Below are 72,089 nucleotides of genomic sequence, written 5' to 3'. Positions count from 1 at the left end.
TGGAAAACTGGTAGTACTCGGCCCCGCTTAAACGAATACCGTGAGTTCCAAGAAATATTATTCGATTAAGCGGGGAAATTTTATTTATTTTTCCTGATTGACAACGTTTGTCTTAAAACGTTATAATAAATCAATTTCTAAGTAATAGAAGAAACATGTTTTTTATTAAAAAGCGTTTTAAATAAGCTAAGTAAATAAAAGTACGTATGAAAATTATATGTCACTTACAACTGTGGGTAGTGAATCTTTGTTTCGACACCTTTTTTCAGTTAATATTTTTTGGAGACAGTCCATAATAGTGAATTCCTTGCTCAAGGTATTTTGAGAACGCCTTTCTAACTTCAATTACCGTGTTTTATGCAATTAACATCTATCAATTTCTTATCTTCTGCAATGTTTATATTTTGTTGTGTTTTTTAATTTAATTATCAACTGTCTGTTGGTAATGGCAACGATAAAAGAAAATAAATAGAATAGTGGATATGCTTTGATAGATTATGAATGTTTTTTCCCCGCCGGTTGTTTGCCGAAAAATGCAATTTTTAATTTTTCCGTCAGTAATTGCTCTTAATTAATTTTTAATGTATTCAAAAATTTTCTCAGCTAAAACATATGCGAAAGCTGATCACTATTATTCGATTAACCGGGGAAATTGTTCGATTAAGCGGGATCCCTAACATTGCGAAATGTCTAACATTGGGAAATATTCAGTTCCTGGAGATTTTATTCGTACAAGCGGGGTTTTCGTTACGTAAGAGTAAGCGGGGCTGACAACATTGTGTTTCCATTGCAAACCAAGTGCGCAGAACAAAAATTGACTTATTTTGTAAACAAACAAATAACAGAATTTTTTAAAAAATACCAAAAACTTTTCATAATGAACTCAAAAGTACAAAATAATTTTTCTGAGTGCGACAGACAGATACACACACACACACATAACGGGAGCTCAGATTTTAAGAAAATGCATATGTACTTGAATAATTGCAAATTGCTTATCTCTACTATATCAGTGATATAATTGATTCACGTGCTTTAAGAAGTGCTGCGGAACTTAGAATTGGATATGGAGAATGTCCATCCGTCTCAATTTTTCAGGCTGGCCAAATTGATTTGAGAAGGTAATTCAATAAATGATGAATTACTTTTTTTCGAAGATCTTCTAACAATTGTTTTACAACAACATGAGGGGTATTTAGACCGTTTGGGAACAAATAACAGACGTGTTTAGCGTTTATCAAAAGTCTAGAACATTTTGACTGCAAAAATCCACAGTGAAAAACACACGAACACAATGAAAAAGTATGTTTTGGTTTTTCCAGTAACTAAAATAAAATATTTAGATTTCGGATGTTTAGTTCTGATGTAAATTAGTATGCTAATTAATTAATATGTTGAAGTTTGCTGATCGTTTATTTAGTACTTTTGATATAAAGTTATCTTACCAACCCACTAGTACTCTCATTTTAGAATTAAGAGAGGGGGGGGGGGGGATATGTAAGAGGTAAAAATGTCGCGTAAAAATGAATAAGTGAAAAGGAGGGGGGGGGGGTTCACAAGCGGTTTCTTTATAATATCTGATACCAGGATCCACCGACTGATGACAGGCCCTGGTGTTAAGCAAATTGTGATTTAAAAAAAGGACAAAAAGAAAAAAAAATTCGAAGTGAAAAACAACGCATGTTTTCTTTTTTCCTGCAAAATTAATTTATTTTAAGGATTCAAAATTTTTACTCGTTTCATACTTTTGCGCCATTCTAATTTCGCCCCAATTCTTTTAAATCACGTATCGCTAACGTAATAACTTACGCTTGACGACTCTACAATGACTTTTTTACTACCCTTTAGCAATGAACCATCGTACAAATAAGGCTTAATTACCTCCCTTTCAGTAAGACCCTGCCTTTCAGCGCTTCCGCAGAGGGGAGAGAAGAGAGAAAACATCTTCACCTCCGGATTCGCATTGCAAATGCTGCGACATCAGCATTGGCGATTTAGTGCCTTTTCGATCATTCAAGCACGCTTTTTCCCAAACTTATCTCGCCAACCTGTTCCTGAATGTCGGCTTTTTGGTCGAACCACTTTTTCGTCAGGGGTCGAAAGGAAGGTTACATACGTTTTTACCGGAGTGGGACATCTTTGCGTGTGAAATATCTTTGGCAGAGCCTCCTGCTGATCCGAAGATCCCGAGATCAAACTTGCTGCTCGTATTTTGCGTTTTTTAACTCTCGAAAATTCTACCGTAAAATTTTACAGTAAATAGGATTTTACGGTAAAAGTTACTGGCAACATGGATGCCAGTAACTTTTCCCGTAAAATTTCAGGATTTTTTTTAACAGTGTAGAGCTGGAGTTCAGCTCTTGTGAGCAAATTAAACCCTTATTTTTTGTACCTCACAGCCAGACTGACGGAAATCAAAAAATTGCGATTTTCAGTAGTGCATCGCATGTAAAATACTATTCTGCATCGAGCCATGTGAGTAAGATTCTAAAAAAAAAACCTTCAACTATTTATGAGTGTTAAAAGAGCGCACGTCCCACCTTTTGTATGCGCCAGACAACCGTTTTTCCTCTCACCTGTTAAGTTGCGATTATGTGACTTACGTTGCTCTGATGTACAGATTTCATCCATCAAAATTTCCGACTTCTAATTTTAAACAGGGATTGCGACTACCAGTTGTATTTCTCTTATCATTCTCTTTCATCTTGTCTCTGAACTCTTTTTTTCGGGTGAAATTCTGATGGAAATCTACCTCGTGTCGTACATTGCGAGTCCAATTTCCTTTACGAGTTGAAATTATACTCTCATCTAACCTAAAAAATGATGAAAACAAAATTAGTTAAGACGTAGTAGAACTTCTACAGCGCGTTAAATACACACTTGCCCCATTTTCTAGAAAAGTAGTATGTAAATAGTATTCGAAGTAATAAACATACCTCCACGTAACCTTCATGTACAGTCAACTCTTGATACCTTGAAGCTTTATAACTCGAATATTTTTTTTTATCTCGACGTTTTCATTCGGTCCCAAAATTAATAAGTCTTTTCAATACAAAGTTGTTTTTATGTCTCAAATATACTCTTTTTTAGTTGATTTTTCTTACAAGAGTATCGTTTCCGTTTTATGTATGAAAATATAGTCAAACTTGAAAAAAAGAAAAAAAAAGTGTTGTCTGTCCTTTCAAACATTGCTTTGCTTATGAGCTTTGTTCCCTCCAAATTTTTTCCGAAAATATTCAAAAAAAAAAAAAAAAAAAATTCAACTGTTTCTTGACTGAAAAAAAATTATTTGTTTGTTGTTAAGTAAATTATTTTCAATTTCATTTGAAAAGTACATGAAAATTGTTACTATAAAAACCGTACAAACTCACTGCTATATCAACAGTACTTATTTTTACTGTAGTTTTTGCGAATATCCTTTCTTACAGAACAATACGGCGTTTTCTTCAGGTTTTGGAAACCTTTCTATAACATTATCAACACTCAAGTGCATAAATCTCTACAAATGGCTCATTAAAGCCGGGCCATTCAGACAATTGTCTAGTTGAATTCTTTAAATACGTTTTTAGCCTCCTCAGAGTGGAAAAATTCTCTCTGGCGAATTGTCAGCGTTGACTGGCAATGGTATTAAAATTTGAAGAAGGTAATGAATGTTTGGAAAATAGGCCGCGGTGCACTTCAAAACTCTTTTAATGCCAGAGTTTTATTTTTTCCTTGATGTTTCCACATTACTGCCAAGTATATAAAATTTCGAAAAATGCAGCTGCACGAAATGCGACGAATCCTTCGAAATGCTTTGGGTTGATTCAAACATCTGCTTAGAATCAAGTTTTGCACTGAAATTAAATTAGCGGAAATGATAATAAATCTGTCTCAAAGCCGAATCTTCATAGTCTAAAAATAGGACCTATAAACTTAACTTGTAATACTCTTTACAGTTTTTTTCTTTTTTTTTTCTTTTTTTTTTGGGGGGGGGACATTTTTTCAATGTCTTATGCTTTGTAGTTATTCTAGTAAACCATTACCCTGCCCTATTCAAGTAATAACAAGGATGCCTCTTCTAACACAACATTAAAATCTTCGTTCGCATTTCTGGGGAAATCACCAAAAATACATAGGGCATTGCGGTGTTTTTGCAAGTTTCTGAAAAATCAGCATTAATTGTGCAATGCTTTGCATAGACGAAGCATAGATCATCTTTTAAGAAGCAATGGCATAACAAACTTGCCCATTCGTAAAGTGATGAGAATTTTTTGAAGATTAACCCAGTCTGAAATTTTCAAGAATTTTAGAGCAAGTATTATCTTGCCGAGTAAATAATTTCATACCTAATAATGTTTACATTTTCGTACTCATCGGCCTCCACAGAAAGTCATCAGGATTGTACTTTTCGACTGTGGTGATACGCTCAGATATCAGCACGTAGATGAGTGCATATACCTGTTCTTTTGAGTTATTAAAAACATATAGATTTAATATGCATGTAGGAAAGTCGCGTGTAGTGCACACATCAGACTTTTTTTTTCTTCATTAAATAAATGCGTCATTTTTTACATTTGCTCATGCTAATGCATTTGAAGCAGCATCCCCTCATTTAATTAACCTATTTTAACAAAAATCAATATAACATACAAATGAAATCAAATATGATTCATCTTATAGATTTCACGAGAAATGTGTTTCACAAAAACCTCTCCAGAGCAAAAGTATGGCTAAAACCATGAATGTCCTTGGACTAAAAGGTTTTTTTTTCCTTTTATAATCAGCATAAAGGTGCTGTGGATCGCTACAAAATAAAATATTTTTAAGAAATTAAAATAAGAAGAAAGAAACAAGTGAAGGATCTGAAGGACGTGGAGGAAGTGGTCCAAAAACAAGCCACGACTTTAATTTTCTACCTACTGATTTACCTGTTCACGCTAAAGGGATAATTTTTGTTCCAATAACTCTTAAAAACATTTATGAAGGTCATCTTAAAGTTAAAAACCATTACACCAGTTTTAAGTGTTTTAAAACATGATTACGAAAAAAGGCAAAATCACACTTTTCAAAAGGGGGTCCAAAAGCGGGGCACTTGAGGAAACACTGTTTTATTTCTTAAAAAATAAATAGAAACCATGAGATTTTAATTCAAAAATTATATTGAATATCATCTTAGATATTTTTATGAAAAATAACAATCATTTATTTCATTTTTTAGTTGCAGAAGTTACAAATGTAGTAAACCTTGTTTTTCCATCCCACACACTCGGATTTGTAGCCTTGCAGCAGAGAATCCACACTTCTCTTGTAATGTCATCTGAAAAGAATCTGTCGTAAAAAAAATGCATTGTCAGCATCAGATTTATCAAAAACAAGAACCACCTCCTCGTCATCCCTCATCCGTGTTGTTGCCATCAGTAGAAAGACCTGTGTGGTCTCCTTCCAAGTGCGTCTAGTCGTTGGGATTTCCTCTTTGACTTGTTGGTTTGACTTGAAGATTTTGGATGTTTTCTCTTTTCACGGGCAATTGATTTCCCACTCACGGCGGGCAACCAAAAACTACCGATTTTGGTCTAAAAACGGGCTAGCCCGCTTTTGGACCACCATCGGTAGCCTGTTTTTAGACCACGCAATACTTTAAGTTTATGGTGTACTAAACCATTACTAAACAAATAAATATTTCAAATCAAGTACACTGAAAGAAAGCCCATATATAACCTACTTTGTTTTAAGATAAAAATTACTTACTTCACTGTATAAATTAGAAAGATATAAATTAACTTGTACAAGCTTCGAAAAGTTTTGAATTCCTCAAAAGCGAGTGTTTCTTATAAAACAGTTCCTGACAAAGCACGTGCTTTAGCTATCATGGTCATTTTCTCACTACACTTTCGCTTCTTCCTGTTGGTTCATTCGGTACCATTTTGCAACGGTGCACAACCCCCTTCCCTCATTTTCAGCGGGTAGCCCGTATTTAGACCATGGCATGTATTTAGACCAGTTTCTCTAACCATGGCAGCAAAATAAAACGTTAATCACTTGAATGAAGCGAAGATTTTTGAACTCGAATTCAAACGCTTTTAACTTTTTTTTTCTAATTGAGATAGAAACTTTGATCTTCGACCGTAGGTGGAATTAGATCTTTTTTTTTTCCCTTTTAAAAAGTCAATATTTCGAATGGTATAAAAAACAAACCTGAGAAACAATTTGTTAGTTTTTTTATTAATGATTTTATACGAAATTAGTGACTGGAAACGAGGAAAGCTTTGGAGGAAAAAAAAAAGAGTAACAAAGATGAAAAACTTACGTCGTAGTCATGTTAGAAAATTGAAAAGTAAACAAATAAATACACATATCATTTCACACAGAAAAAATCCACTCTTTCTCATGACATGTAATATTTATATGTTCAAGTATCTTTTTACACCCATATTTGAGAAATTATGCGGGAATCGTGTCTTATATTAGACAGGGGCGCCGGGCGCCCATATGCAAAATTTTAAGGGAGGGCTCAAAAATTTTCCTCATGGTTTAGCAGAATATTTTCCCCATAGAAACCGATTTCAGTACAGATTGGAGATACCAAATTTGATATTTTTAATAACTTATTCATTAATGGCTGGAAAAGAAATTTTTATACATTTGCTATGAAAAAAAGCACTCAAAGGGAGGGGGGCTTGAGTTCCCCTTGCTCCCCTATATGGGTGCCCTAGAAATTAGGTAAAAGAAAAAACTTCTTATCGAATGTTTTTGAACCGGTCTCCATACTCCATACCCTTCCAAAATATTCTTTTGCGAAAAGAAACTGGAATTTTCAGCGAAATCGGACAGTTAGTTCTCGAGTTTGCAGATTGTGGTGCTGCCATCTATTGATTTTAATATTAACTAAATGGTTAGCATAGTTAAAATAAGAAAGAAAGGGATTGCGCAAGTTGATTTTCACGCTGAATTTTAATGAATAAGAAATCTACAGTAATAGAAGCACTAATGACTGCCTAACGTATTGCTGGCACGTGTTTTAGAGTTGATAAGGAATACCAGGTTCGTCGTTCGCGTTCAGGGGGTGAGTCCCGGATTAATGTCCATTTCCGCCCTAAGCCAAACTTGGAAATTATGCCCCTCCTCACCTTTACATATCTAAACTCTGTCGAAAGGGCTTCTCTCCCCACCCCCTTCCTGTTTAACAAAATGAGGTAGGGGATTCTTTTTTTATTCTCCTTCGATGATGTTCGAAATGAGGGAGGGGTTCGAAATCGAAGCTTTAGAAATGTAATTTTAGGCCATCTGAGGCGATTATTCGGGACAGTGGCGGATCCAGCCGATTGTTTTGGGAGGGGCCATCCGAAATTTTTGAACAAACTCCGAACTCCCCAGAAATTTTATTAAAATGAAGTTTTAAAAACTCAATTTTCGGGGTATCGAGACATTCGGTGAGGGGGTGGATTTAGGAATCTCCCTCGAAAATGTTTCAAAATTTAAATTTCGAGCAATTTTTGAAGATTAGGGAACTAAAAACGCATTTTGTCTATTTTTGATTATGTACGGAGAAAGGTCAGGTTTCGGGCGCAAGCCACAAAATAATTTTTGAAAATAAAGCTTAGAAACCAAAATATTCTGTCATTATACATTGAGAAGTTTTCTAGCTCTTTAGCTGCCCAGCCTAAAAATGCACCTTTAGGTAATGTTTGCTTACATTAAATGAAGTGTAAAGGTGCTTAGAATCCTACCTTCCTAGAAATATTTTACCTATGAAGCTCTAAAAATTCGGTTTTTAACTATATTTATGCATATTTAAGAAACGGATGGAAGATTCGTGAGCTCCTCCAAAAACCTCCTTTTAAAGCTATCATCACGTTAGAAACGAGGGAGGGAGGGAGTCCTATCAAAAATCGTTTGTAATTGAAGTCCCAAAAAATTTCATTTAAGTTGTGCTTTTAAGCAAGTTAAGTGATAATGGCTGGATAAGCTAGTTTCCGTTGACATTTTTTCCAAATAAAAGACTTAAAATGCAATTTTTTGCTACATATCAAGGAATTTGTGAAAGGCCCTGGGAAAATGGGATTCTCCCTCTAGTTTCGAAATTAAAGTTATAAAAACGAAAATTTAGGCGCTCTTTGGTCTTGTGAACAATAGGTATACTTTGAGAACAGCAGCATTTAGAGATCGTCCAAGTGTCTGTAGTGTTTGGGATCAAGAAATGATGTAAAAGATGGAGAAAAATTTTGGAAATAAAAGTTTTGTTTTGAGGATAGAGATATAATTTATCTCCCAATTAAGGCATATGCTTCTTTTTCAGTAAAACACATGTGTTAAATTTTGTTATCTTCTCATAATATATTTTCTTTTTTTTTCTTAAAAAATTCCTACACTCACAAGGCTTTGGGAGGGGCCGTGGCCCCCATGCCCCCCTCTAGATCCGCCCCTGCCTATGTATTGGGTCACTGACGGAATCGTAGAAAAAGAAGTTGAAACTCTAAATTTCAATGTACAGCTTCATGTAACAGATACAGCTTCCGAAACAAGCTCAATGGATTGGGAAAGAGACATTTTCAGTAATTTACCATGTTAAATATTTCATGTGAATTTTCGCAATTTCATCCACATCATTTCAATCTAATCTTTTCGTATTCTTTTTCGTATTCCTGTGATCAATTACCAATGCGAGATTTCAGGATAACAAAATAACGTTATTTATACAAGTTCGCGATTGCAGATCTGTGTTTCATTTCTGCTTTATTTTAAAAGCCCTACAATGGGGGGAGGGGGTGCAATCCTCCAGAACCCTTGTTTTTATTGTTTTTTTTTTTGTCATATTATCCATTCCAGTATACACATGTATGTATATACGTGCAAAGTCTTCCATGACCCCCTCCCCCCCCCCCCCATCCGCTAAGAGAAAATTTTTGCTGCCGTAGTGAAATCACTCAATAATGGAATCTAGTTTAGGAATTAACAATCAATGTACTGGAAATGTCAAAAACAAAAAAAGAAATTTCCGTTTTAAATTTTCCATCTTGAAACGCAATTTAAGCTACGTTTAATGGAAATTTGAAGGGCTCTCTTTGAGAATTTTCGATACTGACCTCTAAAAACCACAATTTTACGTTTTCTTTGGCGATTTTAAGAAGGGGGGGGGCAGAGTTCGGGGCCTCCCTGTAGGAAATTTTCGACATTGAAGTTCGAAAAATGCAATGATTGTAGACTATTTTTGGTGGCGTAAGAGATATATGATAACCGCGTAAACAAACGTTAAGTCAAATCAAGGTTCAAGTCAAGGTAAATGTCACTGCCTCTTACGGCACTAGATGATATATGACTCATTTGAAAGAAGAATGCCACAATACGAAGAAATGAAATTTTACAGGAGAAGCATTTAAAGTTTAACTCTTCAGGAAATTTGCTGTAATAAATGTAAATTAGCTATGCTCTCCAGTGGTTAATTTTAGAACGAAAAATCCGGAACTATTTTCAAAAAAAAAAAAAAAAAAAAACCGTCATTTAAAGCTCTTTTAGCGGGAAAAAAATTTAAAATTTCGTATTTTGGCACTTTTCTTCCAAACGAGCGATATAATTTTTGACATCATGAAATTTGCCGCCTCAAAATCTGCCGCTCAAGGCAGTGCTGCAGCTCGCCTACCCCAGGAACCGGACCTGCATATGGCACAACAGATACCAGGCCAACGAACTTGCTTTGAGCTATTCAAAAGATTCGTCAAATGTCGACCTCATGCTACGTTTTCTATGAAACTTCTCGTAAGCCCTGTCGTCATAGGCTTTTTACGATGTACTGTTTGTTTTGCATTTTCTGCTCGACGAGAGAAATGCGTACACTACCCGATCCCAGCGAGGAAGGAACTTCGAATGCTGGTGAGATTCGAAGAGAAATTTTAAGCAATTCAATTCATTGAATTGAAATTAATTTCACTCTCTTCAACGAAGCAAGGAATTTCTCCGACGGGGGGGGGGGGACAAGATCATTCCGACGAGAGGGGGACCCCTTGCCGTCTAGCTGGTACAGTCCCCGCATGTTTGTGATAACCTTATGCAAATTGATATTTCCCTACTCTTTTTTACGTATGGAATGGAGAAACATTTCTCGCGCTGTCATTGGTACCATAAATTTGACACCCTTGGATAAAGTCGTCTAAGATTTCGTTTTAAAGACCTGGATTTTGAAAAATTTTCCAGAGAGCGTCCTCGATTTCAGCTCTCCACCAACATTATTAAAATCGTCTAAAATTTTGTTTTTATGACTTCAATTAAGAAACATCTTATCAAACCCCACCCCTTCTCCTAATGTCATCAAAGATGCTTTCCAATTGCTTATTTAGGATTTCAATTTCGAACGTTTTTCGGGGGGGGGGGGACGGCTAAACCCCATCCATTTCCCTATTTCCCTAACGTCATAAAAGATGTCCTACTGTTTTTCATCTTCAATTTCGAAAACTTTCCGCGTTAGAGTCACCGATCGCCCCCGCGTAAAAAAAGAAAGATCTGAAATTGTGTTTTAGAACCTTAATTTTCAAAAAATTTCCGGGAGAGCGCTCTCCGACTTTCGCCTTTCTCCAGCATTCTGCAAGCAAATTCTGCTTGACAATGTTTCTTATGATCCAAATAGCTTTTAAATTAAAACTGTTTTTTCTCAGTTACAAAATCTGTTTCTCCGACTTTCGTTTTGATCATTCCTTAAAATTAAATTCTAATGACGATCATTATTATATTTATACGGATGGTTCAAGGACAGATGATGGTGGTAATACCTGCTCCTTCATTGTTTATTATAAGAATGACGTTTTTTTTTTTTTTTCTAATTCATTCACTCTTAAGTCAGAAAACTTTAAAGTTCTGCTCTTCTATCACTTCTCTATTTTTTCTTTCATATTATTTCTGAAAGCCTTTCATCCATTCTTGCCTTGAGAAATTATTACCATTCTTCCCCTCTTGTTTTTAGCACTCAAGTTAACCTCCTGAAAATTAAAAATTTCACCACGGTTTCTTGGATCAAAGGTCATAGCAATAATCTGGGTAGTGATTTAGCCGACTTTTTAGCCAAATAGGCCACTTTCTTTCCTACTAACTTTCATGTTCTAATTCCAATTAAAGTTCTTAAAACTATCATCAACAATACCCTTCTTACTGATTGGCAAATCTATTGGAATAATTCAAAAAACGCAAGATGGACTTTTGAAATTCTCCCGAATATTTCTTTTAACAGGTTGTTCAGCACCAATTTCAATCAATTTCTTACCAATCATTTATTAACTCATTCTTACTTTTTTAAAAGAACACTCCTTAACTCTCCAGATTGTATCTGTGGTGAAATTGAAGACTACAAACATTTTCTTTTCTATTGTAGGTTTACTCAAGCCTTCCATCTTAAATTTCCCCCCTCTATTACCGACTCAAACTGGAAAACCTACTGTTTTATTGATAAAAATGCGTTTTAAAATGTTCAAAACCTTCTCAATTTTATTTACAGGCACAAATCTTTATTTTTCCCCTAATTGTAATTAAGAAAAATAAATATTTAGGATCTGAGAATTTTAAAGTTTTTGTGAACAGGTATTGTTATTTTTGTTTTCCTGTTAAAACTCTTTCTTTAATGAAATTCAAAAAAAAAAAAAAAAAAAACGTTATGTTTTCCATCAATCTACTAAAGCCAATTATTTACTGATTATGACCATATTACCAATGATGACATTCTACTGATCATGACTTTGTTACTGCACCAGTATATTTTTAATCATTCTTATCCTTAATCAAGACTGTTTTAGAAAAATATGTTGTTTCTAAAATGTTAAATAACTTTTAATCATTTTGTAATTAATTCTCCTTATCATATATGTTTTTGAAAGTAACATCATTTTCTCTTCAAAATTGTACTTTAAAAGAATCATTTATATGTTTTTCTTCAAATCGCAATCTACCTTAATTATGTACACAAACGTTGATTTTGATGGTGTTACTGTATTTTGTCAAAATTTCAATCAAGTCAGCTGTTGTTCCGATTTTCTTTGTTGGATGGCCTTGGAAAGTCACTCCACATCTCCCACCAAAACTTAGAAGGTCTTGTTACCATTCGGGGGAGAAGTGGAGGAGTTGTCTTCAGTTGTCTTTCTCCAGCATAAATAAAGAATAAATTAAAATTTCGTTTCTTAGATCTTATTTTCGAAGGGGGGTGTGAGAGAGTCCCCGAACTCATCCCTTCCACTAAATTCCTTTCCCCTTTCGCCAAAAATGGCGTATGTGGGTCATCAATTGAAAAGTATCCGTGTCAAGTTCCTAAACCCACTCCCCGATATCTCCCGAGTTTTTCAATGGTTTAGGTCTCTAGTTTTTCAATGTGGCTGCAGTATTTTTCTCAATCGTCACTGGAAACATTTTGAATAGAGAGCATTGTTAGTTCTTCAAGGGTTTTAAAACTTAGCTAAGCTTCAACGTTTCTATTCCGTATATAGCACTTGACATTGCCCAGGTTCACTCGATTGGTTTCAAGTAACAATAAGGTGGTATCGTAAAACGGAGTGTGAATGCTGTTTTAGAAATTTTTCATCAATGTTGATATTTTTCTGTTAGCAGAGCATTTGCTTGAATTATTTCAAAAATTTCCGATTTCCTGAAACTGCTGTCATATGGAATTGTGTGTTCATCTAGATATTTTGTTGCATATTTCGATGGTACAGAGTATACAACCCTCGTGTGGTACAATGCATTGTCCATAACTATTACAGAGTTTAAAGCGATGTTTGGTAAAACCTTTTTTTCGAATACATTTTTCGAAGTTTTCAGAACTCATTTGCCGATTTTCACCCTTGGCGCAACTTGCTTTGAAGACCAAACCTGCATTGGGTATAAACCCTTCATACATCCTGCATGCACAACTAGCAATCTACTTCTTCCACCATCTTTCACGGTCGCATCAATTTTTCCGTCTTGCCAGCATTTGGAAAACGAAAGATTATTGTCGATCCACGTTTCATCAATAACACAATATTCTTTTGATTTTGAGTATTTTTTAATTTTCGTAAGTACCTGCATCGCCATGAAATGATGTCAGGTCATTCAATTAGCACTTTTCTTCTGTTTTGATACTTTTAACATCGAAGTGCAATTTCGTGTAAGATTTTTCTTAGTGTTTCCCTCTTCCAGGGAAAATTGATTTTTTCTTTCAAAACTGGCAATACTAATCGCATTGTAAACATCTTTTTTGATTTGTTGAATTCCTTTATTGTGCTCCTCACAAAACATAAGTCCCAAAAGAACTTTCCGTTCAACAAGGGAAGGCCGATGTTTTCCTGGAGATGACAAGTCATTCGAAAGCGATTCCTTTTACTTCCTTTTACATAGTAAAGGAAATATTGTATTCGCAAAAAAAATTTCACTCAAAAATCGGCCTTAACTTTCATTTTGCTCGCCCTCGAATGAATACTGAGTTTTTTTTTTCAACCCGACCACACGTGGAATTATGCCTAAGAACGTATAGACACCAGAAATATACATTTTAACGATCCCCGAATTAATTACAACGAGTTTTCGGGTGACGTCTGTATGTACGTATGTGCATATGTAAGTATGTGCGTATGTATCTCGCATAACTTAAAACGGCGTGTCCTAGACAGTTGAAATTTGGTACGTAGACTTCTAGTGGGTCTAGTTGTGCACCTCCCCTTTTGGTTGCAATCGGATGTACCAAAAGGGGTCTTTTACATTTTTTTGGGGGTAAATCATTGTTAATTTCAATGCAAACTCAAGTGGTGTTATAATTTGGCAAACACTTGGCAATACATCGCCAAGCTTTCGATCACCAAGTTTTTTCGCCAACTTTGCGACAACTTGGCGTTTTTTATTTTTTTTAAATTTTAAATCTGGCTTCATTTTGGCCACTATTGACGATGTTTAGAGAGTTAACCATTGAATTACATTAAAATGTCTAATATTGGGGAAATTAATCCGTATAGAACGTTTTTTTTTTTTTTTTTTTGAGCAATCACGATTGCTTATTGTTCTCATTTGACCGTCCTTTGGTGTCCGTGCCTTTTTCCTCCGGTAGCCGCTCCTGGTCGGTGGCGTCCATGTCCTAGACACACGCACGCTCATGCACATATGCACTCACACACATACACACATGCCAACGTGCATACACACAGGTCTACGCACACACAAAAGCCTACACATACACAACTAATACACACGTCTCCGTTCAACAGGAGGGTAGACCTGGAGGGACAAGAGCCGTGTCTAGAAACGATTGCGTAGAGTAGTAACAATGAGTAGGGTCCTGTCGCAACTCGTGATTGCGAAAAACATAATTTGAATTCAAAATTTAAGAATTCAAATTAATTTTATTTATTTATTTTTTTTTATTTTTTTAATTTTTATTTATTTATTTATTTATTTATTTATTTTTTTTTTGCTTGTTTGCAATAAACTCGGGGTAAAAATATTTAAAGTGTTTCTTTGCTTACTCCAAAGCCCTATTAACCTTAAATTGGGGTAAAAGGAAGTCATGTGATGCACACATCAGCTCGTTTAAACATGAACTTACACGTGGTTTACAGACTGAAACTTACACTTCTCTTTGTTCTTCAATATCTCTAGGGTCAGTTGGGGTTAAGGAAAATAGAATTTCAATATTACAATTTTAGTTCCGTCCCTGTCATTTTGGATGAGTTGATAGTTAAAATGTTGTGGTTTCATTCCGAGACCCAGTTCTTCTCAGACAGTGTAGCAGGGTAAAAATTTGACTTTGTTAACGAATGAAATTATGTTCCCTTTCGCCTCAGAGACCATAGAGGTTGAAACTTTTCGTTTATTTCCCCTCTTAGTTTATACAGGTAAAATTTGACCACGGAGAGGTGGCGCGCTAACTCGAAGCGTAAACGAACCACTTCATTTTGCTATAGGAATAAGAAGTATGAGAGAGAACGCGCGACTGTACTGCTCACATGATCTCGCTGAACCTATTACAAAATGAAGCGGTCCGTTTTCACTTCCAGTTCACTCGCCATCGCTCCGTAGTCAAACTTTAGATTATCCTACTAGTACACAATAAGTTTAAAAGTTTAAGAAGTTGCACCCTAGCAATCCTTAATCTCTGGCTCCTAGGTCGCATGCGACGCGTTCAATCATTAAAATGTAATCTAAAATCAAAATATTAAATTACGCACTGAACTAATCTAAAGTACACAAAAAAGTGTAACGCGCATCAAATTTTAATCTCTCCCCTCCCCAAGAAATGAAACCTGTTACTATTTTTATTTACCATAAAGTACAGTAGTTGTGGGTTAAATGGAAAAAATGCCTCAATTGCGCATTAAAAACGGCTGGAAAGGTGATATTCATAAATAAATGTCTTAAGTAACCCTCTAGGTGAAGTTGTTTTTATACGAATTTTCTTTTCAAACGATTTCAAATAACATTTGGAGGATTCAGCGGGTCGCATGTGACCCATAATAGAAAGCAGATTTAGTATCGTGTCTATCTATCTATATTAAACTCACGGGGAAAGAAGCTACTGTTTCCATCCACCCTTAATGTCAGAGGGGAATGTAAAAGTAATTTCATTCACTAACAAAGTCATCAAGTCAAAATTCATACCCAGTTACTTTCTGAGAATGTAATTTGAACGCAAAGTACCAAATTGTATCTCTCAAATCAACAACAGAATTGAAATTCTGTTTTTATTTATCCCAACTTATCCTATTTCAAAAGAGGCTGTCTACAAATTATGTCACGTTTTGTGAAGGGAGGAAATAAGAGGTTGTAAGTTGGGATAGTTTGTGGCAAGGCGGAGGGAGGGGTTGACAATGTGTGACATCACACATTTTTATGAAAAATAGCCTGACATGTGACATAGGGGGGGAGGGGGCAAGGTCAAGTGGGACACTTTGTGATCGGAGTAGGGGGGATCCAATCTTTTGAAAGAAAGTGTAACATTTATGGAAAGCCCCTCATGAAAATTTCAGACAAATGTTTCCGTTACGTAGAAGCGGATATTTTCTCTCGAAATTCCTTTTCTACTTACTCACTTACTTGCAAAAATAGACCTCTATATGATAATGAAAATTACTGTCGACATTAAAAGCAGTATTAATCTACAACGTTGTAATAACTTTTTTTTGAGCTGAATATTTTTTTTATTTGATATTACAAAAAAAAAAAACATGAGTGGAAAATACAACATTTTTCTAAAAACAAAAAAAAGTACAAAAGTGAAATTTTTTAAAAATTATTTTATTTAAATATTTGTTTTGTTTCTAAAACAAGCATTTAAGTAAAGTTGAAAAAGAAATGCCTCTATAATGTACATTGCGTTCGATCAAATTTCTTTTGCTTCAGCAAAAGGAACTGACAACGGAAGGGCCGAGTACAGTTCGAAGATGTTCTATGAGTCGTCATCATCTTCAAATGGAGAAAGCATTTTTCTGAATGAAGACTTCAGAGAGCACTTCGAAATAAACCTTAAAGTGTCTTGATTCTGGCAGTTATCCTTCCATTTAGGCCTGATGAAAATACAAAGGATCGAATAATATTTTATTCAACATAAACTTCATTGAAATTTTACTGTATGTTGCAAATGCAATCTAAAAATTTGAAGAAAAAAAAACAACCTTCGCGCTTTAAAATGCAGGGAGTTTGAGTAAATATTTCTTTCTATTTTCCTTCATTCACTTATGTACTAATTAATTAATAATTTATAGAAATAAACTGGGCGTGTTTTGAATGTGCTTTTACCATTTTCAACAATAGCATTCGAACGTTTAAGATATAAAAACTGATATTGTTATTCGAAAACAGCGTTACTTTTAAGGCACGGTGGCTTCGTTTGAGACCATCGTTATTTTTCATTCAGTCAACTTTCAGCCAACCTTTTTTTTCTCTTTCTTTATTTTTTTTCGAGCAAGTGACATAGTGGCTTCAACAATGGGCTGAAAAAAAAAAAGGCAGACTCAAACGAAGCCACCTTGGCTCAAATGTATTAAAGGCGCGGTGGTTTCATTTGCACCAATCACCTAGAAGGACTGCTGCATACTAATTTTTAGATTTGTTCGCCTTAAAACCCTGAAAAACATTTTGTAAATTTAGGGTATCACATGCCATTGACTTCGCCAGGAGTGAAAGACCCTGTTGTTACAAAATGCAGGAGACTGCTAACCCTCAACTGAACTTTTCTTCCTAACTAAACTGCATAACCCTTTTGAATGTATTTAATGCACCCATACTTGGGATTCAATTTCATATCCTCTCAGAGTTGATGTTCGTCCCTTATATTTGGAACATACCCAAAATGTACTTAAAAACGTACAAGATGAAATTTATCTTTTTTTTTTACTTTCTTTTCTCTAAACTTGCTTCTCGGGTTCTTTGCGGACATTGTTCGATTTCTCTTTGAGTAGAAACTTACAAATCGCTCACTTCTTGCAAAAATGTCATAGCTCAAAAAGTTAACGATTTTGAGCTTCGCCTTTTGTTTTGAACTGCTATGAATGAGTATAGGATATCTCTGCAATGCCTCTGCATTTCTATAACTTAATATTTCGCCGTTAGGGAGCAAACGAGCCGTATTTGCATTTTCAAGTATTTCCGGGATGTTCTTTTCGAAAATGTCACACTTTGGGTTGTGCTTGATCCATTAGGTATGAAACATCCGCGTCGTTTAGTGACAGATGATATTATTTATTCCAAAATCGGTACTGCACACAAAAAAAGAGCATTTTTCATTCTTATTTTATAACCAAGAACGCTCTCTTTGCATTTATGTCAGTATTGTAAGAAGAACAATTAGTAACAATAAAGACATATTTTGCGATATTTCAAATAGTATCTTTGACATTTAGTGAAAGAACATCATAAACAAAATGCAATTTTCAAAACCTTTATTTTAAAACCTACACTTTTTACACTAATTCATCATAAAACAGAGAAGAAACGCCAGATTTTCTTGAAAAAGACCTAATGTGTTAGAAAAGGTTAAATCAGAGGCTTGAAATATAGTTTTAATACATATCTTATTTTTAAATTTTAAAACCGCTTGTGACATTGATTTTTGTTAGATATTTTAAGTAATATTTTAAAACAGCCGCAATTAACCCCGAAAAATGGTCGACTCCGAAGTGACTTCGGAGTGAACCATTTTTCGTCGAACCTTTCTGGGTTAATTGCGGCTGTTAGTTAAAAAAAAAAAAAAAACTCTACGGTTAAAATATGACGAAAAATATCTAACAAAAATCCATGTCACACCGCTCTCCTGAAAAATCACGTTTTCTGGGACAGGAAGTTGTTGAAATACAGTACATATCAGAGATACGTACTGAACACTCGCTCACAACAGGAACCTTTCACTTCTTGTATCAGCCTTATATAAACTGGTATTTTTCGTACAATATCAGTTCTAACTCTTTCCTGTATTATTGTAAAGCAAAATTAAAATGAGTATAACAGAAATGGATATTTACCAAGCTTGGAAACCGACTTTCTGGTAGATTTTAAGAGCACACTTCGCACTTGGAAGCAAGTTGTCCTTCACCAAATCTGGAAAAATACGAGGAATAACACCACTCATCAAATGAAACACACCACTCAAACTGTAAATAACTACCTTTGCGCTTACTGTAGTCTTCCCTATCACAAAATCAAAGTAGGCACAAGTTTGCTTTGGCAACTGCTTTTTAGTAGTGGAGCAATAGTCCAGTCAATAGATACATTTTACCTTGCAAAAAATGGGGTCAAAGATTTTATTTTTTTAATTTGTACATATTGGTGCCGACATGGAAAAACCAAGTTATCCAACACGAAAGACCGCGGGAGAACTTTTGGGAGCCGAAAAACCACAAAAATTTATGACTTTTTTTGTTTTTTCCAAAATATCTCCGAAATGGTTCAACTTAGAAAAAAGTTTTAAATGTAAAGTTTAAAGAACATAAAATTTCCTACAACTTTTGTATTTACAACTTTTTTGTAGCACAAATAACAAGCTTGCTATAGCTCTTTGAAAATAGGCAGTTTTCCTCCACTTCGAAAAAAAAAAAGCTTTCACACTGAAAGCAAGGCGTCATAATTATTAGAACTTGAATAGAAACTTTAGTTTCAGAGAGTTTATCGACAGTTAGAGTAGTTTGAGTTTCTTGCTCACCCCCCCCCCCCGGCACAGTAGCAATTCTGGCTGACAGATTAGTCCCTACTAGACTCCAAAAACGAACGATGTATTATGAAACTGAAATACATATATACGCATTCATTTAAAGCAAATACGACGATGCAATAATAAAAAAAAATAAAAAACCTTCCCCACTGCTCACGAACTAACTTTTCTGATCTGACAGAGGTAGTTTTCATCAGACTCCAATAATAGATGATATATTGTTGTTTGTAACTAGATTACACAATATATACATTTATTTGAGGGATATAATTCGTACATTCTAGTCTAATTATTGCAAACAAAGATGCGATTTTTAAATATTAATGTGAAGAAATGAATATTAAGCAGCTAATAAGCAAACAATCAACACAGTCATGCATCCTATGCTCTGATACAATAATAATAATAAACCCTCCCCCACCGCTCACGAACTAATATTTCTAGTCTGACAGAGGTAGTCTTCAGTCAGACTCCAATCACATATGATTTATATTGCAGTTTGTAATTGAATTACATAATCTTCTCATTCATTTAAAGCACATAATTCGTACCATCTATTCTATTGCAAGCGAAAATGCAATATTCGAATATAAATGTGAATGAATAAATATTAGGGTGATAATAAGCAAACAATAGACATAATAATGAATAACTAAAGGTACAATAGTAATACGTAATGAACACTTTGAAAAAATTCTGCAGAAACTGACTTTTTGAGGCATGGAAAACCCAAAAGAATTACCTTACAAAATGAAAATCCAACTGTAGAAGATTAATACATATATCTAAATTACAGAGAGATTCATTCGACCTTAAAGCAAATAGAGAAATGACAACAAAATACGCTGTTTATCTTCTTCGAAGCCGTTTTGAAGCTGGAACAAATCATCTTTTTCGGCAGTCTCATCCAAAGATGAAATTTCTGCAACATTTTCACAATTTGTGTCACTGTAGTGTTTGCACGTGCTGGAGCATTTTAAACCTGCCTTGCGACAAGAACAGGCTCCAGTACAATTTTTCTTGCAGGTACAAGGTACAATTTTCAAAAGAGTCTGAGGAACTGAATCCCTTTTCGTGTCAACAGGCATTAGACCTTGCGTTCTGCGTTCCCAACCCCATTTCTCTGGATCAATTATGTTGCTCAACCAACTTTGAATTTGGTGGTAGCACCGATATGAGTGATAATTTCCAGCATCCCCCACCCCCTCGAAAGTTGGAGGTAGCCCTGCAAGATTTATTTTGGCCCTGTATACTAGTTTTATAAAAAGATTAAATCGCAAAGTATCCAAAGATAGGTTCAAATACTTTAAGTCACCTGTGTATAATATTTTCAAAATGCTTTCTCCAGCTGCAGCTACGGCATCATGATGACTGATTGGGTTCATAAATACTTCAATAGCTTCCTTAATTTCAGGAGTTTTTTTGACTATGTTGTACAACTTAATTTTCCCTTGGCCAAAGATTGCCGAAACCGTATCACACCGACTAAATGCATGGATGAAAAATATATTGCTGGGGTCAAACTTAAAGGATTTAGTGGGGAAAAAAAACAAATCACAAGCATTCTCTCTTCCAGGTTTTAAAAAGAACAAGTTGCTGAAAAGCTGTCCTAAAGCTGTCATCAGCACCAACAGATTTATATCCTCTCGCCCACTATAACAACCTTTTCAATTTCCTTCGCCTTTGAAAGAACAGTAAGTAAGTCGGCATCTTCTTGAGTCTGCCTGACTTCAATGCCACACTCTTCGAAATACATATGTCTCAAGAAGTTGAATAAGACGATTCTTGTTATAATTTGCCAGAAATCTTTCTTGAGGAATTTAGTTAACATGTTAGGTTCAACCATTACTTCAAGGGAAGAGATTGATTGCTCATTGATATAGCATTTGTGACAGGCAGTGTGAATTGTCACTCCTTTTAAGTCCTACAAAAAACGCTGATGTTCTTCATTTTGACGTTTTGCGCTGCATCTTTGAAGATTTTCTATTCCCTTCTCCTTGACAATCTTTATTTCGCGTTCATTCAAACTGATTTCGCAAATTTAAAAAAAAAAAAAAAGAAACCTTGGTCAGGCGTAATCACTTCTGGAAAAAAATTGTAATACAGAACACACAGATTGATAAAACATACTCTTGCTCGAACTCTGAAGTGATCAACATGAGTAGCTATTGAGTCGATACATCGCATTTGGAGCAAAAAAAGGGGGGTGGGGATAGAATGAAGGTGTTTTGTTTAAGTTAAAGGGAACAGAGGCATTGACCCTCAGCTGCGAAAGACAAATGATTTCCAAGGTCAGATTGCCGGCGTTTCTCCTTTTTTCTTCCGTTATCCGATGCGCTTTCACGCACTTCGCTAAGGGGTTCAGAAAAAGTGTGACTTTCAAGAAGTTGTAACTCGCTTGCTTTTCATGCTACAAAAATGTTGTAATGACAAAAGTTGAAGGAAATTTACTCCTCTTTAACGTTTGTATTGGAAGTTTTTTTGTAATTTTAACCATTTTTGAGATATTTTGAAAATAACACAAAAAGTCACAAATTTTGGGGGTTTTTCGGCCCCCAAAAGTTCTCCCGAGGTCTTTCGTGTTAGATAACTTGGTTTTTTCATATTGGCATTAGTATATACAAATTTAAAAAAAAAAATCTTTGACCCCATTTTTTGTAAGGCAAGCCCGTTTTTTTCTACCTATTGACTGGACTACAAGTGAAATAGCGGGGAAAAGTGAAATGTTGAAATATTTACTCTGCTTTTAACGTACTTACCTAGTAATATTTAACTATGTAGTAACGTATGTAGTCTATTCCATTCAAGAAAAAAATACCTTTTAATATCAAAGCATATCATAATGCAAGCAATTTTGAAAAATAAATACTCAAAATTTTAATATTTTTTTGCAAGTTAGAAATTATTTTAATGTTATCAAATGAAAAAGTTCTTGTTATTAACATTTTAAATATTAATTGGGACCTTCCAATAGTTGGTGCAGTATTTATTTAGTTTTTTAGCTTATTTGTATTTTTAATATTTTTCACAATTAGTCAAGTGCATGCGGGGCAAAGTAAAATTAGTTCATTTCGTTTACTCATTCAATTATTTACTAAATCACGTAATTATTCATTTATCAAGTAATTTATTTACATTTCTTCATTTAATTATTATCTTATTAATTTATTCATTCACTTATTTTCTAATTTATTCACTATTTTGTTTACTCATTAATTTTTCCTCGGGTATTAATTAAACAATTAATTTCTTTATCAATTTATTGATTCATTATTTTTTCATTTATACAATTATCCTTTTATTTGATCAGTAAATTCCTCAAAAACATTTTTCACAATCGAATAGAAAATATTTCATCCGAAAAATATTTCACTTTTTCACTTTGCTCCATAAAAATAAATAAATATTTTTTTTTTTTTTTTTTGTAGGAACAATTTTTCTGCTAAAAACAAAAAATAATGTTTCAATGTAAGTTTTATTATAAAATACAATGCGTTCTTTCTTTATGTACTAAAATTTTCAAAGCGAATTTCCAATTTGTTCATTTTGAAAACGTTAACTATTGCACTTTGCCCCACATTCCCCTACTTCTGAGTTACGAATAGCCCTAGAGCAAGACATAGAAGCACGCTATTTGGTTTTCGTGCTTTGCACTAAGGAAATACCTCCGAGACAAAGGAATGTAGCTTTTATTACATAGTTGTGACTCCCCTACCTTGTTCAATATGCCAGACAGCCCGTTATCACATCCAGTGATGTTCCCATCAATTTTTCTGGGGGTTCCCCCAGTAATCCATTGTGTGCGATCATATACATAATAGGTTCAGAAATTCTTGAGGGTATAACTCGGGGGAGGGGGGCAGGTTTTCCAGGGAGAAGAGAAAAGCTGGTAAAGTTAAAGTTTCGTATTTTCCCTATTTTTCGAAGATTAACTTTAATTAATTACCACTGTACCGATTAATAACTATTCTTTATGTGCGGCTATGAGTACCCCTACCCCTTGTAAAAATTGTAACCAGTAGCTATATGATTTCATTGCTTTAGGAAAATTTAAAAATGCAATGATAGAATCTGAATAGTAAATGAAAAGTTTTGAAGCTTGAGGGTATACGCCATATGTCTAAAAACTTCATGAGAGCATACGGCGTATGTGGAGTATAATACCCTATTTGAATAACCCCTGATCACATCCAAAGACAGCAGTTTCGTTCGTATTAGAACTCATCAGTCTGGAATAGGGAATAACCGAGCTAGAGGCAGGTGTCATGTCATTGAAGCTGCGAGCACCAATAAACTGGTAGATGAAGGAAATTTATCTCACTAGGGAGTGACTGTAGCATGGTGCGACTTGAAAATTGAAGGCAAAGAATTCCCCCCGGGTTCGTTCCCCCCGGGAAGGCCCGGGTAGAAGAGCAGTGTCGTCCAGACTGAAGAGTTCTAATAAAAACGAAACTGCAGCTGTTTATAACCGGGCTGTCTGGCATATTATGCATGTGCTTCTGCCTTAGCCCTGGCTTAGGGGCGGCAACTAATGCTAAATCTCCTACCTTGTTTTTTTCAAGCATCTAACTCATATCCATAACGATATTACGAAAATTACCAAAGCCTCCTCGGGCCACGAACTGGTACCTCTATTAGTAAACAAATCAATGCATAGTCCTTCCTTTTTTTTTTCTTTCTTTTTTTTTTTGCGGTCTGTGCAGAGAAATCAATGCGCAACCGTTTTTTCTCTTTTTTACTTCCTTTTACAAAAAAGGAAGTATTGTATTCGCGAAAACATTTTCACCCAAAAATCGGCCTTAATTTCCATTTTGCTCACCCCAAAATGAATGTTGAGTTTTTTTTCAACCTGACCACACTTGGATATGTGCCTATTAACGTACAGACACCCGAAATATCCATTTTGACGATCCCCCAGTTAATTATAACGAGTTTTCTCGTGACATCTGTATGTACGTATGTATGTGTGTATGTGTGTATGTATGTCGCATAACTCAAGAACAGAATGTCCTAGGAAGTTGAAATTTGGTACATAGACTCCTAGTAGTGTCTAATTGTGCACTTTCCTTTTTGGTTGCATTCGTATGCTTCAAAGGGTGTCTTTTGCCCCTTTTTGGGGGAAAATCATTGTTAATTTCTATGTAAACTCACATGGTGTTATAATTTGGCGGACACTTGGCGATATACCGCCAGTCTTTTGGTCACCAAGTTTTGTCGCCAACTTGGCGACAAATTTGGCGATTTTTTTTTATTTTTTTAATTTTTTTTATTTTTAAATCTGATTTCAATTTGGCCACTGTCGGTGATATTTAGAGAGTAAACTATTGAATCATATTAAAACTGCCAATAATGAGAAAATGACATTAAATTGGAGTAAAAGGAAGTCATGTGATGCACACATCAGCTCGTTTTATGGATTGTGCAGATAAATGAATGCGCAATCCCTCCGTTTCGCTAACTGTGCAGAGAAATCATAATCCAAAGAATGAAGTATAGACTTTTTTTTTTTTTTTTGAAATAATATAAATTTGGAAATAATGTCCAAAGTTTTATTACTGACCTGTACATGGAACTCCGCAACTTTCCTTGGATCCCAATTTGCAATACCGGTCGTTGATCTTGAAAGCAGAAAATAAAAATTATCATACTATAACATTTTAACTTTTTGCTAACTTTTTGTAGTACGTAAATGTATATTCCTTGAATTTCACAAATATTGTTTTACTGCAGCCTTGATATTGTGTTTACGGCAGTGATTATTTGAGCATATTCGAAATGAAATCATTCATATCTGGAAATAAATTAGTTAAAAATGGTAATGGCGCTTATTTTATGTGAATTCTGTAATGAAAAAACTAAGGTTTCATGTTTATCGCCAGTTGAATCCACACTAGCCACCCGAACATTTTTTGGAAAATTGGATTATAATAACAATTGGATAAATGAATGATTTCTGGAAATTTATTCACCCCCCGGCCCTTCCAACTTCAAATTCTCCTTAACAGTGGGAAACCAAGGAAATTCTCTCTCTCTCTCTCTCTCTCTCTCTCTCTCTTGCAGCTTTTATTCAGACGAACACTTTTTCAAGGAAAATTAGAACTTTTTTTTTGTGGGGAGGGGAGAGGCGTCTTTTATTTTTGATATATTTTGAATCATATAAAAGAAGTTGGTGAAAAATGCTTAGAACTGGAACGCTACAACAAGAAAGAGAAGCAAAATCTTGAAAGCTTTTCAATTCCTTACTTCATTGCCGGGTAAAAATACATGCTAAAACACTTATTCTGTGCTCGGGAGCTTTTAACAAACTCTTTTATAAGCTTTCAACTGAAGTTAAATTTTGTTCCCCTGCTTTCATTTTTCCCCGAACTGTGCCCAATGCATTCATCTCTTAAATTTTATATTAACGGAAATTGTAACCAAATAATAAGAGCCCACTAATTTAAAATACTTAGTAGATTCGATTTCATTACTTTTTGAAATTACATTTTTAAAAATATTTTTTGTTTTTGTAAAAACATGTTTTCCGTGTTTGATGTTTTGCTTTCCGTACAATCCACCAAAAAGGGGAACCGAATGGAAGTTTCTGTTTGTTGAACCTTTCGGTATCTTAAAGTTCTAAGTTTTTGTGCGAAATAAAAATGAGAAACATAAAATGTGTTATCAGTACAACCGGTATTGCACAGACGGAGGAGGAAAAACTAACTTCCATACAGAGAAAGAATAAAAATTAATATCTATCTTTCATGAAGGTTATCTTTGGTGGCATTGCCATAATAAATTTACGTAACTAAATACAATTGATACCTACATATAATAGTTTTTTTTTATCAACTAAGCAGCCATTCTTTTTATCAACAGTTCTTTTATTTCAATGCCAAACAAGTAAATGTATCTGATTGCCATGCATTCCACTAATGACAGCTGATCTTGCTATCTACGCACCGTTCATAACTTAAGTGTAAACATTGTATTGTGCGAAACTATATAGATCAAGTTTTGTCAAAAAAAAAAAAAAAACATTTTTGAATGAAAGAAAACCCAGCAAATAAAAGGTTTTTGTCGGTTGTTTTCACATAAAAAACATTATTGATTTATTGATATCAAGTATTATCACTATAATATTTTAATGAGTTTGGGTTTTACTGTGTACAACTGCTGCCTTGAAACAGAAAGTTTGAAAATTGTCTTGAAAAAATTCATTAATTTATCATTAATTAATCATGTCATTCTTAAATTTAAAAAAAAAACCTCTAAATAAAAGATTTTTGTCGCTTATTTTTCACGTAAAATCACATCATTGATATCAAGTACTATCACTTTAATATTAATGAGTTTGTATTTGTGAGCAACTATTGTCTTGAAACTACATACTAGATAAAGTTTTGTCAAGGAGTCATTCTTAAATTACAAAATCACCAAATAAAAGATTTCTGTCGCTTATTTTTCACATAAAAAAAATTGATATCAAGTACTATCACTTCAATATTAATGAGTTTGAGTTACAACCAAAACTGCACCACCCGTTATCGGAAGTACATATGAACCAGTATGAAAATTGAACGCTTCACGGGATAACTTATGTGAAAAATTTAAAGGATATGACACAGGGTTTAACTGAAACGTTAAGAAAATCAGATGACAAAATGACTCGCAGATGGTGGTAATGAAAACGATCTCAAGTAATGCAATTCATTTGTTAATAATATTGTGTTAAGTTCTACCTAAATATTGTTTTAAGTTCTACCTAATGAACACTCCGCAGATCTGCACCTAAGGTGCTGAAATCACCAATGGAATCTTTAATGCTGTGAATATAGTAGAACGTCGAAAATCCGAACGTGAAAACTTCGAAGCGTCAAAAATCCGAACGCACTCTCATGAAGTTTTCATAAATCTTCCTTATGTTTGGTGAACAAAGAGCGTTAATTTGTAAAAAATGTAATTACACATTGTAGTGTCATGAACTGTATTGTATGTTATGTATATACATACTGTATAACCACATTTTTTGATTAAATAGTATACTTTTGCATTCTAAACCAGGGCCCATGGTGTCCCAAACTGGGTGCCACGGCACACAAAATGAAACGTGGGATGCCACGAAGTGTTCATGGTACCATTTCATAAGTATATAGTATTGCATGGTAGAATAGAAAGACTAGGGTTCTGGGAGAAAATTCTTATTCTTCAAAGGATGTCAGCCACACGAATCAGAAAAGTTTGCGAATCCCAGCCAGAGATTCCCAAACTTTTCCGATTTGCAACACCCTTTGAAGAGTTGTAGTTTTGTCGTGGCACTATGGTCTATATACAGTCAGACCTCGATATATGGTCACCCGCTTAGAAGGTCACCCCGCATATAAGGTCACTTTTCTAGCGTCCCGGCTTGCTGAATAGGAATTCTGTGTTATGTATTATCGGATATATGGTCAGGTCATAATACATTAATCGCTTATAAGGTCACTTTTGTCTGACTTCTTTAAATGATTTCACTGCCTAATCGATTCACTTCCAAGAATTTTACGCGATATACGATCCTTGCCATACCATTGTGCTTAAACTAAAGAAAAAACGCGTCAGTCCTGTATTAATGTAATTTTAAGCGAGGTAAGTTGCACATCAGTTCTTTGCTTGGACATATTTGAATGCAGTTTTATTCTAAATGGAAGTTTTAAAAAAGCATTTCAAAATTTCTTATTAATGCCAAAATTTTCAATTGGTTCAAATCAATTCAACTATTATAATTTAATTAACTGATGTTTTCGGACGTATTAAATTTTGAAAAAAATTAATGTATACATAATTGTAAATACATCCTTATTTATCAATAAATATATATATGAATCGGTTATAAGGTCACCCCGCTTATAAGGTCCGAACCACCTGTGGTCCCAATTAGTTCGGATTTTTGACATTATACTGTAACTCTTTTGGCAGTGTTAAAGCAGATTGTAGCTTAAGTAGCGACACTTCAGCCATCTTGGGGCTAAATGCCACTTCCTTGCCAAATCTGTGCCTTAATGAAGTAGCGTGTTTTGCTTCTTGGTTGTGGTGCTTCTTGATTGAGTAGTAACATGAAGTTAATGAAAAATCACAATCAAGAAGCAAAACACGCTACTTCGCCAGACATAAGAAGAAAGTATCGCTTTTCTCCAAGATGACGGACGTGTCGCTACTTTTTCTACGTTTCAGGGCTTTAGGTAGCATGTCTGTCGAATATCGGTGAGAAATCTTGTTTTGTGAGCTCTGACACTTTTCGCATTTTTTTTCTTTTCTTTTAAGTTTTTTTTACGCTACCGACTAAACTCAACCTTTGTTTTTCTACTTTCAGTATTCCACGAAATTGTTGAATTTTCAAGCATAAGTTAAGATTTTCATCACACTGTATTTAAATCATAAAAGTCTGTTAAAAGTAACCATTCAACTTACCTGGAAGACCCCGAAGTCGTAACTTCCGTCTGGATAAGGACCACCAAGGGCCTGGGTGTTGAAACCGCTGACAAATTTAGCCAAACAAACCCCTTGAATCAGAGACAAAGAGGAAAAATTAGTTGATATTTTTGAAGTTACACTGGAAATTGAGCTCCTCAAATTTTAGCTTCTCACGTAGTCCTTAGAGAAACGATTGTATCCAACATCCACCTCTGTACATTATTGTGTGAATGATTTAGAAATTCTGAAATTCTAACTAATCCAAAAATCAGTTTGGACTTTCCGCCCATGTGATTCCAGTGAAATAGATGAACGCATGGAAACGATTCCAATTGGAATTACCTTCAGTGTATATGCAGTGGCGATTCTAGCACAAATGTCCCCCGGTCCCAACTCGAAGATTGAAGACAAGGCATGGTATATTCAGTAAGTTACCGGGCCCTATAGCCAGGGTATAGGGCCCGGTAACTTACTGAATATACCGTACCTTGCCTTCAATCTTCGAGTTGAACCAAACCATTGCTTCGGTCACTTGTCAGTGCTAATTCTATATTACTAGGTACCAGTTTGTTTGGCACCCTTGGCTTCCTTAAGAGGTTTTCCACCTCCAGCTCAGTCACTTCCTATGCCGGGCTGATGAGTGCTAATAAACACGAAACTGCAGTCCTCGGCTAGAAATGACTGAGCTGGTGGTGTATTTCATGGATAAGCTTATTGTCTAACAATGGAAAGCTTTTGTCCTTTTCCCTTTTTACTTAATCATAGTTACGATAATATCCATAAAAACAATTTTTGACCATCAGTTAAGCATCATATAACTCATGAAAGTTAGAACGTCCGTAGGAAGTGTAAAATAGTGATACAGGAGAGTCAAACGAAAAGCATATGGTCTTACAGTGGGAAGCTTTGGTTCTTTTCTCTCCTAAATTCATCATGGTTTCGGCAACATCGCAAGGCTTCAGAATTTGGGCGGTCGCTAACAGTACCCCTTGCAGCAGAAGCAAGAAAGTGAGGGACGCCATCACTGCCTCCCTTCTTCGCAGAAACTGTCTTCAGGATAAATCTCTTTCTCTCATCAGTATTCATTCCTATATCTTATCTGAAAACTCCCTTGGGAGGAAAGACAGCTGAAAGGGGTGGAAAAGGAAGATATCGCTTTCGCTCCTGACGAGCAGATAACGAAGATGATATCGAGGGAAAGTCCCGTGCTTTGCACTTGCAGGAGTTAATTACCACAAGGGAGAAAAAACATTGTTCTTAACAGAAAATGTGTAGGGTAATGTGGGGCAAAGTAAAATATGTAGTTGAGATAACTTACTTTTTCCGAAATGAACTACAGTCGACTCCTGATTATCCGTGGAATAGGGCGGCTTGGTTACCGTGGATCAGCGCATTTAAGGATAATCCACGAATTAAGTAAAAACGATGCTAGTGTGTGCAAATAGTGCTTAAAAAGATCAATGACACTCGCACACATTTAAATTATAGTTGAAACGTTATCAGTTGATGCAACAGCTAGAAAAGAATCGCTCATTATTGCAAATGGATCACACACAAACACGTGCAAATTGTTCAAGCATATTAAGTGCAATAGATCAAAGTAGGTATTTTTTTTTTAATTTTTAAATCTGGTTTTAATTCGACCAATGTTGATGATATTTAAAGAGTTAACCACTAAATTACATTAAAATTGCTAATAATTTGGAAATAAATCTGTGTAAAACGTTTTTTTTTTTTTTTTGCTTCGGTTCGCAAGAAACTAGGGGTGAAAATATTTAGTGTTTCCTTGCTTACCCCAAGTCACTATTAATGTTAAATTGGCGTAAAAGTAAGTCATGTGATGTCACACGCCGAGTTCAATTGACGTAAAAGGAAGTCACGTAAAAGTAAAAATTTTCGCTATGGTTTTTTTTTTCCAGCAATCACGATTGCTTATTGCTTTCATTTGACTGTTTTGATGTCCTATGACTTTATTTCCCCCCGCCACCCTCTGCAGCACCACCGTCGACCGGCTCCTCACGATGCTGCTCCTATAGGGAAAACCGTCTCCAGGTTGCATCCATATCCTACACACACGCGCATACATACACAACTACACACATACACACACACACCACCACATACACACAACTACTCGCACATTCATGCCTGCACACAGACTCAAACACACATGCCTACACACTTATACACATACCCCCTACACACAAACACACATACCCCTACACACAAACACACATACCCCCCACACACAAACACACTCGCCTACATACATACACACTCGTGATTGCGAAAAACATAATTTGAATTCAAGATGACAAAATTCAATTTTTTTTAACCATATTATTCAAAACGTTCCTCCCAAGACTTGACATTCTACTCATAGTTTAATGTAATATTAATTGATCTCATATCTGATTTTCATTTGTAAAAATAAAAACTATAGCTTTTTTCATGTTTTTCTTAACTAGTTCTTTAAAACAGCTTCTCACCGGACTTGATGTTCCTCAAATCGCAAAATATCTCTTTACTAAATACACTTCCCAGTGCTTTTATTGATTGCTATTTTTAACGGTTCATAATGCTCTTATTCCTCAGGTCATGACCAACCATTCATCTTCAGTTAAGTCACTTTTTAAGTGATTTTTTTTCCCCTTCTCGTTATTTTTCTGAGCATCGTCTCTGCACGCCAATGTCCTCGGATAAGTTTCAGACCAATCGCTTTACAGCTCGGCTTTAAAAAAGCAACAGCCATCTCTACTCCTCATTTCCCCACCTCCATATTTCATTTTATTTTATGAACCCCATCTTATTCGGCTCGGCATTTCGGTTTTGACTCGACAAAAAAAGTCGTCTGCTGCCGCTGCTTGAGTGGTACCGACGAGGAGTAGAGCTGCGCCGGATAAGCTGTTCTCTTACAGCTTGGAATTTTCAATAAAAAGTGGAAATGAAGGCTCAAATATTTCTGTGATGTGTGAATTTATATTTTTGTGAGAAAAAAAAACAATTAATGAAAAAAGGGGAAGATGTGTGACATTTATGTAACGAAAATTTTTGTATTTCTCACTTTTGGAACGTGTTTCTTCATTTTTACTGTTTCTGCTGCCAGGAAAAGGTAACTGTTTTTTTAAAAATTAGTTAAGGCATCATTGCACTTGTTTTCTGAAACACTTGTTTTCTATACATTGCATATTTTCTGAAATTAACGATAGGAGAACATTTTATAAATTGTATGAGACAATATAAATAAATGAATAATGAAATACTTATAAATAATAAGCATCAGCAGTGCTAAACAGACTTGCAATGGGAAGAAAAATCTTGATGTCTAACAGATGAAGAAATGCATAATTAATTTTAAAGTTTGAATTTGTTTTTGGCAACTTGAGGTTTTGCAACCAAGTATTGCAGTGCAATAATTGGTTAGCGTGTTATTGCACTTTCTATCTGGAACAACAACACTTATCGTATTTTCTAAATTTAAGAACAGGAGAACATGTATAGAGTGTGTGAAACAAAATAAATAAATAAACAAACAAAAAATGAACTAATCATAAATAATAAGCACCAGCTATGTTGAACAGATTTGCAATGGGGAGAAATATCTTAATATCTAACAAATGAACAAATCATTTAAGTACCTTTAAACACATGAACTTGTTTTTGGTAACTTGAGGTTTTCGCAATCAAGGATCGCAGCCACGTTTTAAAACTTTGTTTCTTTACTTATTTATTTATTTTTGAAGATATTCTAAATGAATTCATTTAAGTACCTTTGAACTAATACTTAATTTAGGTATTATTTAAAGAATAATCTATATCAGCGGTTCCGAACCTTTTTTCTCTTGCGAACCCCTTTTAACTTCTTGAAGAAGTTGGAGAACCCCCTGTGCAATAAGCAACAATTACCAAAAAAAAAAAAAAAATCCTCACACGATAATCAACAAAGAACGCAAACATAACTACAAAAAATATTTCTAAAAACAAACGCAGTTTTTTTTCCTCCTTTCTTTTTTGGGTGTTCTTCAATTTTGAAGGAAAAAAAAACTTCTAATGGAATGTTTGTGGAATAAATGAGCTCAAAGTTTCGCTAAAATATCGGACAATTTCAGTCTTTCATAAGATTCCGCATAAAATTTGGGCCTGTATTCATTTATGTATATGTGTAAAAATCCCTTTCACGCAGAAATGTTTCCCAAAAAGGTAATAAAATTTTTAATATGTCCTTTTCGGACACAACAGTACATTTATTTTCACAACTGAGTTAGAAGTCAATTTAAAAATGATCTTAAAAAATAATTTTTACAAAACTGTTTTAGGTAAACTAAATATTTTTTCTGCCAGTAAAATGAGATCTTTAAATTTATATCTTCTTCAAAAAGACTACAAATCCAGTTGCTTGCGCACATTAATCATTTGAGTGCTGAAGAATTTTCTTTTCCTTGTACTAAAAATGCGAAATAAGATGCGTATAGTTATTTTTGTTTTATCTAATTTTATTTTATAATTTGATTTGTCGAATTATTCAATTGTGTTTGTTCTTTATAACGCTTTTATTATAGTATTATTTATTTCGCTAAAACATTTGAAATTCCATTAAAAAAAAAAAAAAAAAAACTTGGCGCGTTAAGCGATGAACTATACAGTGGAAGGATTATTTTGAGTTTTAAACCTTGTCAACATTTTTATGTCTTTTGGCGAATAGTTTTAAATTCCAAAGAGACTTAGATAAGTTTTTTTGAAAAGGTGTGTACGCATTTTAGTTGAAGAAAAAAGGATCATTTCACATCAGAAGAGGGGTGAGGGGCGTGAATTTTTTTTTTTTATTCAACGGACTTCCTTTAAATTCTTAGCACGAGCATCGCCGTGCGGGTGCTGCGCGTCATTAATAATAATAAAAAGAAGTGTTTATATCAAATAAATGCTCTGAAATGCTCCAAAAATATTAAATACAAACAATATCCAACCCAAAATAAATTGCAAAAGAAAAGAAAAAAAGTATTTTTATTTTAGAAAAAGAAATACGATAATATTTACTGCCAAAGAGGGGAAAATATTTTTTCTCATTAATTTTATTTTCATGAATTTAATCCATCATGCCTGATAAAAATCGTTTGCGTTAGTTTTAGCAACACCGTCTGCAAAAAAAATGCCGGAAAATGAGCAATATTTTGTGACTTTTAATTAATGACTCGTCTAACTAAATCCCCACAGAGATAAAATCAAGTAAAATGGGCTCCTAGGAAAACTCCAAATCTTTCGGTACCTTCCTCGAGCTTTAGTTCTGGGTTGTTTACAGTGAAATAGCTGGATATACAAACACAAACATACGTAATACATTATTTTGAAATTTAAACAGTTGTCCCCGAAAGTTAATGGAAGCCTACTATATTGCAATGAAAGCAACAAACATTCAATGATTGCTCAAAAATTCAGAAAACAGGGAGAGGGGAGCCAGGTGCTTCAGCGTAACAGTTCATTGCAAAAATGATATTAATGTTCATTCGAATATTATATTCTTGTTTACATCAAATTTTGGTAAATATTCATTCTTTTGAGAATGAAAAATGAAAACGTTTGAAAGCAAAATAAGATTCTGGTTGTTGAAAAATACAAAATGTTGGAAAAAAATTTCAAAAAATAAAAAAAACTAATAATTTTTTGTGCATTTTAAAAGCTCCTTAAATATAGACATTACTATATGTTTGTCAATGAAACGCAACTTACAGCTGGGGTGGAAGGATTTTAATGTTAAATTAACATCAGAAACATTGAAAACATTACATTGAGACATGTTCTTACCATAACTAAATCATGGTAAGATTTATAAAACCCCTGGTCGAGACTAAAACCAGGGTCCGAGAAGCGTATACAAGTGTCCAACCTGAAAAATGTAGTCGTCCAACTCCGACAGTATCATGATTAGTTCTGCAATTTTTTTGCACTGTGACGAATATTGCTGTTGATTAAATTTCTTAATTTATTCAAAGCTTGTGATGCTGCAGAACTAAAATGTAGAGTTTTTTAAATATTTATGAATCATATATTTCTGACTAAACTCCACAACTACGATAAACCTTTTGAAATAACTAATTTGTATCAAGCTAACTTGTTCAAGGGGTTGTTTCCTTTAGTCAAAAGTACTACTTTTAGTCACTAAAGTTGGTAGAATGAGCAAAAAATAAATAAATAAATAAATAACATGGATCCAGAAAATACTTTCATTTTTCCAACAATTATTTTTCAATCAATTTCTTTTAAGGTCCGATTTTTCAAACAAGGCGTGGTCTTTATGACGTCACGAATGATGCACTTTGCCGCATATTATTCCACTGGCGCGCTGAATGTTTTTAGGCTTCCTGTCTACCGCGTTTCCAGGATATGGTAATTCAAAAGCGAATTAAATATTGTATATGGCTGATAGCAAGTAAAAGTTTTACTTGCTATCAGCCATATCGTTTGCACTACATATGAGTAAAAAAGCGAATTAAATATTGCGCTCTGCGTTTATGGGAACAGTGAATAAAATTGATTCTGCGCATCGATTTAAATATTTTTTTTTTAAAAAAGTAAACTTCGTCAAATTGTTTAAAAATTGATCAAGTCCTATGTTTTTAAGCATGCTCTTTCAGAAAAAAAAATACTTTTCAAATTTCGGAAACGACCCCATTTTTATTTCTTAATTTTGGATAACTACATAGTACTTTAAGAGAGTTTTTGTTTCTTTTCTTTTTTCCTTTTTTCCCAATAGATGCAACAGCCCTGACAAAATAAGCGCGAGGAAGTTAAAGGTAGAGAAAATTTAGCACAAAGTTAACCAGAATGACAGCATTAAAATTGTAACGCGGCACCTAAAAACTCAGCGTTAATCGGCAGTGCAATGGAGCTGTCCTTTTTTAATCTACAGTTTAATGAAGCGGACGTCAGATAAATCAGCGTGAGTGCTTCATTTTGACAGGATGGCACAGGAAGTCATGGCTGGAACGGGGTGTTAGTTTTCTAAAACGAAAGTGTTCCTTTCTCAAAAGATAAGAGAAGAGGCCGTTCCAAATGGAGTAAATCGTCTGATCTTTTCCGTACCCCGAGCGTGGGCATCTGTTATTAAATTAATGCTTTCTAACTCTTTGAAGGAGCTGGTCCCCAACTTTTTTTTTTTTTTTTTTTTTTGAGCAATCTCGATTTTCTAACTGTCCTCACTTGGTTGAAGTTCTGAGGGCGTGTTCTTGAGGCGTTTTGAGTTACTTTTCAGGTTTACCATCCTCAACGCGCGGGTGTTCCTCCAGGGCGTTGGCGTCCATGATCACTAGAAATGACTTTCTTTATACCTGACCCCCCCCCCCTCTTGACTTTCCTTAATCTTCTATAGACAAAAAGCCTCTAAAGTGAAAAACAGCATTCAGCTAACAGCATCTAGCATCCATCATCCAGCCGCTGACATCAATTTGAATTTTGACGTCTGAAATTCAAATTATGTTTTTTCCAATGATGATTGCCATAAGAGCTATCTGTAGAAACAAGAAACCCAACGAGTCTTGTTTCTACAAATCCTATCCTATCCGCACTCCTATAGCAATTCTTGATTACGAAAAACATTATTTGAATTCTATACACCAAAGTTTAAATTAATGCCAGGGGCAGGATACTAATTGTAGTTATTTTTTTCAAAAAATTGATACCAACGATTTTCCTCATTAATATAAACATTTCAGGGTGCATTGTGCAGCCTGAAATAAAACATGCCAGATTCCCAGGCATTAGAGAAAAATTATAACAGTCAACCCAACTTGTTAGTTATTGCTATTATTATCAAAAATTAGTTTTTAAAGTATTTTTTAAGGAATTTTTTTCAGTTATCATTCCATTTTTATTTATCTTTTTTTCTTTCTCAACAGCTTGTGTAAAAATTAAATTCCTTAATCATTTATAGTTACATTTTATTGACTTAATTTGACCTTTTATATACTGAGTAAATGTTAGAAATTGTAACCAATGAATATTTCCATTATTATATAACTAGAAAGTCGTCCGTCAATGTATGACGGGCGAAAATTACTTCTACTCTTCTACATTTTAACGAAGCCATTGCCTGTTTGATGATCTTTTGACAGTTGAAATTTTAACCCTAACTCCAGGGAATTAACCCTAAACTCTAGTTAGATAGTGTTCATAGTTGACCACTTTTTCGTTTCTTTATTCCCCTGAAATGACAGTCTTACCAGTAAAACAGTTAAGTAACCGGATTCAGTTCAGCCTTGTCAAACTAAAGCATTTCCCTGGATGTCATATATTACCAAAAAATATTATCAAATTATCATGCCGTGCCGCGAGTTTCATTGTTGATGACGTCAGGAGCGTTACTCGATCATTTGCTATTATATATATGATTATTTAAATATTGATTTCCAGAAAATGTTTTCGTACATGGACGACGAGGCTCTCCGGAATTATCATATGTCATCTCTGGGTTTGGTTTCGGTAAGGGTTAAATAGTTGGAAACGCTGAGTTAGTCTCTTGAAATTCTTTCATGTTCTCTTCTGATTTCAGCAATAACTGGTGTTCATACCAAGTGACGAAAACAGTGTCCTGCACAGAAGTAAATGGTACAGAAACTTACATGGGGAGAGATTTTCAACCATGTTATTGGCCGTACAGTGGAAACTGCGGCGGAAACCTCAGGTACATTTGGAAAACAAAAAAAGGTTTTGCTCTGAAATATGTATATTTTGCTGTTAATTAGTCAGGTGTCTAAGAAATCTGCTTCGCGTACATATCTTCTTAAGAAATTTGTCGTTCTAGAAGTTTTAATTTATTATTCCGTCGTAGGAATCTTCGTGTTTGTTACTACCTTTAGCAAAAAGGGAAGTATTGTATTCGCGAAAAAATTTTCACTGAAAAATCAACCTTAATTTCCATTTTGCTCAACCCCGAATGAATGTTGAGTTTTTTTTTTCGACTCGACCACACGTGGATAAGTGCTTAAAAACGTATAGACATGCGAAATATCGATTTTGACTATTCCCGAGTTCATTACAACGAGTTTTCTCGTGACGTCTGTATGTACATATGTATGTGCGTATGTGCGGATTTATGTCGCATAACGCAAGAACGATATGTCCTAAAAAGTTGAAAAGTCGCCAACTTGGCGACAAACTTGGCGATTTTTTTTTTTTTTTAAATCTGGTTTTAATTTGGCTACTGTTGGTGATATTTAGAGAGTAAACTATTGAATCACATTAAAGTTTCCAATAATGGGAAAATGACATTAAATTGGAGTAAAAGGAATTCATGTGATGCACACATCAGCTCGTTTTTTAATGTAGCAGGGGTGCCCACTTAGGGGAGGTCAATGCGCAGACTGCGCCTGTGAAATTTTAAGGGGAGGAGGAGATATTTTTTACCTTTTTGGGGGGAGGCTCTTGCTTTTTTTTTGGGGGGGGGGGTCTTTGCAATATTTAAAGAGATGCGCCTTTGCTCTTAGGGGGATGGGCACCCCTGAATGTAGCACCACGTTCCATTCCAATAAAAAAGACGCTCTGAAGTTTCATGTGAATGGCCTCCTAGACATCATGTTACAATGTCTAGAGCCATGCAGACTACAGAAAGTATGACGACAAGATGAGACAGTGAGATGAAGCTTAATACTTTCTTAAAAACTAAGACTTTAGTTCGAGAAGTTGGAACATTCATTTCTGTTTACGCTAGTATTTGAAAATTTGGCCTGTTTGCTTCGACTGTGTGTGTGTGTCAACTATATAAATCCGCAAAGTGTAGTGATTAACCCGTAGCGGAAACATTGCGACGCTGCGTCGTACGTCACAGATTCTTGAGAAAGTTTGCAGACTGTTTTTTAGTTGGGGGCAAAAATAATGTTAAATTCTAGCGAATAAAAATTTGTACCCTATTTTCTAGTAGGTAATCCATAGGTAGCATATACTCATATTTTTTAAGTTCAGCATCATATTTTTAAGCATTTTTCAATGCGAATTTAGATTTTACGATTAATATAATGTCGGCCTTTCTTGCAGACTATTTTTAGGATCTTACATTGGTGTCGGAGATTGCTGAGATCTGCTGGGCTGATTGATAGCAAGAATTATAAAAACGAAAAATAACATATTTAATTTTGATTTATCACAATCCAGTTATAAATTAGGTTTTTCTTCTTCTTTTTTTTTTTTTTTTTTGGCTAAAAAAAAAGCTTCTTTTCGATAGTTTTTCTCACTTTTTGATTATATTCAAAACATGTATTGATTTGTTATTACCCGACAACGTTAGCTAATTGCTGTGATGAAACAATTGGCTGAAAGACATCGAATGGAACATAATACAAATGAGAACGACTAACTTCTTATCTAAAACCAGTAGCAAACTGTTTTTCTTTTAAAGTTCGTTTCCTTGACGTAAAACCATTTTCGTCCTTTGTTAGGGTCCTGAAGAGACCGAAGTACGTGACAGCGTATAAAGTAAAGACTGAAACCGCTTGGAAATGCTGTCCTGGATATAAAGGTCCCACGTGCGAAAAAGGTAAGTTTCAGTTTTGAAGTTACCTGCTATCATATGTAAGAAAGATAAAAGGAAACACTAAGGTAGATGAACCTAAGGTGGCCAGAGTGGTCCTAAGTCAGACCAGCCCCCAAAAATTGAGCAAATTTAATTAAACAAAAAACGGTGTACTGCATAGTAAACATCTATCTGCAGTGCAAATGGCAAAATTTCAAGTAGTTACCTGGATCGCAATTGTATGCAGTATTTTCACTTTTGAGAAAGAGTAGTTCTAACTTCCAGGTATGAGTACGTTTTAATTAACTTAATTAAACATTAAATTTTTATTTTATTTAATTAATTAATTAATTAATTTTTTTTTTGAAAAGTACATAATAAAATCACTAACATTTACAGTGAAACTTCGGTAACTCGACTACCCCGGTAACTCGACATTTATTTTTCGTATGATTGTTTCAGTACTAAATTCCAATGGGTGAAAACCTCTTTAACTTGACACACCTTTGCAGAAGTCCCTATAAGTTGATATCGATCCCCAATCGCTACTCTAATTCAATTTTTGCGACCAACATTCTGTCATATTGACCTCTTCTCAAAATTTTACGCTGAGGTTTCTTGGTTAGTCATTCCGTTTCTGGAAAGCTCTTTTAGAAAATTCCATCCTTTATCCAAAGGAGTCAGTCAAGTCACCACACTCTATGCTGTTAGTGCAATTCTAAAAAGTTAGTGCTATTCTGCTTGGAAAAGGTAGGATAAATGTACCTATGGAAGATCTTTAGAGAAAGAAGGCATCCTGACATGTTTTGCACATGCTATTCACATGTTCTGAGCAGGACTTTTTATCCTTAACAGGCCTGACTGACAAGCAGGCCCGCCGCAAACGGGCGTGTAACGCGTACGCCACGCTAAAGGGGTGCCAAATTCAGCCTTATTGAGTTCTGAATTTCATTTCAGATTTTTTTAACCCCCAAAGTTAAGAAACAAGCATTTAAGTGTGTTAAACATTTCTTCTCGAAAAAACTTAGGATTTTCCTGTGAGACGCTTAAATATTGGTATTGAGAAATTGCAAAACAGCTCCAAATACCGGTGTGAAGTTTACCGGTTTTCTGCCGTGAGCAGGTAAGTGCAGTAACTGCAAATTTTTTATTTTGTCTATTACTCATCCTTTTTTCATCCTGTCTTACTCATCCTTTCAGCATGGGTTTCATCAGATGTTTCGGTGTCTGTTACTGGGGGTCAGATCTCTTTTTCAAAATTGAGCAAATAAAAATAGAACTAACTGATTCAAGGGATTCAGAAGCAGTCAAACGCTTATGTGAGATGTTGTTACATGACGGAGAAATAGTTTAAAATGTCTAAATACATTAAAAGGCTCAGAAAATATTGTAACCTCAGAGCAACGTCTTAATCATGTCTGTAGCTGGTGCCGTTACCCTATCAGTTTCCAAAATATTAATATCGATTATTTGTATTCATTTTTTTTTCTCTCTTAGATTATGGCAATACCACCAATGGATATAACGATTTCAAGAGCACCAATCAAAACAAACCGCAGGTAAGTATACATAATTTCACTTGCTAGAATCTATTTTGTTATACAGTGCAGTCTCACTAGTCCAAATTAACAAATATCAGATCTATTCAGATTAGACATTAGAATATGTTGGAGTATACATATTTTTCTGTAAATTCGAATGAACGTTAATTTATTTCATGGTAATGAGATGCTGAGGTAATATTATTTGTACTTCACGGACTCATATCATTTTTTCAGGATTTTTAGCCCATCTTTTCGAGAAAATCGAAGCAAAAATTTATTGTTATTTAGATAGTTGAAACGCTTGTAAAATTATGTGATCAAGATAAATAAATTAACTAAAGAGACTGAAAATAAAATTTAAAATTTCCGAATTTCCAGCCGTAAATGCAACATAAGAAACCAAGAGGAGAAAATAAAAATAATTGTGAAGAAGATGACGTGAATGCAAGCACCATTGTGCATTGACGAATTCCCTCCCCCCTCCCGACCCTCGTTAAAAGCGATGAGCTGTCAAATCAAGCGACAACAAAGCATGCCTATTCTAGAAAAGAACAAAGGATGAAATCCTTCGAAATATAATGAAAGAGTCGAATTCTGTTTTATCGAAATCCAAGGAAAATTTCTTTATCTACCGTTAATTCTATATAATTCGAGTTGAGGATTACCTAATTCTTCGCTAAAACAAGATTTTTGTTTTAACAAATTTCGCTGAAACGGGATTTGACTGTACTTATTTGATATAATTTGTTCCATCAAGCAAATTTAGGGATTGTTTAAATGTTTGGATTGATAAATCAGTTTTGATTTACAAAAATTTGTCGAAAGATTTTTTCATTGCAATAAAAGTTATGTAATGACCAGGATTTGATTTCTAACAAGGGAAGAAAAATAGCTTAGGATGGGTAAAAAGGCTAAAGTTGAATCTAATCCGTAAAAGGGGTAATACTAAAACTGAGCTCCAACGAAGTTCTATGTGAGCTACGTCCTCCATGACTGGAACTCAGATTATACGTACTAAAAAAATAACAATGTGCATTCAAATGTGCATTCAAATGAGATACCTAAAATATGCAGTAACACTTTTAAAAAGTTTCACTAATACTTCTTTGCTCGAAAATTGCACTTTGACCCCCCTTTCTGATGATGACCCGCTCCAAAAACAGATCCGCCCCTTCATGGAGCAAAGTTATCACAATGTCAAGTTAAAAATAGTTGTCCTTTCTATCTTATACATATAAAATCTGAGTATCTATCTATCTATCTATGTCCAAGCTTCTTCTCCCGAACGACAGTGAACTGACCATCGAACCAGGTATCGATGGATTCGTCATCTTCCCGTCTTCATGTTTAGCTATTTAACATAATCCTCCGATAATAATTAGCGGAGATATCAATTAAAAACTATTAATTATGATTCTTAGATTTCAAAATCAAATCCATATTTTTCGAAGGCTTTCCTCCATTCAAATTATTATTCAGTGCTTCAACTCAACTTTCCTCAACAACGCTTTTATTAAAATGTATATCGGGTGAAGAAAATCATTGAGATGAAAGATTTGTTGCCATTTTTTTTTCTCGAATATGAACAGGTAAAATTCTTGTTTTTGTTTTGAGGCTTTTCCTGTAATCAGGGGATTTAAAATGTTTACTTTTTGGGGATTTTCCGCAATCTGCTGCAAAATTTCACTGATTTTTTTTTCTTTTCTTTTTGTCCAATCCTGAGGGTTGAACAGGCGTCACTTGACATAACTTTTATTTTCGAGGTAGACCGTGCAAAGCCGGGCGACGCAGCTAGTTTTGTTAATAAGGGGTGAAATATAGATCAAAACAATTATTCATACAGAAAATGGCACAAAGTTGATTACTATAATAAATCACAATTTGCTCTTCAAAATTTTCTCCAATTAAGCATTGCCCTTTGTCATTCGATGTCATTTCAAAAAAAAAAAAAAAAAAAAAAAATATCTACTTGGCTACCAGAAAAGGCAGTGTTAATTTCCACGAAACAGTTTTTCATCGATCATCCGATATTTTCTTCTTTGTAAAGAACAAAATGTTTATTTTTCTTAATTTCTTAAAGTCAAAAAAAATCTGAATGTTAAATACGAAGTAAGATGCATTTTTTAAAGCTGTATTTATGGGTTTATATATAAGCGTCCATATGCAAAATTTTAAAAGGGGGGGGAGGCTCCGATAGTTTCCCATGGTTTAGCAGGATATTTTCCCCATGGAAGCCGATATCAGTTCAGATTAGAGTTATTAAACTTTGACATTTTAAATAACTTATTCATTAATGGCTGAAGAAGAAATGTTTTTACATTTTTGCAAAGTACTAAAAGCAAGGAAGTTCTACTTTCTCGGGGGGAGGGGCTTGAGCCCCCACTCTCTTCCCCATATGAGCGCCTATGGATTTACATGCACTAACATCAAAAAATAAACAAAAATCTGGAATTGCATATTCATTGCATACTGTCCGGGCTATAGTTATGACAGAAATGCCATGAAATCGAGCCCATGTGCTCTATTTCTTATTTTTGCCTCTATCTCCTTCTTCTGTAGGTGAAATGGCACACGAGACCTAATAATGAGCGAAACAATCCCAAGACCTATCCCGTTCTCCCGCCATCGTCGCCAGGAGACGATTCTCGAGTGTCTCGTCCTGCTGACTGTCTCTGTCCTCCAGGCCCACAAGGTCCTCCAGGAAAAGATGGTTCCAAAGGGGATCGGGGCCTCCGTGGGGATCCCGGGCCACCTGGTCAACCGTCTGTTACCAGTGACTCGGGGCTTAGAGGTCCTACTGGTGAACCTGGTTTACCAGGTCTGGAAGGAAGACCAGGTACGATATCTAAAACCATATTTTTTAAAGATCGTACTTTCTTTATCTGTATATATACGAGTATTACCGTGTTTGGTAACTTCTTGCCTGGTATACCTGAAATAAATCTAGGCAACACAAATGCTTAGTTATGTCCGACCTAAGTTAGGGCAAGAGAAAAATCGGTGTTTCGATTCCGTGAAGCCAGAATTCAGTTCTTCCAATGCATAGTGTGAATTTCACATTTTCCCTTTCCAACAACCAACAAGTAGTTACGCCAATCGATACTTCTACTTTCAATCAAGAAAGAAAACTAATATTTTAAACTCGATGACAATTTGATTGACACTGTTAGGAAAAAACTAATAGAATGCACAAAAATTCATTGAAAAGCAACATCCGAAACAGAAAAGCAGATCAAAAAGGTGGTGCCTTTAAATGACAATGTAATGAAAATATTTCTCTTGCTTCGAGTATATGAATTACAGGATATAATTCATATACAAATTATATACGCAATTCATAGCGTATATAATTTGACTATACGCTATCTATATCGTTATTTGCAAATTATTCGTTAATGAAAATAACGAAAAAAATTGTAGAGAAATGTTTTCTCATTTTTTGGAAAGATGGTGTCTTTGATTTCTGCTTCTAGGAAAAGAAAATTTTTAGATATAAGACAGAAAGAAAAAGGAAACTGAAAAAAAAAAATCATTACAATTACTTTAGTTGCAAATTTAAAGTGAAGTACTTTTTCCTTGACGGCTGAAATACGTCGTGTCGTAGTGATTCGGCGTTGACCTCTTACTCGACCAAACTAAATTTCCTGGTCAATTTCGCATCATGAGGGTTTTGGTGCATCCATCTGGTGAGAAACTAAGCGTCAAATTTCTTCGTAATAGTGATTCGCCAATTGGGCTGCCAAATGAGAAAATGGATGCCAGTCTTGAAAGCTACTAGGGCTGCAAATGACGATAAGCAACTACCCAGCCCCACTAGGAAAAAAATAACGCTGTTCAGAAAGAATGAAAGAATGACTTGAAAATACATTGCACATTTTTAGAAGATCGTATTTAAGGGGTGGATTTTTAGGGTTTAAACCCAGTTCAAAATTTTCAAAACTATTCGAAAAAAGTCTTTTTTTTTTTTTTTTTGCTGAAAAAATTACCCTTGCTATTTTATTTTTTATTTTATTTTTCAATTACATTTGAGGCAGTGAGAAACAAAGGCATGTAAGTGGCAAAATTAAAAATTTCAAGATAACCAGTACACATGGTATGTGAACAACTCCTCTGTCTTGGTTCAAGAGCTTGTACTAGCAGCTCTGACAGATTCTGCTGTATAGCATGATTTAGAAAAAAAGTTCAATGAAAGCCTACCTAGGACGTTATGTTTAAACGCGTTTTACTCAAAACTTGAAAATGTTTACTTAAATCCCTTTGCTTCTCACTGCCTCATTTTAAAAAATGAATTATTATTATTGAAGAATTGCACAAACTCAGTACTTTATGTGCAGCATTTATTTTTATTGTAGTTACTGCGAACATCTTTTCTTACAAGGTTACAGCGTTTTCTTTCAAATTTTAAATACCTGCCGCAAACAAAAACATCAAACATCTTAAAATATAAAAGTACCATATACTCTGTATTTAATATATCATTTACTACCAAAACATATGAGTTTACGAAGCATTACTTCGATTGCGCTTATTTATGAGTAAACGCATCTTATCTTTTAAGTTTTTTAAAATTATCGAACATTTAACAGGGGTGGAGTTATGTAGTGGACACGTCAGATTTATTTCTTTCATTTATTAGATAAGCCATGTTTTGGGCTTGCTCATGTGAACTCTCTTTAAGAAGCTCCCCCCCCCTCCCCCTCCATTTGAGGAGTTTACTTTCAAAACGGATTATGTCCACCTATGGAGAAAAAAAACGTTTTTTTTTTTTTTTTTTTTTTTTTTTTCGTTTTCAGAATCTCTAATATAAGCCCTATCGACCCATGAATTTCTGTCTTCTCGAAGTGGTTTATATCGACTGTTAAAAAGTGCGTAAACATTGGTTTTACCACCTAAACGGTGTATATCCGTCCCTTTATTTTTCGCCAGGTCTTTTACAGCAAAGTAGAACTTATCCTTTATTTGTTGGTATCCACACATTCATGTTCATATCAAAAGGCACATATTCAAATTTGAATTTACCGCATCTAATTCAAAAGTAGTTCACAATAAAATAGTGGAGCGAAGCACTGGCTGAGCATTTCCAATCAAGCATGATACCCGTCCGTATTAAAAGATCGCAGCACCTTGCGCCTTGTGCAAGACTTATCAATTAGGCAAGCGCGACCTCAAATTGTGATTACTACATTAATATTAAATAATTGATTACTATTAAATTGTGATTAATTATGATAAAAATTTTGATATATTAATACCTACAACGTTGTTATTTAAATCGGCTTGGGTGGTTTCGTTGTCTATATTTAATTGGATCGAAGTTCCTTTTCTTTTTTTGAAATGTTCGACGGAAAGAATAAAGCAGGTAGGAAGGAATATAATATTTACAAATGTTGAATATTTTGTTTCAATTTTAAAGTTTATTTCTGAAGAAAATGTGTTTTTTTTTTTTTTTTTTTGAAAAAGGGATGACATCCACTGTTTTACACCAAAAAGGAATATATCCAAAATAAAATTCCCAATTTAGGTCTGATATAATTGTGGAAAAATTCCTAGACTTATGCCAGTAGTCACTTGTTATTCTACCAAAACATTGAGAAATATTCGAAATACTAACAGTTAGTGTTTGTGACTAAAACTTTTTTTTTTCGTTTTGCCAAAAAAAATATATAACTGGATCTAATCCGTTTTGAAAGTAAACTAAAAAATGCGTGTTTTCATGCAAAAGGGATGATATCTACTGTGTTACACCAAAAGGGAATATATCCAAAATCAAATTGGCAATTTAGGTCTGATAAAATTGAGTAAAAATCTTGAGAACTTATGCCAATAGTCACTTGTTATTCTATCAAAACATTGTGAAAAATTCGAAATTCTAACAATTAGTGTTTGTACGCAAAACATTTTTTTCGTTTTTCCAAAAAAATTGCTTCCGTAAATCTCGGCGATGATTAAACATGGGGGGCTATGGGAATCTTGCAAAAAATCGACAAATCATTGTTCATTTAAGACAGCACTTTTGTCTTATTGCTTCCGTTTTATGTTGAAACTTTACCTCCACCGTGTCGAAAAAAAAGGCGCATTTCCCATAAGCATAAATTACATTATCCTGTGTTAAAATTTTTATCTCCCAGCTTACACCATTTAGTTTTTTTTTTTTTTTTTTTTTTCGTTTTGATGTTAATGTCCAAGTCTCTGACACAAAAGTAATTTTGTGTGAGGGAAATAATGCAGTACAGTGAAACCTGTGTAAATTGACCGCTTGCGATACTGTTAAAAATTCAGGATACTTTTATGGTAAATATTCCTGTAAATGGACAGTACAGAAAAAATGCAGTAAATTGTACCGAAAAAAAAAATAAACGATTGCAGCGCCAATTGATACACCACGTCACTTACAGTGCCAAGCACATAGCCCCGTATTTCCTTTCACGCGATGTGTCCCAACTGGTATGGTGGTCAGCAAAGCCGCCTGCCAAAACGAAGTTCCCGAGATCGAACCGTGAAACAATGAACTGTGTTTTTTAACTCTCGTTCATTCTACCGTAAAATTTTACAGTATAATAGGATTTTACGGTAAAATTTACTGGTAACATGGATGCCAGTAACTTTTACCGTAAAATTTCAGGATTTTTTAAAAGTACTTTAGTGATCAACTTCGACAGATGGTCAACTTACCGAGAGTTCTTACCAGATTCTCAGCCAAATTTAGTGCAGATTAGTGTTTAAAATAAGCAGGTGATAAACTTACAAGGAAGGTCAACTTTACAGGTTTTACTGAATGTGGTTTTTGTTCTTATAAGGTAGACGAAGAAGAAGAGCGCGTTTCTTGGGTGCCTGTACTTTCTTTAGCGTGAAACTGAAGACTGAATGTTTCGCCATTTAGGTCCTCCAGGCAGAGTCGGCGTTCCGGGATACCCAGGAACCCCGGGACCCAAAGGAGAGCAGGGCAGGGATGGCGAACCGGGACTTCCCGGACTTCCGGGACCACCGGGTCCTGCTGGGCCACCGGGAAGACCAGGTCTTGGAACAAGAGGAGGAGATGGTAAGACGCTATTCAGAAGTTTTTTTACATTTTCACTGTTGTTTTCGCAAGAAAAATCTGATTTCTAATTAAAGGGGAAAAGAAATTGACCGGTAGCAAAAGATTAAGAAATTATAAATATTTCCTAAGAGAAAAAGCTCGTCTAGCACTTGGTATAGTAAAGAAATCCTCGAAGACTGAACTAATTTTGAGGGTATTTTTTCTGATTGTTCAAGTTTTGACAAATCCTTCCATTTCTATAAAATTATTTGGTTCGTTAAAACACATACAACCGAATTTTTCCGCACAAAAATGCTCATACGGGCTGAAGTAAAGTCGCACGTATGATAAACAATTCATTATTAATTTGGTTTCGTAAGCTTTTCGGCAATTATCTTTACATTTCACTAATTTACGGGATATTCTTCCGCTCTAGAGCTTCTTTCGAGGAGATTTTAGTTAGAAATATGCATAACAATGAGGCTTCATTTGAAAGGAAAAGCGTTCATTGCGTTGCAATTCATGAAAGCAAAAATGAAGCTTATATTAACATGTAAACAACTCGGCCGCTGCTTATTAACAACATATGTGTTTAAATGCAGACGCACAGGACAGATATTATTCACAGAAGAGGTTTTCCGTATGCAACTGAAAAACTAACACGTTACGGCAGGGGTTCTCAAACTTTGTGCCGTAGAAAGAGGTGAGGGGTGCCACAAAGTGTCCGTAGTAGTCCGTATATGTGTAAGGCGAGTGCACCAAATAATGTCCGATTGACCAGTAAGTAAATCCTCCATTTTTTGATACATTATAACAAAAATTCACTAGATCCTTCATCGTCAACAAAGAGCCTAACTGATGATAAAGCGTTATGAACAAGCCATTTTTAACTATCAGACAACAGTGTTGCAAAAGTTGTTTCTGAAGAGTGATGTCAAAACCATTTGCTCTTATTTTGCGGTACATTCTGTTTCTACACGGTTCCCTGAAGACTAACAAAAATAAAAAAAAAGTTGCATGCTGTTCTTGAAACCTAACTTATGTAGTTGACGAATTGAAAAAGAAAACTGGTTGTGTGCCGTCATTTTATCACGAGATTAGATAACCTAGAAAAATAGATTGTAGTACGAGAGGACCGTGGTTCGTCATATTAACACGTGTCTTTATAATGTATAACACCGGAGTATTTGGGAGGAAGATATGTTCCTGTGCTGCGCATATACTGCACGAACTGTGCGCAGGTGTGAGGGAAAAAACCTAAAAATAACGACTTATTAATTGTTTGCTTAGTAGAGATGAACTAGGGTGCCGTGAGGAAATTCTAAATCTTCAAAGGGTGCCGTGAGTCGAAAACGTTTGAGAGCCCCTGCGTTAGGTATTTTTGGGAGAACTTGGCACATGGTTGGCTTTTCTGCATTGGCACTACCCTCGCAGAGAAAAGAGTTCTACAGATTTCGTTTATTGCTTTTAGAATTAATAGTTGGGAGGCGCTTAATGATGTAACTAATTTCAAGTTAGAGATATTTAGAAATGAAACCTTAATGTGGTTACTCTGTAAAAGTTGCTGAATGCTTTTGAATGCGCTACAATCTCGATTTTCCTAAGTTCAGCGACTGCTATACAAAAGAGGTTCAAAAAAAAAAGAATCTTAGTTCGAAAATAAAAACTGTTCTGTCTATCATTAAATCAGTTGTTATACATGTTACAACAACTTATCTAAAAGTTATACTTATTTAAAAAAAAAAAAAAATTTTAAATAAAAAAACATTAATTTGAATTTTGACATCTGGAATTCAAATTATGTTTTTCGCAATCACGAGTCTGTGTGTATGTAGGTGTGTGTGTTGGTGTGTGCAGGCATGAGTGTGTGTGTGTGTGTGGTGTGTGTGTATGTGTGTGTAGTTGTGTGTGTATGTGTGTGTAGTTGCGTGTGTATGTGTGTGTAGTTGTGTGTATGTGTGTGTAGTTGTGTGAGTATGTGTGTGTGCTGTTGCATGTGTATGTGTGTGTAGTAGTGTGCATGTGTGTGTAGTTGCATGTGCATGTGTGTGTAGTTGCGTGTGTATGTGTGTGTGTAGTTGTGTATGTATGTGCGTGTGTGTAGGATATGGACGTAACCAGGAGATGCTTTTCGCTTTTAGAGCAACATTGTGAGCCCGATCGACGGTGGTGCTACAGAGGGAGGCGGGGAAAAAATACAATCATAGGAATTCAAAGCAGTCAAGTGAGAACAATAAGCAATGTGATTGCTCAAAAACTGAAACCCGACCACGGCCGACCTGGTTTCAGGTTTTTATTTATTTCTTTTTTTTAATTTTTATTTTTCCGTTTTAATCTGTGATGGACAAAAAAAATGGCTTGAGTAATATACACGTAACAGGAAAGCATTTTAGTTTGATACTAGCTGCATTGCCCGGATTTGCCCGTCTACTTTGAAAATAAAAATTGTGTCAAGTGACGTATAGTCAACAATCAGGCTTAAATAAAAGAAAAAAAACATCATACAAAATTTCCCTTCCAAACAATGGCGACAGATATTAAAATACTTAAAAAGAATAAAATAAGAAAGATGGATTTTACAAAGCGTAACCATGGAAACATGAAATAAAATAAGTTTAAGAAATTAAATGCAAAATAAAGAAAGAAACAATGGATTCAAAAAGCGTAACCGTGGATACGTGAAAATAAAATGGTTAACAACTTGAATGCAGATGAGATTTTGCGAACGTGATTTAAAAAGGCTCGTAACTTTTTTTCCTTTGGAGATAGAAGCTTAGTTTTTTGACCTAAAATGGATCTGAAGTAAAAAATGTCGCTTTTTCCAATGGTGTCAAAAAGAAAATTTCAGCGAAATCGGCCGGGTAGTTCTCGAGTTTTGTTCGTTCACACAAACAGACGATTTTTGGAGAGAGTCATTTCATAGTGACTAACGTAACATTCGCAGCTGATTTTCAAACTCTTTTTACTTACACCGGGAGTAAAAATAAACGTGTTTTGGTTTAATATGTAGATTTAAAATGTACAAGGTGATTATTTTTCATTTCTACCAAGAATTTGAAGCAAAATAAGCGCTGGCAGGTGTTTTTTCACCAAAAAAGGCATTGTGACTAACGTAACATTTTTGCAACCCTGAGAAACAATGCTTATGTTACGAGGGAAATTTTTCTGAAACTTACGCAGGCATTTAAAATTGGCCGATATATTTGTAAGAGGTAAGCAATCTATTTTCAAAAATGTACTACAGATTTGTTACAGATGAATCTTTTTTGGCCCTTAATGGTACTTTTATGAAAAACTGTGTGTGACTAACGTAACGTGACTAACGTAACCATCGAATAACAAGCAATGAATGCATATAAAAAACTTTTTATAATTAATTTCTTGCTCTTATATTACTTTTACACGTTTTAGGAACCTTCTTTGTGTTGCATTGTGGTTCTTTCTTTACTTTTTTTCTATATTAGTGTAAGAAATTAAATGGAAGGATTCAGTTCAATTAACTCAAATTGATTGTGCGGAAAAAAATAAACAAATAAAAAAACTGCTTTTACAAACTGAATAACATTATTCTTGGGCTAATTGAATCCTAAATATCTCTATTTTAAAAAATTAACTTTATGCAAGTTGATAGTTTCACCGAATTCTAGTATTCTGCCGATATACTACTTATCGTCATAAGTAAGTCCGTAGTACTTTTCAATGGCATATTGTTTTTTAAGGTTTACTGATTCATCGAACGAATAATGTTGTGCATGCTTTTGAATTAAAATGTAATTTTGAAAAAAAAAAAATATTCGAACGTTTTTGCAAAATGCATTTTAATTCCAGATATCACCTCAAATGTTTGAATTTCTAAATGATCATTCTTGCATTTTCTGAAATATATGGCTGCATCGCTTATTGTCACTGTATCATGTAACATCTTCAAATGTTTTCCAACGAGCAACCATTACTTCATTTTAATAGTAGGTGGAGAATTATTTTCTAAAAAATAGAGATGTTCTCCTTTCTTAAGACTGTATTTCTATTTAATTCTTAATCTTGGATTCTTGTGTTGAATGCACATTCAGCAGAGTACTCATTTTGCTTTACTCACCTTTTTTCTTTTTAAATAATTCTTTAAATTGGAAGTATCTTTATAAAGACCTTAAAAAAAGTATTTTTCTAAGTAAACAGAAGGTCTACAATGTAATATTACTGGTATTTTTCACCCTTTACATTTTAAATCAATATAGAATGCCTACATATTCAAAATTGTTCATGAAAATGTACATTAAATTAAATAAGTTTTAAATATTAGCAGTATTTTTTAAATGTTACGTTAGTCACATGCAAACTGTTACGTTAGTCACCGCTCAAATGTTACGTTAGTCACACTAACTATTTTATATCTACTGATACTAAAATAAATATTTTGCACTTTTTAAGTAGATATGACACAGATGTAAGAAAATAAAAAGTGCTGTTTGGTTCAATCATCTGGTTTAGTTTTTAAGCTGAAAATAGTACATTTTCGTGACTAACGTAACGTAAATATTTTCGGTGAAATAACCAAACTAATTAAAATACTTCTCTTATAATGTATGCAAAAAGAACAGTCAATTTTATTGGCCCAACATCTAATCATTTAGAATAAACATAGTTCTTTTAAAAATTTGCAAAAAATTTTACATTACACAACAAAACGTAGACGCATGTTTTTTGCACATGCTAAGCCTTTTCTACAACCTCGCACGTATAGAGCCAGAAGAAAAACACCGAACGAAATTTTTGCAAACTGTTACTGGATTTATGCACTAGAAAGTATGCTGAATGAAAAGATAGGTCACAATTAAGGCTTTGTGGGAAAAAAATTTCTGAGGTTGAGGTTGACATTTCTATGGAATGACCCGAGACTTCATTTTATTCAATGCAGAGATACAAGAATGGTAAATTTAAATTTTTGCCATTATATCAAACTGGTAGAAAATTTTAATCATAAAATATTGATCTTACTTAATAAGACTATAACAGTAATCAACATCAAGCTTGTTTTGTACCTTTTGCTCCCGTAGTCGAGTTATTAATAAATTTATTTGAAACTCGCGCTAAAAATTAAAAAAATGGTTAAAATCCAGATTTACAAGGTAAAATTGACTCCTTCTATTGTTGATATTCGTTAGAATGGAGCCTATGTTACTCGGGATTTAATTATAAATCGATTGACCCCTTATTCATAAAAATCAGATAAATAGTTTAGGTGCTACGATGAAACACACGTAAATACAAAGACTGCTAAAATAAAAAATCATCTCTTCGTATTGTTCAATTCGGTTAAAATGTAGGCTATGTTACCCGGCGTATAATAACGAATCGATTGACACCTTGTTAATCAAAGTTGGATGAATAGTTTAGGCGCTACGGTGGAACATACGTAATAAATACAAACATACAAAGACCGCTAAAATAATTACCCATCCTTTTGACTTCGCCGTAGTCGGGTAGAAAAAAAAAGAAAAAAAAAAGCTCTTTTCTAAATTACTAGCTGCAATTGGTAGGATAGACCTGAATTTTCAGATATTAGCATACTCATTGTAACCTTATTTATATATAGACCATGCTCAGCACTTTCAACTGCTGAATGCCCCTTGTAGAGTATCCCAAATAATTTTGCAATATCCATCAAGTCTGCAGACTTGAATCATTAGGAATTTCTGAAAAAATAGTTTTGAATGAAGTCTAACTAGTAAGTAGGTTATAGGCTTTCATGGACAGCGGCAATAATACAACTAGTTTCCCTGCTTAAAGAGCGCAATCCGACAGATTGTTTCTAAATGAAGTTTCTTTTCGGTGAAACGTGATTCATAAACAATCTGGCTGACCACGGCTTTGTCAAGACTCAGTTTGTCAGGATTAGCAAGTAAGGAGGGTATAAAGTTTCCTTTACATGTCCCCAAGGGAAAAAAATTACATGGTGTCAGGGCTGGTGGCTTAAAGAGCCAATAATAAAGTGCTAAATCAACTATCCCATTTTGACTGATTAATGAACAACAAGATACATATGATAACACGCAGAGACATCTAGCAGTAGCCAATTGAAACTTTGCAACTCACTTTGAAATTCAAGCTCCACCAGAGAGCTTTAGGTCCAATATTCCCAAATCGGCAGCTATGAGAAAGTCCAGTTCTTTTTGAATCACCCTGTGCAAATTAAGTCCGACATTTTAAACTTTTTTTTATTCAACTTTAATAATTACCACTAATTCATAAAAACTTTATGATTGCTTCTCCATTTAATTTCGTAAATGTAATTTGCCAGTTGGTGAGTGGGGCGGTTCGAAAACATCGATTTCTTTATTTCAGAATCGCATTACCTTTCAAAAGGTTGTAGTTTGGTATCCTCAATTGGGGAAAAATAATTTAAAAATTCTGACACGTTCAGTTCGCGCATGAGACTGAAAGTTTGAAAAAATATGTTAAACTTGAAATTTTAATATGTTGCTTGGTGAGCAAAAAGCTTCCTGTCGGGAAGCTTTTTGCTCACCAAGCAACCACTTCACTTTGAAAAGCTTCCCGCCAAACAAGATAAACAATTTAAAAGATCTATCCATATTTCTGAGGAGTTGAAGGTGGGAGGAGGTTCTAATGGCAGTAGATGTGATGAAAGAGGAGAACAGGGAGGATGATAGTTTGGCAGATACTTGGCAGGCAAACTAGATATCATAACTTTTTAAGGCTGAGGGTTTTGGGGTTTAGGATGAAGGCCTTCTTTTTTGTGCGGAAAAGTTAAAGGTTTTCTTGGCGGGGAAATTTTTACAACAGGGTTGTTTTTGATGGGATTATCACATCCTTTTGCTTTGATGCTATTACTTAGTCTGTATTGTCTGTAGAATATTTTGCGTGACATATTATATGAAACTATAAGCATATGAATATGATACATCTTACTTTATAATTGAAAGCGAAAAATAGCCCTTTTTTTATTGGTTTGCTTATTTTCTAAATTAATGCATTTTTCACAAACATAACACATTAGGAATTGAAAATATATGAAATACGTGTATCGATATCCGTGTTTTGCAGTAATTTGTTAACAGACAAAATTTTTGCAATTAATTTAATCAAGACTTTTAAAGAGCTAAGTCCACGCGCATGCGCAGTCGCTGTGGCAAATTTGAGATATCCGCGATTTAAAGTCTAGTTGCAACGGTTGGATCTGTTTTAGTCTTGATTGAATTTCATTTCCAAAGACAACTTTGAACAACTGTTAGATCTGTTCAAACCTTGTGTGCAATTGCCAGTCAGAGATTAACAAACCCTATGAGCTGAGAGTAAGTACATAAGAATTTAAGGGAAATTAGTGATTTTCAAACTTTAATTACTCCAGTCCATGATGTCTCTGGGGGTTGAATTTTCTTATATGTATTCAATGTTCCCCCAAGAATTTATATACCAAAAATCATTACCATAGCCCTCCGGGGGACTGTGACAAAACCACGGGAAGGTACAATTTGGGAGGTAAAAACGAGTGGGGAGGGGGGAGGGGGTTAAATGGCACAAAAGGCACATCATCAGTTCACAAGGAATGTGTGTGCAAAATTTCAGCTTGATTCGTCTTTTCGTCTGGGCTGTAGCCCTGTCAAAGAAAGCGAAAACGTTTTTGAACAGCGATTTTCTAACTGGAATTCCTCCTCACCTGATTGTCCTGGGGATTGTATTTTGGTTTATGTCGTCAGGGGCCACTAGATATTTAGTATACCAAAAATCAACTCCGGGGTCAACATAGGGCTGAGATACAGAGGCGCGAAAAACCCAGAAAAACCCCAACTTGTTCTGTCGTGTAAACTGTTCCTTAGTCGCTTTTTTCTTTCGTCTTTCTTGGCGGTGGATTTGCATTTGTTGGCTGCTGACGTTTGGTTCTCTTGGCGACCGGGACGCCCCCGCGTCCCGTGATACTATTTAATCTTGTTGAAAATATGACCAGATTCAGAGTAATTGTTTCGTCTATTCTCGAAATGGCTGCAACAGAATGGCCAGCATGAATGGGAATCAATTAATTATTTTTCCAGTTCATATTTTTAAAATTATTTTTATATGAAAGATATCATTTAACTGACACTTGGTAATACTGTTTCATTTCAGCACGATCTTGAATCACATTTTAACTCCTAGTGATTTGAAACTGAGGCACCTAATATTCCCCTTCTTGTTCCAAACCAAAATATTTTTAAACCCTTTATAAATCAGTCATGATTAAGCGTTTGATACTTGATTACATGCAATTAAACAGAGAATTAATAAGCAGTGAATTGATTAATTTGGGATGATTGTCAAAAGTGACAAGCAAATTCAAAAGTGTCGGACATGTTTTTTACTATTTTCGCGAGAATTAACCTAATTCGAACCATGTCAGTTCTAATAATACTTTGATTTGCAGCTTTCTTTCCAAGAAAGGGAGATATATCACCTATTGAAGACTATCCAGAAAGCGTGCCTTTACTGCAGGTAACTCCTTAGGATTTTGTACTATTATTTCGATTGATTTGTAAATTTATTAACTCCAAATCATCTTTTTTTTTCGATTCTGTTTATTTTGAATGATGATAATATGGTGAAGCTTGACCACGGAAAGATTGCGGATGACGTTGAAGCGGAAATACAGTTTGTAATAGATGAAATCAGACAGAAATTACCGAGTAGTATAAGGCACAACCTTGAATGTCGACTAAATTCGAATCGCTTATATCTCCTGTTCTAACTAGTTAAGAGAAATAGAACAAACGTCTTCTCGTGCAGAAAAAAAAAGCTCATTCTAACAGCATATAATGTATAGTGGTGGAAGGGTGGAGGATGAGGGTCATCTTCATCTAATTGAGAGTCTACCCCTCAATTAGATGAAATAATGACATTTCAGCTTAAAAAATTATTTAAAAAAAAATTCCAAATTTAGTAAAAGGTCTCCCAGGTGCAGACCCACACTTGCGTTCGAATTTTGTACCAAGTTTCAAGACTGTAGGTGCTATGCCGTCGCCAAGGCATCGCGCAAACAAAGAGAAACATCGTCTTCTTTAAATATACAGGCCCTTCATTTCGATAATTTCTAGGGGGTGGACAAAGAGTTTATGTTCAACATATTTTACAAGGAAAAAACAACAAAATACGTAAAAAAAAGCATAATTTGATTACGTTTCTGAAATCGAGATGGAGGGCAATTGAACCCCCTGATCGACCAAATGACGGGCCTGTACATGTACAGCAAACTATCGATTACCCACAGAATAGGGCGACAACCGCGGATAAGCGAATTCGCAGATAATCTGCAAATTATAGGTAAAAACGATGTAAGTGCTTAGTAACTTAAAGGGATCAATAAAAACTCCCATACATTTAAACAACAGCTAAAACAATAACAGTATATGTAGTATATGTAACAAATGCATGTATACGCGAGTAAATAGGGCAAGAAGATAATTCCAACTGATCAAGCTAGGTTACACCAAAAATGCACAGGAGAGTGGAGAGGAATTCTTTTTCGACTGGTCCGGTCACTCGTTTATGCACGTAAGCAGCGTAGATTTGAAAATTAGTAAGTAGCGTGCATCTAAAAATCAGAATGTAGTGTAGACCTAAAGCACTAAGTTCTGTAGATCTAAAAACCAGGCGTCAACTATTCGGGTTTCGGTGACCATAAAAGGGTTGATGTCGTTGAAAGGGAGAGGGAAAAAAGAAATAAGAATGACTAAAAATCAAGGACGGGTCCAGAAATGTTTCAAGGAGGGGACAGTTGATTTCTTAACTTACCGCTTTCTACGTATCTGATTTATACATGCTTGAGGGGGGAGAGACGTTGCATTTCTATCGAAAGCAACTAAAATATAGATTTTGCCAAGGACGTCCTTGAACCAACTTTTTTCCTTTTCTGCTGATAGAGATATTCTAAAATTGCGATTAAGAACTTTAATTTCGTAATAATTCCGTTAAAATGCTTCGAAATCTTCTCCCCCTAATATCATCGAACGTAGTCTAAAACTGCTTTTTCGAAACTTCAATTCCGAAAAAGATTCCGGGAGAGATATTCGAGCCACATTCCTTTCCTTATCGTTATCAGAAGTGACCTGCACTTGCGTTTTAGGACCTCAATTCGAAAAAATTGGGAGTACAAGGTCCCTCAAGGAAGGGGCGTTCGGCCCATCGCCCCTCCCTTGTATCCGTCCTTGCTAAAAATAGATTTTGCATTTATCAAGTCATAGTGTGCATTTATCTAGTTATTCATCGTCGAAAAAAAAAAGGTTTTTTTTTTTTTTTTTGAAACTGTGAAAGGCAGCGGGTAATCTTCCCCGCGGATATACCACCAGCGGATAATCGGGAGTTTATCAAAGCAGCTGTTGTATGCTGGGTTCAATTTCAGGCAATGTTGTTATAATAACGTTAGTATAAATTCTTTGGATTCTTGAAACTGTAAATTCTATAAGGTCGGTTTTCGCTACGTGACAAGGGCACCCATATAGGGGGTAAGGGGGGTGCTCAAGCCTTCCCTTTGAAATTAGAACTTCCCTGCTTTTAGTCTTTTTTCTTTGCAAAAATGAAAAAACATTTCTTCTCCAGCAATTAATGAACAAGTTATTAAAAATGTCAAAATTTAATAACTATAATCTGGTATGAAATCCATTTCTATGGGGAAAATATCCTGCTAAACCATGGGGAAAATATCTGAGCCCCCCCCCCCTTTAAAATTTTGCATATGGGCGTCCTTGCTACGTGAGTGCTCTGGTTGTCTTCATAGCTTGCTGGTGTACCTACTTAGCTTGCTCGAAGCATATCTGTCAGTTATATCAAGACTTATTGAACATTGAAACTTCAGCGCTGGCTGGGGATCCCATCCCTCAAACAGAAGTGCAATCACCTATAAATACCCTCCCCCCTCACCATTGAAAACGAGAACACCCCAGAAAAGAGAAAAATAACCCTGAAAATACCTCAAAAAACTTCAATGGTGCAGTCTGCTCCATGATCTCTCCCCCCTCCTTGCTTCAGGGGGAGGAGGGCCCTTGTTTAATTTGTGTCAAGCTGTTCCACTTGAAAAAAAAAAAATGCAAATCAAAAAAATAAATAAATATAGTTTGGAATTGAAGTGTCTTAGGCGATATTTTTTGAACAGAAACGGTTTGTTCCCTCAAAAGTTATTGCGGGAGCGAGTAGAGGAAGGGCTCTGAAAAACAGACAAATTCACGTTTTACCACCTCAGTACACTACTTTCAAGCTTGTTCTTTCTCAATAATTTAATTATTTAATTTATTTTTGAATTTTTTGCGATATTTTTGTGATACAAAACATCTTTCATGTTTTAGTTTCTTCTTATCTACTTCTATGATAAAGTGTAGGCTAAAAAAAAGTTTATTTTCGTACAATGAAATTTTTTAATGATAGAACAAGATTCACCAGTGCCTGCAAATCGTTATGCATAACAGTAATAAAACACCACATAATTTTTAAAAAACTTATATTCACGAAAAATACAAAGAACTATTTACATATGCATTAAAAATTTCAGCATTATTTCTGCCCGTAAGATAACAGCAACCGGATTCCACTGCCTGTCTCAGAATAATCCATTCGTCTCTTTCGTAATTTGGTCTTCATACTTATAGTCCAAAAGCCCATGGGGGCCAGACCTGCGTCATAGTATAAAGGCCCAAATTGTTTCTGCGTAAGGATATCACAGCAAGTAAGAAAGGTTCGCTTTTTACTTCCTTTTACAAAAAAGGAAGTATTGTATTCGCGAAAAAATTTTCACTCAAAAATCGCCCTTAATTTCCATTTTGCTCACCCCCAAATGAATGTTGAGTTTTTTTTTCGATTCGACCACATGCGGAAAAGTGCCTAAGAATGTATAGACACGCGAAATATCCATTTTGACCATCACCGAGGTAATTACAACGACTTTTCTCGTGACGTCTGTATGTATGTGCGTATGTGCGTATGTGCGTATGTATCTCGCATAACTCTAAAATGGTATGTCCTAGAAAGTTGAAATTTGGTACATAGACTCGTAGTGGGGTCTAGTTGTGCACCTCCCCTTTTGGTTGCTTTCGGATGTTCCTAAGGGGGTCTTTTGCACCTTTTTGGGGGGAAATCATTGTTAATTTCGATGTGAACTCAAGTGGCGTTATAATTTGTCGGATACTTGGCGATATATCGCCAGTCTTTTGGTCGCCAAGTTTTGTCGCCAACTTGGCGACAAATTTGGCGGAGTTTTTTTTTTTTTTGGTTTCAATTTGGCCATTGTTGGTGATATTTAGAGAATAAATATTGAATCACATTAAAATAGCGAATAATGGGGAAATGACATTAAATTGGAGTAAAAGGAAGTCATGTGATGCACACATCAGCTCGTTTTTTTTTTTTTTTTTTTTTTTTTTGAGCTGAGTCGCGCTGGCGTCGGTAGGAAACAGGTAGCAAAGGTGCGTAAAATTGCTGCAAAAAGCTAAACATCATAGATTCACTCCATGTCACGTGACCTGGTGGTCCCCTTCCAATCATCTCTGATTTGGATTCTACAAAGGTGCAGACATGCCTTTGAAACTAACCTATGCAAATTTTCAGCTCCCTAAACACAAATAATGAGATTCTAGGATTTTAAAATGGCATCCAATGGGGGAAACCGTGCCAAACAGGACAATTTGTTTCACAAAGCTGATCCGCCATTTTGGAGTCCACTTTTTTTTTTTTTTTTTTTGTCGATCCTAGATCCTTAGAATTTGGGTCTTGGAAGCTAAAAATTTGTACAGGTGAATTTCAAATGCCTGTTTGCACCTGTATAAAATTTCGTTTAGGTCGGGTGGAGACGACGAGGTCACTTCATAGAATGACTCCGTTTTTGACGCACCTTTGCTACTTGTTTCCTGTCAAAGCCAGCGCGATTCAGCTTAATTAATAGCGAACCTTTTTTACCTGCTGTGATGTTCTTAAGCAGAAAAGTTTTGGGCCTTAATACTGTGACGTAGGACTGGCACTCATGGGCTCCTACTCTATTATTTTTAAATTGATGTTTAATTTGCATTCCAGGTTATGTCGGAGCAAGTGCAAAAGAACACGCACGTTCTGAAAAATTTGGAAGATCGCGTGGCCATTCTGGAGGAACTTCTGCCAAAAATACTTGGTAAGTTAATAAAACAAAAACGTTTTGTGCATAGAATGTATTGAAATTTTTTATTTAATCTCAAATAGTACATTTTCCTTATACAATATACTGATTTAAAGACCAACCGCGGATTGTGTGGAATTAGCTAACGTCCAGTTAAAACGAGTCATGGCCCCACCTAATTCTTATAGGCCGTGACAATCGCTGAAACTCATGGCAAAAAAGAGGGTGCTACAGGGAGCCTCTGTTTCCATTACGTTGTCATTGATTGGTGGATGTAGGGGTTCCGTCCAGCGCCTCTTGCGGTCAAAATGGGCGACGTCCAATCAAAAATAAACAAACTTTGAAATGTTGACATTGATTGGTGGATGCATGAGCTGCAGCAGTTTAACACAGAAAAGTCATAAATTGTCAAAGGCCCGCTAAGCGTCAGTGCCATCTAGTGGGACCATGGACAAGTTTATCTGAATGAGGGGAAGAGTAAAAAAAATTGATGCGGGTGTTCCGCTCATTTGAATGAGATTCTACTCAATTTAGAGGCTAAGATACATCTGCAAAAGTTAACATTCCTAAAAACCAAAAGATGCGACCGTCTGTAAACCGAATGTTTGCCTTTCCATACAATCCGTGGTCAGTATCTGTTTATTTGTTTTTATGAACGCATGTCCGAGTTCTGTAGCTAAACGTTTTCCAAGCAGAAAAAACTCGGAATTATCTTTTAAAGAGACAAAAACATGCACCTTCAAAGAGCTTCTAGGTTATAACTCGTTACAAATAACCTCGCTCCAGTCAGTTACTTGTACATCCCTGAGTTAACCTTTTTTGTATTGATTTTATTTAGCACCAGCTGCGTCGCCCGGCTTTGCACAGTCTACCTCGCAAATAAAAGTTACATCAAGTGACGCGTGTTCAGCAATCAGGCTTGAACAAAAAAAAAGTGCGTCACGGGGCGCTCGGCAGAAGTGATAACTTTCATAGGATTATTAAATTATTATCATTATTTAATCCTATGAAAGTAACAATTGGCTTATGGTAGCTATAATAAGCAACGAAATTTTTGCAGTGTGTGTTATCTAAAAATCTAGCAAAGACTGCATCAAGTACAGTTCCATGACTTGTAGTGACTTCTTCTGGCTCTTTAATCATTTGTAATTGTAATTTGGATTGTAGAAACGATACTACATTTTAAGCTCGATCACAGAAGCAAAATTAACATTAAAATCTCCGGTTAAAATTAAAGGAATTGTATAATAATCTTCATTAACTAAAGTAAAAATTTCTTGTGTATAATTTAAAAGCTGTTTATGAATAAATTGAATAATACTTGAAATACTTTTATTTGGAGATATATATATGTTGGCAATAATAAACGTAAGTGAGAGAAAGAAAGGTGTTTGCTGGTTAGATTTTTATTTTTAAAAAAATTTGAAAAGAAAAAAAATAGAACCGACTTCAAAATTGCTCTAAATGAAAAATAATTTTATTCTTTGATCACCATTCAGACTACTTTTAAACATAAGTTTTAATGTCGGCGCAAAAACAATAGATTAAATGACGCGTCATTTCTAAATATTTCGTTTATCAGAAAGAAACACTCAAACTTACGAAACATTTTAGATTTAACTCTGTGATGAACAAATTAAATGCTTATTTATTATTTTTGTTTTCTCGGCCGGATAATTCAAGGTTCATTTTGAAACCACACAAAAGGAAAATTTTCCCTCTGTTTCAACCGCAAAGCAAACTCTAAAAGGAAAAATAATTATAAATTCCCAAAGTAATCTCCTTTTCAAAAACGAACCAATAAATTTCAAGTCGTCGAGATGAAAAAAATTCGCGGTAAACACTTATTATTATTTTATATACAGTAAATATATATTGTTACACGTTCGGTGCAACTTCAGACTTTCTTTGTATGACGACACCAGTTCTTGAGAAAACACAGGAGACTTATTCACAGCTATGTACAAGAAATATCATTAGCAACTGCTGAATTGACCACAGCGCTTAGACAAATAGCAATTAACACCGAAAACTCAACGGTTACAAACGTATTTACATCAAAATACGCGAAAACATAGCGCAAAGGCTAATACACTTTTCAGTCCACGGCTCAGACCAGTCTAACTTTTCATCACGCGCGGAGGCTATTTATAAATCCTAGAGAAATTTCGACAAAATTCGAAATGCTTCTCGATATTTTCTTTTTATTCCATTCATAAATCTTATTATCGTTCAGAAATGGAGGGCCATATACTTCATTCAAATGTAAGGGGGTTGTATATTCATTGCAAGAAACTATTTACAAGTTATTTTTTTACAATAATTTTAGATGATGAATAATGGAATAAACGCCAAATTTAGCCCGATTACAACAAATTAATCATATTATTATTATTGTTTTATAAGTTTAGAAAAAAAATTTTTTTAACATTACTGGCTAACTGAGATCTAAAAAATGAAAAATAGCGTAAAATCACCTTTTGATTCCTTTGTGATTGAACTACTATTTTCGAAAGTCACCTATACATGTTGTTTCATTTCATTTTCGTCTTATAGTGTGTCTCTAATAAGTGTGAGCTACTCTGTTTGTGTGATGCTCTGTGAGCTTGCCAATCTTTACCTCTTTTTGAGGAGTTTAGTGAAAGAGGGAAATGGGATTGGCACGGAATTGAGATGGAATGCTTTCATAAAAACTACTACGAAAGTAAGTCAATCTCCCCCTCAGCCAGCGCCAATCATGCTTCCCAGAAAGAGGAAAACATTGCCAAGGTCATATACCATCTTATCAGAGTCACACTATAATTGGAATGATGTCTTTCAGAGCAGCGACAGTCCCCGTCAGTAGTGGGCGTGGTGCCACCAGACGACCAGGATCAATCAGGTGACAACGCCTACAGAGGTTTCTTCGGATAAATTTCGTACTTCACTAGTCCAAATTATCCATCCGGTTGCCGAGGCTAAGATTTTCGCTTTGCATTCGTATGGTACAGTACGGATACTACGAACTGTATTAAAGACCTTCTTCGTGAGAAATGGAGATTCTACAGAACGAGGCTGAACCATTGCAGCTTTTTGTTTCCACAAAAGATTCGTGCTCCGAAACATAAAACTAATGCTGATAAGTATGATATCCATATCGCCTAACAAACGAAAAAATACTTATCTGACAATAAAATGGAAAATATTAACTCTGCGCTATTTTAAGGTTCTAAACATCCTATAATCTTTCGTTTCTTACTATATTACAAGAAAATTGTAGCGCATTTTCATATTTATGTACAGCATTATTGTATAACATTTCACTCAGTTTCATCAACGCCCCCGTAATACTAAATGTCTATCGAATTTGCCTCAAAAAAAAATTTCTATCAACGCCCGCGTTACGTTCCGGTACGGAGGACAGCGCTACCTAGCTGCAATACAAATAAGGCATTGCTATGGCGACGGATCCAAATAATTCAAATCAAATCGGAATTTTTTTTTTTCGAAGTTTTAAATTTAAAAATTAACCAATTGTTTTCTTCGCTATTAATTTCAGAAACCTTCGATAGACGGCAGTGGCCTCCGTATCAACATTGATTGGTCCTAGTTCCATCGTTTACAGTTCATTTTTGCTCTGTATTAGAAGCGAGAAAGCAATAGGCATTTAGTATTACGAAAGCGTTGGTTTTCTTCATTCAAAAGGAAGCTATTAGCAAGTGCTTTTTCAAGCTCTACTAATTAGATTGTTATTTATTAAAACTAAAATATTTTATTCATAGATTGGGTACTGTAATATTCTTTCATACTGTAAAGAAGAAAAAATTAATTTTTTAACTGTTTTTTATACATGATTTCCAATGAATCAATAAAACATATTTTTACATGAATTTTATACGATGTGAATTTTCTTGCATTTTTTATTTGTCTCATGCAATATTGCACAAATTTCGAAGATCTTTGCAAAATTTATTTACATGAAAAACAGTTAATTAGTGAAAGGCGTGCTTTTAACTAATTTTGTTATGAATTGCAACTACAGTTGAAACTCTGATATAATAATGAAATGCGTGCTTTTAACTGTATAATTTTGTTTTGAATTGCAACTACGGTGAAATTCTGTTATATAGTAATTAAAAAGGACCCAGAATATTTATGTCGCAATACCATCATCATTTCTGTAAATGAGTCACTTTGATGTTGTAATAGGGTTGTCAATAGAATCATATTCAACTGTGTTTATTAATGGTGTATTTGAATTGTGAACTTCAGAAAATATCCCAATCACGATTGGCTGGAATTTTAAAATCTAAGTAGGAATAAAATGCTCTTTGTAGTTCTGAAAAGGAGTTCCAAAAAGTGTTCTCCAAACACTTTGAGTATGCAGTTCCGTATTATGGACTTCTTCAAAATGTAATTAAGGTAAAGGAGTTCCAGATTTTGTAATTGAAGTTCTAAGTTACATACATTTGAACTTTTCGTATGCATGTATAGTATAAATAATTAACTATTAAATTATTGCGTTTATTGAGTTTTTTCAACAACGTGACCACTAATTAATATTCATTGCTCATTTGAATATCTACTGACTTATTATTACGCTTTTAGACAAGTGTTATCAGTTTGTCAAGGTCAAGAAATTCCCTGCATAATCAAATACCTCGCTTAATCGAACATTATATTTTGGATATCTATTGTTTTAGGAGTGGTTTGCAAGTTATAGGACATGAAGGAAATTGTATAGTTGCATTTAATATGGGGCGATTGATGTAGGAACGTATGCATCATGTAAGAAGGGCTTTTTAGTAGTCACAATGACTGAAGTATAATTTCTTTCCACATTACCCGCTCTTACCTTTCTTATGACAAACCGGAAACTTAGTCATTAAAACGCCAATTTGTAGGGTCCACATTACCCGCTCCTTTCTTTCTTGTGACAGGCAGAAAACTAATTCATTAAAAGGTCAATTTGTAAGCCCAAATTTACACATCCCAGGAACTTCGTTTTTTGATAATTCATGCAGAAACAGAATGGAACTTTCATTACACAAAAAGTAACTTTCCATTATGCACCTCCTATTTCCATGTAACTGACGAGAAACTTGGTTATTAAAAGGCTAGTCAGTAGGTCAAAATTTACATATGAAAGGAATTTCGTTTAATATGTCACTATCATGAACAAGCAGAAACAGAAAGGACCAGACCATACGTCAAGATCTTTCCTGTAACACATTCCTATTTTCATGTTTCAAGAAATTTATTCAAGTCCAGCTTGTAGGTCCAAATTTAAACATCCGATAAACTTCGTTTACTAGTGTGTCATTGTCCTGCACTCATGCCTAATATTTTCAATCAATTCAGGGAATACTCTTTTTTTTTTTTTTTTTAATTTTAAATATGTTTATCAGTAAATCGTTATTACTCTACAAACCTTTATTGATTTTCGAATATAAGTGTTAAGTAAGGAAAAGATTAAAACATGTGAGTAAGTTTGTAAAGGAATGAGTTTGTGAATGCACATTAATCTCTTAATTCCAAATTTATTCAGAGTTTTGATTTTTCAACACACAATTTTCCATTACAATACATCCTTTTGTTTATAAAAATAATCAACATAAATATAAAATATGTATCGTCAATTGCACATACTTTAGTTATTCTTTGTAAGTATTCTAGGTTAAAATAAATATATCATACAGATGTCATAAAAATCACAACCTTCCAACAAACAAGCTTCGAACAGATAAAGATTTTACTAACATCAATAAATGATGCGTATACTTTTTAACTTCGAGCAGTGTTTGTGAAACGGACACAAATGCCACTTGTTCTAGGAAAAAATGATATTTACAAGAAATAATGCAAGCTCCTACATTTTGCGAGTAAATCAAGGTAACTTTCATCCAAGCCCTAAATCGTAGAATGCAGAATAAGTAGCGACACGTCCGCCATCTTGGGGTAAATGATGCTTTCTTTCTGTGTCTGCTATGGTGAAGTAGCTGGTTTAGCTTCCTAATTGCAGTTTCTTATTAACTCCATGTGTGTCCACAATCAAGAAGTAAAACACGCTACTTTATTAATAGGCGAAGGAAGAAAGCAGCATCAACCCCAAGATGGCGGACGTGTCGCTATTTATTCTACGATTGAATGCTTTACTTTCATCAATTTCTTAACAAGGCCAAAAGTCATGGACAGCTTTCACCTACAAACATTTTATGTCACATGAGATTCAAGCTTGTCGCTTTTGCCGAAATCCAACAGGTTGAAGCGAAGAAATGATAGATCATCCTTTTATAACGGTAAAGGGACGTCCGTAAATGATGTCACGCTTTAAAGGAGGATGGTATTATTGTGCGTTTGTGACGAGGAGGAGGGAATGGGTAAGGTGAAATGCGATACTTTGTGTCAAAGGGGAGTGGGTCAAATATAAAATTTGATGGGAAAAAAAGTGTTAACAACATTTATTGACAACCTCCTACGAATGATGATGATGAAGCGAAAGATGTGACCTTGATACGCATAGAATGAAACGAAAATACGACGTCACTCTAATCCGGAAGATGTGACGTGGCATTGCTGTTCTGGCCTCATCGTCGAGTCCGGATAGGAAGGATACTGCTGGTGGGACAGCATGTTGTAGTAGTACCACTGCAAGGCATAGGGATCGTAGGGCCAAGGATTTGGTGGGAACATATTGCACATAGGAACGCTACACCTGCTCGTCGAGGGGTACGGATGGTACCTCTGGTACACAGGATATCGGGCATTGTTGACGTTCCGAGGTCTGGAATCGAAGTCCGTTATGATGGAGAGGGGCCTGGTGTAAGGCCATTCTGGCGGGCGAATGGCAGGCTCATGGAGCTGATGAAAGATAGGCGAGACAGGTGGCATCCTTTCTGCCATGGCTACCAAGTTCTGGAGTTCAGTTGATGTGTGTTTTGATTCCGTCGGTTTTGCCCACTCACTTGAATCTGAAAGGGAAAAGGTAAATGCTTTAATGCAATATTAATCCACCCACCGTTTGAGGCAGTAAGTCTTTTAACTTAATATGAATAGGTAGGAAAGTATGAAGAATTCTTTAGCTCAGTGGCGCACACAAGAGAGGGGTTGTCCGAACTCCTTCCATCGGCCTTGAGTTACTTTGATTCATTATAATCCCTATGTACGTAGCACATAAAAATATTCCAAGCAAAGGAGACAGTAATTTCAGATTTAATAAATGAAAAAAATAAAATTTTATTTTTTACTTCCCTTTCAAAATCGAACTGCATCAGGATATAAATTGTTCCGACAATGATTTTACTTCGCTGTTTTTACTTTTAATTATGAGAAAAGCAAATACATTCTTGTGCTTTCTGGTGTTTCAATTACGCATATTTGTTATAAGTGGTGTGTTTTATTAACTAATGCAAAGTAATTATTAAGTAATTTATTTTTCACTGTTTTTTGATCTTGACAATTGATAAAATCAAAAGAATATGTTTGGCATTGTGTTGAAGTATGATATGAGAAAGGTAAGGTGGACCTTCGATCATGCGCCACTGCCTTAGCCTATTTCACGAAACCTGATAGCTGAGGTAAGTAAAACAAAGTTGGACATGGACATAATTTATGTGGAGATTGGCAATTGGATATCATTTTATGTCTTGTGTCCAGTAGTTGTGAATCATATTTTAGTGCTGTAAGAATTTCAAGATCTGTGGAAGATAGGGTGTCAAAAGTTTACCACAAAGGCACAAGATGGCCGCCAATGCCTGTTATCTCCTATCTATGCTAAAGGATCTTTTCTGGCAATGTAAAGACAGCGCCAGCTTGAACAGGGTCCAATTGAGATATTGAGCAGAGGAAGGAGGGGTTCCTAAGTCAAACACTTTTCACACACCCCCTCCCCATTTCTTAAGTTAAATCTTGGTTTCAATTACAAGCAAAAATAATTTTAACTATTTGTGAGCCTCTAAAAAGAAGGGCTCTAGGATATGTCCTAGTTGGCTTATTCAGTAATCTGTCTATGACCTGAAATGACACCTTTTGGAAGCGTAACACTTTTTTTATTTCTGCAATTTCTTTCTAACGCTATATCAATAATCAAATATTAAAATAATAATAATAATAATAAAAATAAAGAGAACTAGCATTCCCTAAAAGGAGAAAAAGAAAGTGCTTTCTTTTGGAGTAATTTTCATGTATATGGAAGCTTTGGCTGATGCCTGTATTCAAGTGCTTAACAAAAAATCAACTTGTCAAAATCATTAATTTTTCATCATTCTCATAAACACATTTTTAAACTCAAATTAATGAAATGAATTTTTACACGATAATGTACATAAGTATGTTGGAAAATATTTAAATAGAAAAATATTTTTTTAAATAAAAATAAAAGGAAACACAAGAAGAAAATCTTTACCGGGTGAATTTTCTCTGGATGAATTTGATTCTTCTGATCTCCTTAAAGAATTTCTGAAAATAAGCCAACAAAAAGCAAGATGAGTTTTGAGATATGAATGCATTGCTTCATACTACTTGTATATTGAAAATCAAAATATAAAACTTTTTGAAAATTTCAAGCAGAAAATATATAGAAAAAAAAAAGCAGAAAGAAATTTCGTCGGGTTCAATTCCCAGGAAATTTTCCGACATTGACCTCTAAAAATGCAGTTTTAATTTATTTCTGTACATATTAGCAAAACGGTGGAAGGTTCGGTATTTCTCCACCCTAAAAATACATTGTAAAGCTACTCTTTAGGACTTAAGATAAGTGGGGATATATCTACTAGAAATAGATTGAATCTGAAAACCCAAAAAGACCTATTCAAACGACAGTTGTACAAGTTAGGAAGGAGAGAAAGGGCGAGTAAGTAGATCGGCTCTGAAAATTTTTCTAGATGAAATCCTAGAAATGCTATTTATTCGAAAAGGGTGGAGATTGGAGGCTCTCCCTAGGAAATTTTTTTAATTAAATGCGCAGGATGCGTTACTGGTTAACGATGTATAGTATTAAAAAAAACATACCTTTTCTTGTGAAGACGTCTGGCGGATGGGTTGTTTTCAATTTTAAGTTTCTTCAGCTGAAAAAGAGAGAGAGAACGGAAAATTAAGACATAGAATAAGTATTAAAAGTTTAATTAGTAGTCAGCTAAGAAAGGGCGCCCATATAGGGAGCAAGTGGGGTTCAAGCCACCCTTCTTAGAAATGAGAACCTCCTTGCTATTAGTGCTTTTTCTTTGCAAAAATGTATAAAAATTTCTTTTCCAGCCATTCATGAATAAGTTATTAAAAATGTCAAATTTTACTATCTCTAATCTGTACTGAAATCGGTTTCCATGGGGAAAATATTCTGCTAAACCATGGAGAAAATATTTGAGCCCCCCCCCTTAACATTTTGCATATGGGCGCCCTTGCTGCTAAGCAGTACAAGAACCTTTGACTTTGTTGCAAGTATTACACTAAACATTGTACTCGAATGCATCTAAATTAATAGTTTAAATATTTACATTTAATACTTATGTCTTTAATATTGTTTATGAAATCGTAAAATCGAGATTAAGCAATCAGTATACATCCCGGTAGTCGCGACGCTGCGATGAACGTCACAAACTCTTGAGAAAGTCTGCAGACCATTGCCTTGAGGGCGAAAAACACCTAAAACTTTTAAAGGAAAAATAAACTCAACTTTCCATGAGTGAAGATTTGTACCGTTTTTTCTGAGATACTAATCACAGCCTGCACCTGCACTTGTATTTTTTTTTTAATTTAGCTTTTTGTAAGTATTTCTCGGTACTCATTTAGGTTTTACAATTCATCTAATGTCAGTATATCTTGCAGACTATTTTTGAGTTTTGCAAATTGCATCGCTGACTGCTGAAAGAAATTCTGCCGCCAGGGTATACAAAAACCAATACAGTGAAACCTGTGTAAGTTGACCACTTGCGGTGCAGTACTTTAGTGGTCAACTTAGACAGGTGGTCAACTTACAAAGGCTTTGTTATATGAGTCTCAGCCAAATTTAGTGCATTTTGGTGGTCAACATAGACAGGTATTCAACTTACAAGGGTGGTCGACTTGACAGGTTTTACTGTATTCAGCATCGTTAAAGAATTGTTTTCAATGTAGTATTTTCAATGTAGTGTTCAAAATAATGTACAAACAGATAAGCAAAGATCATTATGTAAAAAATTTAAAGGGAATTCAGTCCTTAAAAATTTTACAAAAGTGGTACATTAATTAAAATAATTAGCCTACACATTGTAGGCAGTAAAATGAAGCCAAATTTATTTCAGATATACTATTCTATATTTTAATTTTTGCAAAAGTCACCAAATTTAAGGATTTGGCGAGGAATGGAAAATCCACGAGATTCCTTCTTACCGAAACTCGCTAAATTTGGCGACTTCTCTTAAAATTTCGACTCACTCTTAAGTCTGATATTTCGACAATGGGGACAATGGGGACACGAGAGCAAGTTATTTATGCGCACTAAAACATGTTTTACTATACGCTTTCGTGGCTACTTATTTTGTTTTTTTTTTGTCATTATTGCACTATCATATGATTTCCTGGTAAGAAGTACAGAACCACAAACCAACCGAAGTAGTCTTCTTTTTTCAGTTCCTTTAACTATAAATTATAAGTCATTGACTTTAAAACTCAAAAAATGTCAATAGTTGATATTTTTTTACAAGTCATTTCATATCAAGATGTAGTGATTTCGAAGAACTCCCATACGCAATAGTCAGATCAATTCGAGCTTATTAATTATCGTTTCTAATCACAGAGAAATGCTGACCGTACACCAAAGAAATGTAGACCAGGGTTCGCGTTTACGCGCTATAGCGGATTTTTTACGCAAATTCGCGGGAAAGGGACGCAACTTCCGCGAAAAATCGGGTCCCAGGGACCCAGAAAACCCAAAAGATAAGAACCAGAAAAAAAGGGAGAAAATGCTAAAGATCTATTTAGTAAATGCTTTTAAGCTTCAAAATGACCAGGAGAATCAACAAAAAGGGACTAAAATGACCCTATCTGTTTATCAGCTATTCAAACACACCCCAATTGTGGACCAGTCAATGGAATTTTAGTGATAAGACTTGAGCTTACAGTGACCTCCTGGGCAGAGCTCGGGGAGCAAGTTCATAAATAGCCTATTGTACTGTATTCTAAGAATAAGCTCTCCCTCAACTTTTATCTTGAGGAAATTCCTAAAAACAGAAATGAAGACTAAAAATAAAGAGAGGTTTTCAATGCTATCTTCAGGATTAATACAAGACAATTGTACAGTAAAAATATTGCAATTTGGCATTCATGTAACCAGAATTACTTTTGAAAATCATTATTTTGCATCCCCAATAAAAAGAGGGGAGAAAAAAAATGGCGAG

The 72,089-nt window shown here is 34.8% G+C and overlaps 2 protein-coding genes across 2 annotated transcripts; one reads left to right on the top strand and one right to left on the bottom strand.

Annotated features, from left to right (window-relative positions):
- Positions 1-16,198: 16,198 nt before the first annotated feature.
- LOC129234489 (lysozyme-like) lies at positions 16,199-29,610 on the bottom strand. Its single transcript, XM_054868487.1, has 5 exons — positions 29,451-29,610; positions 28,553-28,644; positions 24,684-24,741; positions 18,438-18,513; positions 16,199-16,484 (listed from the first exon to the last, which is right to left on the bottom strand). Exons 1-5 carry the CDS (start codon positions 29,575-29,577, stop codon positions 16,367-16,369), a joined length of 471 nt encoding a protein of 156 aa, XP_054724462.1. The 5' UTR covers positions 29,578-29,610; the 3' UTR covers positions 16,199-16,366.
- Positions 29,611-31,378: 1,768 nt separating this feature from the next.
- LOC129234488 (collagen alpha-1(XXVI) chain-like) lies at positions 31,379-64,607 on the top strand. Its single transcript, XM_054868486.1, has 9 exons — positions 31,379-31,667; positions 37,098-37,229; positions 38,980-39,077; positions 40,551-40,612; positions 43,157-43,433; positions 47,478-47,636; positions 56,032-56,099; positions 60,660-60,753; positions 63,560-64,607. Exons 1-9 carry the CDS (start codon positions 31,579-31,581, stop codon positions 63,649-63,651), a joined length of 1,071 nt encoding a protein of 356 aa, XP_054724461.1. The 5' UTR covers positions 31,379-31,578; the 3' UTR covers positions 63,652-64,607.
- The last annotated feature ends 7,482 nt before the right edge of the window (positions 64,608-72,089 follow it).

Source organism: Uloborus diversus, chromosome 1, assembly GCF_026930045.1.
Source record: "Uloborus diversus isolate 005 chromosome 1, Udiv.v.3.1, whole genome shotgun sequence".
NCBI classification, from domain to species: domain Eukaryota; kingdom Metazoa; phylum Arthropoda; class Arachnida; order Araneae; family Uloboridae; genus Uloborus; species Uloborus diversus.
The sequence above is the reverse complement of the archived record's forward strand: the minus strand, read 5'-3'. Positions and strand labels throughout refer to the sequence as shown.

Coding starts and splice junctions, on each gene's coding strand:
- LOC129234488 (XM_054868486.1), top strand. CDS start 31,579: ATGTGTGACATTTATGTAACGAAAATTTTTGTATTTCTCACTTTTGGA. Junction 39,078..40,550: donor AGGTCCCACGTGCGAAAAAG/GTAAGTTTCAGT, acceptor TTTCTCTCTTAG/ATTATGGCAATACCACCAAT. Junction 56,100..60,659: donor AAAGCGTGCCTTTACTGCAG/GTAACTCCTTAG, acceptor TTTGCATTCCAG/GTTATGTCGGAGCAAGTGCA.
- LOC129234489 (XM_054868487.1), bottom strand. CDS start 29,577: ATGGCGTCCCTCACTTTCTTGCTTCTGCTGCAAGGGGTACTGTTAGCG. Junction 28,645..29,450: donor AAGAACCAAAGCTTCCCACT/GTAAGACCATAT, acceptor CTCTGATTCAAG/GGGTTTGTTTGGCTAAATTT. Junction 18,514..24,683: donor TTGCGGAGTTCCATGTACAG/GTCAGTAATAAA, acceptor GTATTTTTCCAG/ATTTGGTGAAGGACAACTTG.